Source organism: Microtus ochrogaster, unplaced genomic scaffold, assembly GCF_000317375.1.
Source record: "Microtus ochrogaster isolate Prairie Vole_2 unplaced genomic scaffold, MicOch1.0 UNK113, whole genome shotgun sequence".
In the NCBI taxonomy this organism is placed as follows: Eukaryota; Metazoa; Chordata; class Mammalia; order Rodentia; family Cricetidae; genus Microtus; species Microtus ochrogaster.
This window is the reverse complement of record NW_004949211.1, coordinates 434,819-498,023: the sequence shown is the minus strand read 5'-3', so window position 1 is coordinate 498,023 and position 63,205 is coordinate 434,819. Positions and strand designations below refer to the sequence as shown.

At 47.4% G+C, this 63,205-nt stretch overlaps 2 protein-coding genes across 5 annotated transcripts in view; one reads left to right on the top strand and one right to left on the bottom strand.

Moving 5' to 3' along the window:
- Window positions 1-4,640: 4,640 nt before the first annotated feature.
- On the top strand, window positions 4,641-32,414 carry Edar (ectodysplasin A receptor). Its single transcript, XM_005371550.2, has 11 exons — window positions 4,641-4,691; window positions 5,339-5,461; window positions 6,624-6,805; window positions 13,660-13,745; window positions 23,508-23,594; window positions 24,557-24,682; window positions 24,780-24,854; window positions 25,099-25,171; window positions 27,571-27,730; window positions 29,072-29,132; window positions 32,051-32,414. Exons 1-11 carry the CDS (start codon window positions 4,641-4,643, stop codon window positions 32,371-32,373), a joined length of 1,347 nt encoding a protein of 448 aa, XP_005371607.1. The 3' UTR covers window positions 32,374-32,414.
- Window positions 32,415-51,247: 18,833 nt separating this feature from the next.
- The window catches only part of Ccdc138 (coiled-coil domain containing 138), a 50,951-nt gene continuing 38,993 nt past the window's right edge, over window positions 51,248-63,205 (bottom strand). For 2 of the 4 annotated variants that reach the window (XM_026778217.1, XM_026778218.1), the window contains 3 exons: window positions 56,969-57,145; window positions 53,614-53,752; window positions 51,256-51,931 (listed from right to left, as the gene is read on the bottom strand). In XM_026778217.1, the coding sequence (XP_026634018.1) occupies window positions 51,766-51,931; window positions 53,614-53,752; window positions 56,969-57,145 (482 nt within the window). In that variant the 3' untranslated portion in view covers window positions 51,256-51,765. Of the gene's footprint in view, window positions 51,932-53,613; window positions 53,753-56,968; window positions 57,146-63,205 lie in introns of all 4 variants that reach the window. The other 2 variants (XM_026778216.1, XM_005371549.3) reach the window with 2 other exon arrangements.

Here is a 63,205-nt window from a genome sequence, read left to right as displayed (position 1 = left end):
CCCAGGTGAAGCACACCTGTCAGTGTGTCTGAGGGCATCCCCAGAGAAGTGTTAACTCCAGAAGAGCCATTCTCTGCATGTGAGCAGCATCGCCCCCTAGGCCAGGGGTAGGACAAAAGGGGAGGAAGAAGAAGCCAGCGAGTGCAGGCGCTGCTTCCTGCAGGGCTGCTCCATCCAGCAGGCTCTGCTTCCTGCAGGGCCGCTCCATCCTACAGGCTCTGCTTCCTGCAGGGCTGCTCCATCCAGCAGGCTCTGGTTCCCACAGGGCCGCTCCATCCTGCCATGGCCCCATGCCTGGATGGACTGAACCTCTGAAACCATGAGCTGAAGTAAACTTTTCCTCCTCGGAACCAGTTCTTCACTGTGAAGACAAAGCCGCTGACCCAGAGACCCTTTCCACAAGCTCACTGCAACCCTCTGCCTTCATCGAATTCTCTCAGCTTTCCAGTCAGCGGCTCCTAAGAGACCCCACCCCAGTCCCTCACACTGAGGCTTCCAAAATGCCTCTGCTTGTCCTAGGTTACCCTTCGCAAGCTAACTTTCCCTGCCCCTGCAAGACTTAGGTAGGTCCACCCCGTCTCACTCTCCACAAGAATGGGACATGAGCATCTGAGGACAGGCAGGGCATCGGCTGCTGCGAGCTGAGGATGTGCATTTTCCCAGCTCTGCCCCAAGAGTTCCCTGGTCGGCATCAGGAATGTTACTGAAGGAAGAAACATGTCTTGTGAATCAACAGGGCTTCTCGACTGCAGCCGCATCATGGACCTCTAGTCTCCAAGCTGTAGATGACCTCCTGACCCCTGAAATACTGCCTGGAGGGAAGGAATTGGCCCCATCCTGTATCCCAGAGTATGGTCAAGGTGGAACAGTTCAGAAATATTTTGAAGGATAAAGCAGCAGTCAAGAGACGACTAGTCTCTACTGAGGACTCCAGCTTGACGAACCACACATGTCTCCAGAGCCACCTAAACCTTCTGTCCCCTGCCAAGCACATAGCAGTTTTAAGTACTGCTTGTCAGTGGGATTTAGGCCCTATGGGGAGAGAGTTTCTTGACAGAAGGCCCAACTACTTGTCTGGGCCATGACTTAATTATAAACTTCAATCCTCGGTTCCAGCCATCTACAGTGCGCAGCCATGATGTTCCTAGGTTTAGGCAAATGAGGGGCTTTGTTTAGATTTTCTACCTCCATCTAGAGAGAAGAAGAGGCAGACAGGAGAGTCTTGGAAGGACCATTTGGAATGTCCCAGGTGCATTTGTGCCCAAAAGACCCTCTTTGGCCCAGGGTCTCTAAGGTCACACCATTCAATGGTGGCGATGGAGTGCCAAAGAGAAAGGAGCCACAGGGAGGCCCTGTGCTGAAATTACCAAGTCAGACTGCGGGCCAGGAACAGGGGATTGAGTTCAAGGTCAGGGGTGCCTGATCTCTTCTTCTCCAGCACCCATGGGTTCCTGCACAGGTGCTGTGCAGACCCAGCCTATAGATGCCACAGAGACAATCATGAAATAGGTCCAACTGCTCCAGCCCAGTGCCACAAATAAAGTGTAGGGACTTGAAACAAGGGTTAGTCACATCTCAGGCAGGTTCTTAACCCCGTGGTACTTCCATTTCCTGACCTAGAGCATAAAGATAAGAATTGAGCCCACCTCGAGTAGAGGCGATAAAAAATGAAGTCTGAGGTTTGCCACCCAAGTTCAGGAGCTGGCATTCCCACACTGTCACGTTGTCACTCCAGGTGGAGACTGTAGAGGTGGGAACGGCAGAAAGCAGAGAAGTACAGGGGGTACGAAGGAAGGGGAACAGCTAAGGAGGCGGTGGTAGCCCCTCCTGCCCAAAACTGACAGCAGACATGGCTGGTGTGGTCTGCCCCGGCTCGGGGTCTCTGCTGGATTACGAAAAATGTTCTAGATGCCAGATAACAGGCCAGTGCTGCTGAATTCCAATGGGCTATGTGGACAGCCTGATGAGGACTGGCGATTTATTTACCAGTGGGTGCAGTTTTACAAGACCCTGGTCTGGGTCGTTGATCACGTGACCAGTTATGCAAGTTAAGCATCAGCCTTGGCTTGCAGGTAGATGGGAAGAGATGCTGTTACTATCAGCAACCCAGTTGTGATCCTCCGAGGTTGAAGGCAGCTTTCTTGGCTCCTAGCTCTTGCACCTCTATCAGTGTGAGGAACTGGGGCTCCCCAAAGTGGTGGGAGGTCATAGCTGAGCCCCATTTCCTCTCAGCTGGGCTGACATCCGTCTGTGCTCTTGAGGTTCAGGAGAGCACTGACCACAGGGCCACCCCTTCCCACCCAGACCTTACACCTTCCAGGATAAGTGTGGGCAAAGCACTAAAGATGCGTTTAGCTTTTTGTTTACCTTTGTCTATTTGCTTTCCCTTTGACCCTACTTTTATTGGGCGCATCTTTAATGAGCCTATCCGTAAATGCTCTAGGCTAACACCAAAGTGTGGAGGCCCAGCACTTTCCTGTGTTTCAGGGAAGCTCCCAAGAATCTGCTATAATTAGACATCAATTAAATTAGAAACCATTAATATGCCTCTTGGAAGGCTTCCAGTACCCAGAGCCTCTGGCCCTATCCACGGTCACGATGGAAAGGCATCCCAGCTAAACCCACTGTCCCGAAGCAAGGTCAGAGCTTCGGACCTGAGGCAGGAGTGTGCGTGAGGATGAAGTTCCCTTTCTGGCCTCTGCTGCCTCAAGTTCACCTCACCCATTAGGGCTCGAGCCATCCTCTCAGCCTCTAGGCTGGGTCTCCCTGCCTCCCCTGCTGCCTGCCCCAGCTTGCTTCTTGCCAGAAGGAAAACACCCAACAAGTTCACAATTGAGGGCAACCTGTGCACTTTCATCTTGCCTTACAGGACCAAGGTGCAAAAGAGCCTAGAAGCCCAACCATTTCTGTCAGGCCACCCAGTCCACAGCAGTGATGTGTGAGGGCAAACTTGAGGTACCTGAGCCCATAGACGATCCAGACCCTGTCCCTCAAGACCTTGCCAGTGACCCTGGCCAGGTCTCCTCAGACTATTGCAGAACGCCCATCTTCAGACAGCTCTTGGGAACACACTTCTCCCCGGAGTGAAATAAATAGCCCTGGGGTCTTTTTCTAGTCACGAAGTTCAGAGCAGAGCTAAACCATCCACTCTCATCCTTGGTCCATGGCTGCCTCTACTCTCTTACTTCCCGCCAAACACAGTCTCTGCTGCAAGGCCAGGTGTCACAAAGACCCAACTCTTGTGCATACAGACAGTGTCTCAGCCACAGCCAGCGAGGTCTTCTGTATGAAGTCTTCATCCCTCAACCGTGGGCAGTTAAGCCCTGCGTGGAACTGAAGCACCTATATTCTTGTTCTAGGGCTAGAGGCCAAGCCCAGGAGTTCACACATGCAGGCGTGGGAGGGGGTACTTAACCACGGAGCTACACCCCCGCCTGGAATTCTGTTGTTTATTGTGTTGAATAAGAGTGACATTTCAGAACCCTGCCTAGATCCTATCAGCTCTTCTTAAACAGTGTGGATAGTTCTGCTCCATGAGGAGGCAGGAGATTGGACAGGACTGCTCAGGAAGGAAACAGCTCCTAGCTCATTAGATACGGGCCCTACCTGCCTCTTCTCTGTCTGCTTACACCTTGGGTGTTTCTCTCCTAAATGTGCGCTCTACTTCTAGAACCCAGACTGAGCAGGACCGAAAATATGCTGGGATCAGGGTGTAAATGCTGAACTCCCAAGTGCTCCAGGCCTCCCTGGCCCTGGCCGACTTCTGCCAACCCCCAGCTTATCGCCAGGCCACATTTGCTCAGCCTTCCCTCTAGGGGTTCTCTCTAGGGCATCGTGTGATGCTGCAGAGGGTATGTGAGCTGGCTTCAGGGTCATCAGCCTGAAGCTTAGCCTAGAGTCTGTCTATTCCAGTGGTTCTCAACCTTCCCAGTGTTGCGACCCTTTAATACACTTCCTCATATTGTGGTGGCCCCCAAAATTATTTCGTTGCTATTTCTTTATTTTTTTATATTTATTTATTTAATATGTATACAATATTCTGTCTGTGTGTATGCCTGCAGGCCAGAAGAGGGCACCAGACCTCATTACAGATGGTTTTGAGCCACCATGTGGTTGCTGGGAATTGAACTCAGGACCTTTGGAAGAGCAGGCAATGCTCTTAACCTCTGAGCCATCTCTCCAGCCCCCTTTCGTTGCTATTCCATCACTGTAATTTTGTTATTGCTATGAATCATAATGTAAATAGCTGGTATGTAGGATATCTGATATTCGACCCCCAAAAGGGTCGTGACCCACAGATTGAGAATAGACTATTCTCTCTCTCTCTTTTTTTTTTTTTTTTTTTTTTTTTTTTTTTTTGGTTTTTTGAGACAGGGTTTCTCTGTATAGCTTTGGAGCCTGTCCTGGAACTAGTTCTTGCAGCCCAGTCTGGCCTTGAACTCACAAGATCTGCCTGCCTCTGCCTCCCGAGTGCTGGGATTAAAGGCGTGCACCACCTCTAGACTCTATTCTTTGGGGTGTGCCATTCCCCATGGTGTCTGCTGGAACTCCCTTCATCCGCTGAGATGCAGTGGAGATGAAGGCAGGTGGACCACCTGATGCTGATGCAGTACGTCTTTCAGGTACACTTCCAGGAGATCATGGCCCACATGGGGGACTGCAAGTGGATGTCCTGGCTCCCGGTGCTGGTGGTAAGTTATTCTGAGTGCCTCTCCCACTGCACACTTACCTCAGCCCCTGCAGAGCAAGGGGTATTCCCTCAGGCCAGAACCTTCGCTAGCTGTCCCACCTCAGACTGCCCTGAGCCTCCTGCACCTCGGCTTCAGAGCTCCTCCAGCCTCCTCCCCCCAGCTGTCAGAATGAGGCATGGGGGAATAAGGACGACGGTACCCCTTGTTCTAATTGGACCATTTTCCTGGCACTTGCTTCACTAGACTTGTAGATAGAAATGTCTCTCAGTGCTTAGCAGTGCTTAGTAGTCTATGTGATGGCCCACAGCTAAAAAAAAAAAGATCAGAAAGTTCCTGCCCTCTTGAGTCCTGCCTGGCAGTGGGGATTGAGACACCATGAGACCAAAGGACCAGCCCCTGTAGCACCCAGAGATCTAGACATTCAAGAGAAGGGGTGCCTTCTTCATAACCTTAAGAGAATCCAAGGCTTCTCTTGGATGTGGGAAGAGGATGAATTTGGACAGCAGGATCAGAAGTAAGCTGTTGTGAGGATGGCTGTGGATGGGGGTGGAGACAGGAGTGGCCAATGTCGGGCCCTCTGAGGACTGTCCCTACATAACAACTGCATCTTGAGGAGGTGTGGAGGCCAAACACTTTTTCTGTGGCAGGTGTCCCTGATGTGCTCAGCCAAGGCAGAGGACTCCAGCTGTGGAGAGAATGAATATCACAACCAGACTACCGGGTTGTGTCACCAATGTCCTCCCTGCAGACCGGGAGAGGAGCCCTACATGGTAAGAACCAGTGCGATGAAGGTTTCTCTCCCACCCACCAGTTCCTGAGTAACCACTCAGAGGCTTAATATTAATTATAAACGTTTGGCTGATGGCTCGGGCTTATTCCTAACTAGCTTTTACATCTAAATTAACCCATTTCTAGTCATCTAAGTATTGCCATGTGGCTGTGGCGTGACTGTCTGCTGGCATGTTGTTCCCTGGGCAGCTGGATGGCGTGTCCCAGCTCCGCCCTTCTCCTGTATCTTTGCTTAGATTTCCCACCTGACTGTATCCTGCCTCGTCATAGGCCAAAACAGCTTTATTTATCAACCAATGAGAGCAACACATATTCACAGCGTATAGAAAGGCATCCCACAGCAGACCAGCCTAAGTCCTTGAGCTCTCGGGAGGTAGGGGTGTACTGACAGCACCGTCCTCCTAAACTGTCACTGAGGTCACCAAGAGGTCACCAAGGTACATTCACCAGGGTTGAGTAGTATGAGTTGCAGAGCCCAGTGTACCCTGCAGCATATTTATCAGGAACTCTGAATTTTTTTTTTTTGGTAGGGGCTGGGTTTCAAGACAGGGTTTCTCTGAGTAACAGCCCTAGCTGTCCTGGAACTCACTCTGTAGACCAGATTGGCCCCAAAGTCACAGAGATCCTCCTGCCTCTGCCTTCCAAGTGCTGGGATTAAAGGTGTGCGTCACCACCACCTGGCTCTAAATTCTTAGAAAAAAAGTGTCCTGTCCTGCCCTGTTGGGCTGATCGTCTGAATTGGAAGCAGACCCAAATGCTCTCCGAGAATAGTACATCCATTCTGAGTTCTGGGTTCCCATTCTGTGGTACAGCTAAGCTCGCACGCACTTTGAAACACCAGAGAAACGTCAGGGGCAGCAGCATCTGGGGTTCTTGCAGAGTTCTGAGAAAACTCAGGCTTCCGGGTTTGTCCTACAGTGAAGGACACTCTGGGAAGCCACTGAACCTCTTTAAAGGACCTCATCTGGACACTGTCACTAAGCCATCAGAAGGTGGACAGGAGCAAGCTTAGAGAAAGACCCGAGGAACACAGGACTTTACAATTACTGTAGGATGGGCAGCCAAGGGTGGACACGGCCAGCATGTCACTGGGCCGGCCTCTGCAGCCACTTGTATTCTCATATCCTCTGCGTCCCCGGCCAGTCCTGCGGATACGGCACCAAAGACGATGACTATGGCTGTGTGCCCTGCCCTGCAGAGAAGTTTTCCAAAGGAGGCTACCAGATCTGCCGGCGTCACAAGGACTGTGAGGGCTTCTTCCGGGCCACGGTGCTGACACCGGGGGACATGGAAAACGATGCTGAGTGTGGCCCGTGTCTCCCTGGGTGAGTGTGCTGCTGGGTTGACCTCTGAGGGGGAGGAGCAAGGGCCCTGTGAGCAGAACCCCCCCCCCCGCAGGCGCAATGGGCCTCCCCAAAGTGTCATTCCCAGCCTTCGTCACCTGGGGGTGATAAGTCCTGTCTGCTCACGGACAGGCAGCCTTCAGGTGCTGACTGCCGATGTAAAACAAAGCAGCCAAACACAACGAAGCAGTACATAGGAAGCGTTTCGGACGGGGATAAAATCTAAGCTTCCCAGGAAGGTACTGGTTGTGGCATTCTGGGAAGGCCCCTGATGTCTGCGCTTTCCATACCGTGGTGGTACATAGGTCTTCCCCCTCCAAAAGCCGCGTGAGACTACAGCTGGTCCGACAGACAAAAAGCTAAGAAATCTTTCTGTTTTCCTGATAAAAATGCATGAGCAAATTCTGCCCGGAATCAGAAAATTCCTATCTGGACACCCAATCAAGACTAAGCCACAGCTGTTGCGGCTGCCTCCCCCTAGTGGCCACAAAACATCACATTTTGCAAGACTGCAGAAGGTGGCCACAAAACATCACATTTTGCAAGACTGCAGAAGGAGAGGAAAAACATGGTGGGACAGGTGGGGGAGGGGATGGAAGTGGTGGTGGTGGTGGTGATGGCGATGGGTATGGCTGGAGGAGGTGACAGAGATGGTGGTCGTGACGGTGATGGTGCCGACGGCCATGATGTAGCAGGTCTGCAGTGGGGTGGGGGGAGTCCAGGTAATGCCACAGGTGAGCAGTACCTTATGAGAAGGGGGTACAGAAACGTCAGAAAGACACCTCCAGCATAACCATCAGTGAGCTGTGAATTTGCTCTTCATCACCACACACACAGAGAGAGACAGACAGACAGACAAAGAGTTCAGTTTTATTGTAGAAGCAATTATTTCACAGTTCCCATCCCCAGCTGTCCCTCTGCTGGTGACAGACTCCTACCCCAGTTTCCCAGGGTTCTGTCTTCAGCTTCGGGCCACCTCCCGAGTCACAGACTCAGGTATCCAAATATTTGCTAGGTAATCCAATGCTCCGGTCCCTCACACAAAGTGTGAATCTATGAGACAGTAGAACCTCGTCATGCAACCTTATCCTTCGGCATGCAGAAAGCAGAGGGGTAGAAATGGGGAGGGTGGTGGGCGATTCCCTTTCAAAAGATGAGGGGAAAGTAAATTTTCTACTCGCATAGTTGTTGCGGTTACCGTGTTGTGGAACTTCCTCCAAAAGGAACAGCAGCATTAGAACCAGAATAGCCGTACCCCCACATAACTGTACAGGCACCATTGAGGGGACTGGTTGGTGTCGACCCTGGGTTTGCCCCTGAGTGAGGGAAACTCAGCGAGATCTGATGGTAGACAGAATTAGTTTCTAATAGCTTACACAATTCTTAGAATTTCATTTTGATTGATTCATTTATTAATTGACTTCAGTTTTTTTTTCTTGGTTCAAAAGTGTGGTACACAAACGCAGAGTGTCTGGGGATCCACTGTGTCAGGCACACACATCCCATCCTGCTTCCCTAGGAGGGAAAGGACCTCTGTGCAAACCCTGTCTACAGCCATGTAAAAGCTGCATTACTTATTTCTGCGTTATTTATTTTCCCTGAAAGCAGCAAGCATCTGAAAAGGTCTGGTCCTTTGGTTCCCATGGCCTCAGTGAGGAGCTCATGCCAGATGCAGAGACTCTAGAGGCAGGTAGAGCCAGATAGAGGTGTTCTAGCAACCAGTGCGGAAGACTTGACCCTTCAGCTTGTAACTGACGCTGGTCCCCACTCAGACTGCCAAGTTAGGGAAGGATGCGACAGGACTCAGTGTCAGCAGGATCCTTTTGATAGCAGCAAGAGAGATGGCTGAGCAGTGACGAGCCTGGAACCTAGGGAGCAAGAATACGGAGAGCAGGGGGAACTAGGGCAGAGGCACTGAGGACGGCAAGAGTCTAAGTGCTGCCCAGAAGCTAGATGGAGGCACAGGACGGAACGGACTCATTGGTATCTGCCCTCCTGTGCGGACAGAAGCAGCGTACAGGAGGAAGAGGCATTTGGTGGGGATGGACAGACAGGTGGAGGTCGGATGTGTAGAACGCAGTGCTTCGGGACATCCAGACCAAACTCTCCCCGGCGGGCGGATGGAGAGGTGGAACACTCCAGGGAAGTGCTGAGCATCGCTTGGGCTGTGCATATGGCATCCCCAAGGCAGGCGGCTTCAGAGTGCAGGGAGGATGGGTCCCTGTGAGGTGAAGCTCCCTGACCAGACACCTGGCTCTCAGGTGGCTAGAGGAGAGCCTTGTGACGGTGCCACAATCAATGGTCCATGCAAGCGGTTGCTCCGTCCCATGTGACTGTATGCAGCCAGCATCACTGCCCATTAGAGCCATGAAGAAGAGGCTTTCTAGCTAAAAGAGACAAGCCTGGCAACCGTGCTGTGGCCGCACTGCTCAAAGGCAGATGCCAGCCGGCGCTGGAGATCTGACTTGAGAGCTATGAAGACCATTTGCCTGCTCCCAATATTCACCAGAAAGTATCGAATCTCCGAGGACATTAGATAATAGTTGTGAGCCGCCTCCTCTAGAAGACTTCAGGCAGATGCCCGTTATGTAGACTGGGGCAGGGTTGCATGGGTTCCGGAAGCGTGTTTCGGGCTCTGAAGTCTTGAGTACTTCTCTCTGTGTTCCGTGAAACAGTAACTTTACCTTCACCATTGAGGCTAGAGCACCCGGTAAGTGAGGGAGGGGCCATGTCCACACCATCTCAGTGTGCTGCATATCACTCCATAGATGTGGAGATTGGATCATTAGTTCCCTCTTGGCCTTGCAGTGAGATCTATCTGCCAAGTCAGTCAGTCCTGACCCTGGAGCCACTGAACAGAAAAGCCTCCGCTTTACCCCTAGTCCCCAAGGCTCTCTTACAACTACTTCCCCTTCTCTCTGGATCTCAGGCTCCACAGGGACAGGCCCCACTTCCTGTTGCATGTCCTAAACTTCCAGAACAAAATGAGGCTCTCATACTGTCATAAAGGACTATGGGGCCTTTTGGCAGGCTGGACCGGTTAGCTCCATGAACCCCTGTGGTTGTGAGCCAGGATGTAGATTTACCTGGTGTTTGTCTTTTTAAGGCTGCGGGTTGGCCCTCTCCCCTCCCTGTGGTTTGGCAGGTGCTGGCTGCCACTCTTCGGTTCTGCACACACATGTGGCCCAGACGCTCGCCGAACAATAGCAGCTCATGGGGGCTTTCCTGTTGGGAAAGGTCTGTGTGGGAGACGAGAGGCGGCAAGGACGAGGCAGGAGGGAAGGGGTTAGATTTCATAACCTCCCTCGCTTTGCCATCCCCTGCCCGTGGGTAGCTTCTGCAGCCAGCTCTACACCAACCACCACCTTTCCACAAGAGGCTTGGTGCAGCCCATGGCTGGGCAAGCTGGAGACAGGACTCTGTAGAGCACAGATTGAGCCTCCACCGCAAGCCTCGGTCCCAGGAAAGGGGAACCTGCTGGAGAAGCAATCAGAGGAGGACAGTCTGAATAGCAGACTCTTGCATCCTGGTTTCAACTGAATTTTGCCCCGAGCTAGACAACGTGGGCCAGGAAGAACAGAAGATAGAATAGGGAATATTGATTGAGGTTGTCCTCGGCTGACAAAGGCTCAGCTTAGCATGCTTCTCCATTATGATGTTCCTAGTCATTAAAGAGAAACATCACTTCCATTCGGATTAACTCAGTTAGTGATGAGCACCCCCCCCCCATGTGTCACTGCCTTTCCTTTCCAGAGCGCTGCATGAGACGAGCTTTATTACAAAGTGGGCTTTGTGCTAGATGCTGCAGCCCAGTCATAGGCAAAAAGTGCGTGTACTGAGCACGCTGCGAGCAGCTCCGCCAGCTAGTGTGGGGCTGAGCGTCCTGAAAACATTTTCTATAACAGTTTCTCTCACAATGAGCTTATCAGAACACAACCTCACGGTAACTCTTGAGAGCATTTGTAGAGAAAAATCAAAATATGGATCAAAGAGTAAGTTAAAGGCTTGCATCTTGGCAGAAAGATGTGGTCTTGACAGTAACTGGGCCACACATGCCTGAATGAACACTTTACTCCAGACAGAAGCTGTCAGAGGGCAGAAGAGAGGCTAGCATCCCCTGCTCTTGTTTAGCCATATGCAGAACTACAGGTACAAACTTTGAGGTTAGTTTAGGTTAGTCCTGAAAGAAAAACCTAACATTTAAAAAATGGTCTCTGGGGCTGGAAGGATGGCTTTGTCAGTGCAGGCATGTAGATCTGAATCTAGATCGCCAACATCCACAGAAAAGTCAGAAGCGGCAACATGATCGCAGAGCCAGGAGGGTACCTGGGTCCCAACTAGCCAGTCTGCCTAGTTGGATCAGTGAGCTACAGGCTCAGGGAGAGACCCTATCTTTACCAGTAAGGCAGAGAGCAAAGCAGCTAAGGTACCAGACATTGACCTCTGGTCTCCGTTTGCCCACACGAGGAAGAGTGCTCCACATGCAGACGTGAACATACACACAGGAACACATGCGTAACAAGACACACACTAAATATTCTTACAGCAGTACATGCTAGAACAGGGAGACTTCTTATCCGAAGGCATTTGACACGTGTGTGCCGGGTGGGCCATGCAGCTTCTAAGGAGTTTCCGTCGACCTTGAGCTATGACTCAGCAGTTAGGAGCACTGGCTGTCCTTCCAGAGGAGCTGGATTTGACTCCCAGTATCCATGGCAAACTGTCTACAACTCCAGTTTTGGGGAATCGGACTTCTTCTGACCTCCAGCGACAGCAAGCGTCCACGTGACACACAAACAAAACGTGTAAACCAAAGACTCATACACGTAAGATGAAAACAAACAGTAATTTTTTTTTCTTTTACAGTTTTTCAGGCCTGTCCCTTCATTAAGTTACTTTGTAAGGCTTAGTCAAGCATACAGTCAGGGCCCGGGCAGGAGTGTGGAGCTGGAAACAGGAGCCCCTGGGAGAAACAGAGAGAGAAACTCAGATGGGAGGTGTCAGCCTACAGCAGGAAGTGCCTACCTGCATCCAAAGAAAGGCTACCTCATCACAGATGGGAACCCCAGACAGGCCAGCCAGCAACCCCCTCCCTGCTAAACCCAGGTCTTCAATGCGTAACAGGTCCTAAAGCCCCTGTGATCCCTACCCCTTCTATGTGTGTGACTTTGGAGCCTTACCTGTGATGGAGCCCGACATCCAAACATAACCAGAACAGACAAGTCTGTGGCTCTGCCACTTTAAAAGGGGGATAGGTGACACCCCCAAATACCTTTGGAGCTTTTCTCCAGTTCGGTACTTGGAACTGCAGAGCAGAATATAACGCCACTCGTTACCTCGTCTGGCCACTATTTGTCAACAATTGTCCTCCTTTCGTCCCTGGCAAGAGGTTTACCCTCATTGGCCTCCGGCACCCGGTCTTGGCAGGACAGGAGAAGAAAACGGTGTGGCCTGGGAGCCAGATGTTAGACCGCTGAGAAAACAGAGCTGACCGGAGCACCTTGAGGCCACCTGCCCCTGCGGAGTGATTAATAATCACACTCCACCACTGGTCCCTATGAGGCTCCTTGCTTCACTGACAAAGATGGCTTCTAAGGGGACCAGAGGGCGCTTTGGGGAGCTATTTCCAGAAGGCTTGACAGTTAAACTGTTGTGGCTTCTCCGAAGGGTGTTTTTGAGATTGGTTAATTAATGTTTACAAGATACACAGGGATCTGAAGATAAAAGGCGTTGCGGAAGGGCAAGCAATCACAACCCTGGTGTTACTGCTAATGGTCCAAGCTCAGGTGGGCTGGGGTCCAGAGTCTCCCAGCCCGCCCTCCGGCCCCATCTGCACCACCCACAGTCGTCAGGGGGGGCTAATAAGAAAGAGGTTGGGAAACAGCTGCAGGTGGATCCAGCAGCAGAGAGGGCTTTTCATCTTGGGGTTCTCAGAAAGAGAAGCAATGCAGCCCTCACACAGGCTCCCTTTATTTCATTAGACTCCCCACAGTGTGGTCAACGGCCTCATGATCACCACACAATGTTCATTTATGGTAATGGCTCACACCAAGAAATGAGCCAGAATGTCAAAGAATTCCCCTCCCAGGCCATTCCCCTCCCATACCGCTACTGGGAGGGGATTGGGTACTGCTGAGGGCCGGATCCTTTAAAGGGCGGGGCATAGGTAGTAGCAGGAGCATTGCTTGGGTGAAAAGGGGCTTGAGGTAGCATCACTCTGAGTAAGTCACCTTTTACTCTGAATGCAACCACAAACAAATGCAATAGTTACACAGGTGTCTTTAGCCCTGGCCATTAAGGGTGTCAGGACCTGGTTCCTCTCTGGGTCATCTTCAAGGCCACCAACACTGACCTGTGTGACCCCTCTAGTCGTTTCCTGTCTCTGGCACTGTTGCCCACGCAGGCAGTTGAGGGGTCCCAAGGGCCCCAGAGACAAGCAGGCATTTTGCCAGCAGCCCCATCAGGCTCCGGGTTCTGAGAGGGGAGAGGGACTGGGAGCTCACCAGTGCCCCCAGGTGGTGGAACACAGGTACTGCTGCTGAAAACAAATCACACACACACACACACACACACACCCTTCAAGAAAGGAACAAAGAGAGGAAGCCATGTGAAGTCAGGCCCCAAATCATCCCAGTACTGGAAAAAGACTATTCTACTTCAGGACATGCTAAACATCCCCCCAAGAAACTCAGGGAGGGCTCTTGGCCTCTCAGGCCCTCAGTTCCCACCAAGCTACTTCATACCCGGCTTCAGCCATGGCCTGGTGACATCCAGGTTGTGTCTGTGCGGTTCCTCTCATGCAAACACCTTTACTCTGTCTCATCTTGTCTCCTCAGCTACTACATGCTGGAAAACAGACCGAGGAACATCTACGGTATGGTGTGCTACTCCTGCCTCTTGGCCCCTCCCAACACCAAGGAATGTAAGTGTTTCCCCTTCCATAGAACCACTGTCTCATTGAAATGCATTAGCGATGGTCTCACGATGCCCCAAATGTGTGTGGTTGCATCATAAAATGAAAGAAGTTGATGTTCTTCCCTTTGGAGCGGTCTTACCAAGAGCAAGCCTGGATCAGAATTCTGTTTCTCTCCCTATGTCTTCCATCATCTTCGGTCGGTCTGTTGTGTGAGTTTGAGTCTGTGCCTGCCCAAAGGCCGTCTTGTGAATGTCTGTCCCGTGCCTATGTGCGTGACTGTCTGTGTCCCTAACAAAGGGCTTTGCTCTCTTTTGTATTGAACAGCCCAGAAAAGGAGAAGGAATCCACACGGGGATGGGATGAGGGAAAGGGGACAGAAATCCTTGACAGGGCTTTACAAAGGGTGACGTCACTGACTACCAGTGACCCCGACTGTCCCACATAACACACACTCCTGCAAATGTCACTGCACACAGACTCATCAGCCTATAGCCATGCGGTGGCCAGCATTGATGGTGGATATGTTTTATAAGGTTGTTCTCCATAGCCTACATACACACACACACACACACACACACACACACACACACACATGCACTACTCTTGGGGACGGGGCACGAAAGGATACAAAATTGAAGACTACCGCTGTGCATTGTCTTAGGTTGTAAATGCTGACTACACGGGAAGTCCAAGACATAGTAAGGACATGTCAAGTTGTTCCATTGTTCTCTTTAAAGCAGAAACAGGCCGTGCACACAGTAGGATCACAGTCTTATGTCCTGAGTGACCTCGTGGGATATTATTAACTCTGACTGTCAGGTCCTGCACAAGTTCCTGTCTCTGAGAATGTGAAAAAATAATTCTAACAGTCTGTAATGGTAAAAGTAAAACACTGCAGGTCTCCGAGTGGCGGCAGGCAGTGGGTCTTGAAACTGCAGCGGGCCACGAAGGCAGCCAGTCCCAGGCAGGGAGCCGTGTGGCAGGTGACAGACAGACAGACAGATAGGCATACCATGCAGAGTGAGGTTGGATATTTATTTAGTGGGTGAGGGAAGGGGAGAGGGAATAAGGGAGAAGAGGAGAGAGAGAGAGAGAGAGAACCAGAAATGGGGGAGGAGCCATGGCAGCAGCTACCTCTTTGGGAGAGAGATGGGAAAGAAAAGGACTCATACTGGAAGGCCAGCCTTGGGGGGGGGTTGTCTCTTAAAGGGACAGGACAGACCATTACACAGTCCATCACCACAGGGCCCCATTTGCCTGGCACTGAGGTCCTTTACTACTGGTATAGAATGAAGCCAGGCCCAACACCTAGATAAGATTAGCACAGAAGCAGCTGGACAGAGAGGCAGCTCGGCCAGCAGCAGCATTTGTTTCTCTTGCAGAGGACTGCAGTTCAGTTCCCAGCACCCAGCTCAGGCGCTAACAACCATCCAGCGCAGGGACTAACAACCATCCAGCTCAGGGGCTAACAACCACCCAGCTCAGGGACTAACAGCCACCCAACTCAGGGGCTAACAACCACCCAGCTCAGGGGATCTGGTGGCTTCTCCTGGTCTCTGTGGGTACCTATCACACACACACACACACAAACACACACACAAATTAATAAAAATTAAATTTTTCTTGAAAGACCAATACAACAAAGGTATAAATAGACATTAAGGCCATCATGCTGGTCAGTCAGCAGCTCCTCTAAGGAGTCACTTGGTTGTCCCTTCTGTCATGAAGAGAGAGGCCCCAAGACCTGATCTACTGAGCTAATGTGTGTGACCATTAAAAAAGCTAAAGAGACTGCAGATACAAAGGTATTTGGAAAGAACTGTAAAGTGCTAGACAATTTTAAGCTCTCCTGTATATATAAAATTATACGAGGCCATGGGAAATGTAGAAATATCCGTAAGCGATCAAGAATTGAAATAGCTCCCAAAAATTACAGCTGTCAGCCTCGTGAGATTATCATCCTTCATGGGCTGCTGCTTTCCTAGTCTCTTAAGAATCGCTCTTCCGTTTATGGAGAAGGGTCCTCCCCCGTTTCAGAGCACTGGAATGTATGGTTTCTTGGATTTTTGAGACATGGTCTATTAAATGTTGATATGTTCTGAAGTTGGGGCCCTTAACCTGCACCCGAACATCAACCCAACTAAAAATGTGTTTGAGGACCCCATCATACTGGATGGATGGAGGCTGGATGAAGGAAGGCTGGACAGAGGCTAGCCTCATCTACCCATGCTCCATAGGAAGGGAAGCCGACGCCTGGAACCCTCAGGTCACGATAGTACTTTCCTGGAGAGTGTAATAGGGACTTCCTCCTTAAAAGGTCAGGTGACAGGAACAGAAGAGTGTCACCTCCCTTCTGGTGAGGTCAGGAGAGGAGTGGACTGGGCAGGAGGGTGCCTAGAGGCAGGGATGCTAGCCTTTGGGGGACTCAGAGGGCCAGGCCCTTCTCTGTATTCCAAGTAGTTTAGCAACTGGAATAGATTTGCATGTCTTTAAAACTGAACTTCCTACCTGTCATATGCTAATTCATTTACAAATTGGAGGAGGCCCTGCGGCTCCTGGCTGCCAGCCTGACCTGAGGTGAAGTCAGCTGCCATTGCTAATGTGTCTTCTGTCAGGGCATCTCCATGGATTAAATGCCAGATAACTCTGCGCGGAGGTTCTCAACTAAGTGGGAGAGATCAGGGCCGCACCACCTATGAGAAAAGATTCTTAGTCTGCAGAACCTGGGAGGAAAGCAGCTCCCCTTGGGGGTCTCACACAGATGCATGCCCTTCCCTAATTGCCTCGCCAGCCAGAAGAGCTAACTAACCATGTGCATCCAACCTAGCGGAAAGCAGGCAAAGTCCCTGACTCCTAGGGGTTAAGCAACAAAACACACAGAATTCCCTTCCACCCCTCTAGTCTTTAGTTGTTTAACTGACAGCTAGATCCCAGGAAGGCTTCGTTGTAGGTTTCTATACCCCAGCCTTGCCTCTGGGGCCAGTCCAGCTCCCACTGGAATCCTTTCAAGCCAATCTCCAGGCATTTGTTTCCCAGCCCAGAACTTGTCAATGACAGATGTGGTAGACTGGTAGGATTCTTCCTCAGAACTAGAACAGGCTCCACTCTGCCCTTCTCTATCCTGGCCTCAGTCTGGAGACTGTGTTACCCAGGATGCACTGGGACCGGAAAGACTACCAGTAAAGATGGCCCCCGTAAAATTAGGAGACCCATACACTCGGTATTGTTGTCCACAGCCCTGCCCCAGGAAAGCCAGGGACTTGGCCAAACCTCATCTTTGTTGGGATCTTGACATCCCTGGCTGGTGGCCTAGGCTGCACCCCTTCCTAAAGGGTGGATTTGCTGGGCCTTGCTGAACCAAGTTGTCATTCTTGGTACTCTGAGTCAAGGACCCTGGGGCACCTGGTGATGCAGCTACATGCCCAGGAGAGCGAGAGCTGGCAGATGGCCAGGTGCAGGACAGCCAGCCTAGCTGCATGCCTGAATCAGCATGAGGGTCTCCTCTGTGGGAAGGACGGGGGTCAGGGTGCCCACCGCTCTCCTTACCCCGCATGAATGAGCCTGCTCTGGCCTTCTCAGAGAACTGTCTGCTTCTCTGAGCACTGGGCAGAGGAGTTCGACTCTTAGTGTATGAACTGCTTGAGATAGTAGCTCATGTTTCTGGGTCTGCCTCTGACACAGGGGGTCTGAGTGGTCCCCAACCACATTTTCATTAAGTATGACATTTGGGCATAGGTTAAAGGCTCTGCCTCCAGACCCTTTCTGCCTTTGTTAGAGTATTTATCCAGCCTCATGGAGCTGTCTCTGTCCCTGCCGAGCTGTACTAAGTGGCCGCATCCACCAAACAGACTTTCACAAACCAGGGTGGATTAAGGCTCGCCAAGTGCTCCCATAAGCATGTCATAGAGTGTGTCCATCCAAGGCCCTCGGGAGGAATGAGAAAGTGACACGCATTTACTTATGAAGTAGAATTAAATGTTCCTGTTCCGGATGGCCAAGATGCTGGGTCCCAGGTCGGTCCAGCCTCCAGGCTGACCATCGTCTCCATCAAAGTGTGGAGACCGTGGGATCCTTGGAGTTGCTTTAGTTTCTGCTTTCTCTGCCGTGTAATTGAGACAATAGCCACACACACTGGGGAGACAGAATGTGTGCATTGAATCTGGAAACACAAAACAAGATACAGCTGGCAGCCTTCCCTAAACTGGTACCCAGCAATCTCTTCCCAAGGCCTTGCAGCAAAGCCCCCTGCCCTCCCGCCAGGAACATCCCACTGGGAGAGCTTCAGGCCTTGGCCTCTTTTACCACCTGGTGCCACGGTGCACTGGTAAATCCAAGTTAGACCGAAGGCACACGAAAGCCCTTTGGTTTGTTTTCTCAGTAAACCAAGGAGCAAGATGTACTTGAGCAAGGAGCTCTGACTATAATTTCCTTTCTCCCACGTTGTCCTGAGAATGCAGATATCCCGGACAGCTAAGTTGAGGGGCCTGTGCTGTAAGGACAATTGGTCAGAGTTTGGAGGCAGAATCTCAGGGCTGGAGAAAGGTGTGCATCCCGCTTGACTTCCATGTGAATTCCCACCCCGAAGAAAGTGATCTCATTATCTTTACATCCGTTTCCTCTAAGATCTGTGTCACATGGTCTCTGTGAGGACAGGTGGAACTGTATGGACAGGGTGTGGGGAAATACCCCCCACGGGGCTAGTGAGATGACCCACCCAGCAGAGTGGGCAGCAGGCTCAGCCACACGGCAGTGGCCCTGCACTTCTAACAGCTCGTCTGGGGCAGAGTGGTTAGAAGGACAAGGACATACTGCAATAGAAGCACTGTGTTGTGGCAGGACCAGCCCTATCACCTCTATCTATTCATCTATCGATCGATCGATCAATCTATCATCTCATGTGTGTGTGTGTGTGTGTGTGTGTGTGTGTGTGTGTGTGTGTTTAATCACCTATCAGTGGCTAACTCCCCTGAGTTTAGTCATGAATAGGGTGGTCTCTTACAGGAGGGACAGCCAGGCTGTGGCTTAGAGCACTGTAGTGGATTCTGTTTGGCACACATGACTCCCTCATGTGAGCCTTAGAACATAAACAGGAAACCCTGACCTCTAGGAGCATGGACCCAGTCACTTCTGTAAAGTACTATTCACACCAAAACATGCCACATACCACTATTCACACCAGAACACGCCACACGGTACGGTTCACACCCAAACTGCCTCACGGCACTGTTCACACCCGAACATGCCACACAGCACTGTTCACACAGGAGCATGCCACATAGCACTGTTCACACCAGAACATACATGCCACGTAGCACTGTTCACACCAGAACATGCCACATAGCACTGAGGACCTGGTAAGGGGCAGGGTCTTCGATAGGAGACCTGAGTAGAAGCAAAGATAGTGTTCCCAGCAAAGCAGTCCTCTCCCTTCGAGCAGCTGGTGAGGAACCAATGACCCCACCCATGGCTCAAGGATCCACCGCCAGGGTTGTGGGGCACCTCCTTGACAACCCTAAGAACCAAATCACTCTTTAAAATCCAAACTGTTTACACTCTGTAGAGGATGCCAGGCAGCCTCTAATGCATACTGGCACTTTTATAAATTATGTGGATTAACAACTTCAAAGGCCCGTATATACCATCATCTCTTTGAACAGAGCTACAACCCCACTAAGCCTTGCGCTTCCAGCTCCCTAAGTCCCCGAGGGGAGCAGGGTAGGGTGGGATATTCCTAGCTGCAAAACATTTTGAGAGTACAGAGTCAATCCGCATCAGACCAGAGTACAGCCTGATATGGGAGAATATGCATGCAGGGGACTTGCACCATGGCCATGCCTCCCTGATGGGCAATGCAGATGCTAAGGCATCTTCTAGGCTCCGCCCCCAAGTACCTTGTAAGTGGGGATAGTTTATAGAGCCATGATGATGATGGTATGCCCTGAAGAGCAGCAATAACCCAGGTCTGTGGCTCTCTCTCTTTCTCTCCCTCTCCGTGGGTCTTGCCCAAACATACATCACACACGGTTTATTCAACACGATACAGCGTGTTCCTAATATTAACGCCTATAATTCTGCTATGTGTTTTTCAAGGATTTGGGATGATAGAGAGCGGGTGTTTGTTTCCTCTGGGGATTTTTTCCAACCACTCTAAGAAAGAACAGCATCCCGAAGTGATTGCCAGTGTCCTGTGTTTGCCCCCCAAGGCCTGCAGGTACCCTCCTGACCATTAGCAAGCCACACTACTGCGGCTTCTAGGGGGTCCTTTGGGGCCTGCGCTGCCCCAGCGCTCTCTATGACGGTGCCAAGGGGCTTGAGCAGACCTGTGTGAGTTCGGCCTGGCAGCCTAGGGATGTTCACGACTAGGGTTTGCTCTGCTTTTCTGAGGCCTCCCTCGCCTAGAAGGCAGAAGGCAGTGAATTGAGGGCAAAAGAGACCAAATAAGAGGCAGGTGGTTGTTTTGGGTTTTTTTGTCACTGCTGTGCTCAGAGCAGGTCCTACTGAATCTGATTTCAGCTGTTCTCCACAGAGTACATTTCTTTCGCCTGCCTGAAACAGAGCCGTCACTCAGAACAACCGAACCACGCACCCATGCATTCAGTTGCTCTGGGTCCCTTCGGCTCTCTCTTGCCCTGAGAAGCCTGTCATCAAGCCGTGGGGTGCAGCCCTTCAGGACCTGCACAGCCTGTGGGCCTGGCTGAATCTGTGTAATCCTGCTCCTTCTGTACACATAGGCCCCAGAGTCTGCTGCAGGATCCCAGAGGGAAGTATCTGCCTCCCTGAAGAGTCTGGAAGTTCCCTGAGGTCCATCACATAGGAAGGGTAGGGCGGAGGCCATGAAGACCAAAAGGGTTCACTTGAAGGGTGGCTGCAGGTGTTTGGCTCCAGTCCCCGGCTTAGAGAAGAGGTCTACCTTCCTGCCATACCTCATCCCCACTTCCCCCTTCTCAGATGCACTCAGCACAGCATCCTTTGGCTGGGGAGTTCCTGGCAGCTCCTATAGCCTGTACAATCTGGATGCTCTGCTAACGCCAACTGGAGTTCAGTTTGGGGACTGTCCAGCAAGGCATAGCTAGCCCAAACAGGTAGCATCTGTGGCTCTGGAAGATGTCCGTAACAAGTAGCAGCCTGTACCGATGTTTGGCGATGTCATGGAACCAGCCCTCTCGGGTACAGGGGCATTTCATAAGTCTGTACTAACCACGCTACCTCCATTGTTTCTTTCTAGACCATAGACCTGGGTGTGTTTGCACCCTGTCCCCAGCCCTGTTACTGCCTTGGTCGACAAGTTCTAGCAAGAAGGGAAAGAAGGGACCAAAAAAAAAAAAAAAAAAAAAAAAAAAAAAAAAAAAAAAAAAAAAAAAAAAAAAGACAAAGATTGCTCGCGTCCACAAATACAGCCCGTGACTTTTTTTTCTTCTTCTTCTTCTGCCCATATATCTTAAGCTCACCTGAGCCCCTAACCAAACCATCAGATCAGTTTCTTTTCAATGTTCTATTTGCTTTAGAGAAAGGCAATTAGGTTCTATTCAAAGCTGGGTCAAGACCGTCCTCCTGATGACACGTGATGGCTGTTTCCCAGCAGAGTACAATTGACAAGACCCTGGAGCTTGCCTCTGCTGGCTGGAGCAGCTGCCAGCCTGTAAAAAAAAAAACTTGGTGGGGGTCTGTGAGCAGGAAGGGGTACAGCCTGAATGTCTGTCATCTGATAGGTGAGCAGGTGAAAGTAGCTAGGTAGACAGGACCACCACTGGGGACTCCCTCGCCTAAGAGTTATCCCTAAAGATAAACTTTAATAGTAAAACTTTAAGTTTGGAACCTGAAGGTCACAGAAAGGCTTCCAGTCTTCCTCCAGAAAGTTAAAGAGACATCTCACCCTCCCTGGGCAAGTGACTATCCTCCTGGCCCACACTACAGTTCTATTTCTGTCTAATGCTGAGGGCCAAGCTACCCCTGAATACCTTCTCACCTCTCCAGGGCACAGATCCACCTCCAGCCTGCCCTCGGGCCTGTGAAGCCCTCTGGCACGTCCATACTGTTCGTCTTTCGTCTCTCTATTTGTTGAACTAAGTACAAGGCTCAGGACAGAGGCGCCTGGCCTCTCTCCACAGGGTGTATACTTGGCCTCCGCATTCCATGCTGTGTGACTGTGTTCCCGCTCCTGGGCTGGTACAAGCCAGATGGCAGGAGGCTTCACACACAGCAGGCCTGAGTTTCTCCCTGAACCTCTGTTAGACTGCTGCCCCTGCTTATTCCTTACAGAAGTCCCACAGCACTGTAGGCTGACCCCAGGGCACCCTGCAGGCCAATCTCTCAGCTGGATGGGGTGGGTGGGTGGAAGGACATGACTTCAGGGAGGTTGGTGGCTTTTCAGATTATTTTATGATCCTCTCCAGAACTGAGAAGCAACAAGGACAAAAAAAGACAAGAAAACATAGCTCCCTCCCCCACTCTAGGGCTGAGGGGCAAGGGTCCTGCCTCTAATACTCCTGAGCTATCTATGGTCCAATCCTGATTGTTTTTTATCAATTGAAGAACTCAAGTTTGCCCTAAGGAAAGTTATTTGTCAGAAAAAAAAAAAAAAAAAAAAAAAAAAAACGAAGGACTTGTGGTTTGTCTGGTAGCAAATCAGCTTCCATTTTTCTCCATGCTAAATGGCAGTTTTTCTTTTCTTTGCACATTTCTGCTCTCCCTAAATGAAAACAAAATCAATCAAGCAGTATTCCCTCTAAAATGCTTCCATAGACACGTGCTGTCTTTCACAGCGTGCACGGACTTCCTCTCGGTCACAGGAAAACTGAGTGGGTGGGGCAGAGCTCTCTAGTACTTAGCTCTCAGCAGCCTGCTCCTGGGATGGCACGGCAGCCACTGTTAGAGAAGAAACACCCTGTGTTTCAGTGTTTGTACAATTAAAATTGAACTTCGCGTGTAATGCTGTTCTCCGTGTCCACCTCCCAGTTAGAGAGGCCCAAATGTAAAGAGCTAAAATTGAAACAACCACGGTTTCCCTGAGTCATATGGAAACTTGGCATCTATAAGCCTGGCATTCCTGGTACTATATAATCATTGAGTGTGCCTAAACCGTAGTCATTTAAAATGAGCAAACATGTAAATTCAGATTACAAAACTGTGGAGTCAAAGTGTCCCTAAAGATGCAGATTTTTATTTATTTTCCTTTGGCCTATGATGAATTTATTGATAAATGTAATGGAAAGTTTTTTAGTCTTAATAAAATATCTTCAAGCAATATAATAATAAAAAAAAAAAACAAGAACCCCACTGGATGGAGAGATGGCTCATGGCTAGTCATGGCTAAGAGAGCTTGCTGCTCTTGCAGAGGATTGCACCCACATTGGTTGGATTACAAGCACTAGCTACTCCAGCTCCAGGGGTTCCAGTGCCCTCTTCTGGTCTTCACAGGCACCTGCACACATGTGCTGCACACACAACACACACACATACATGTACACACACATGCATACATACACATACATACTTATACACACAAATATACACATACACACATACACAAGTACACACGTACATATACATACACACACACACACCCCTTTAAAAAGACAGAATTTCTAAGATGTCAGAACACTCTTTGGGAACGTTAAACACGCTAGGAAATAAAATACGTGCTCTCGGCCCCTCCCCTGCAGTACAGCCCAGAAGCCCAAGTTGGTTCACTTCACTGCGGTATCTTATTTTCCAGCCTTTGAACATGGTACTTTGTCAGATCTCTGAGGTTTTGTGTTCTCCTTGCAGGTGTGGGAGCCACCTCTGGGGTTTCTGCTCACTCCTCCAGCACGTCTGGGGGCAGCACCTTGTCCCCCTTCCAGCATGCTCACAAAGGTGAGGAGGGTGCCCAGCTGGGGGTTCTTTGGAACTCAGCTAAGAGGGGGCGAGGAGGGGTGAGGAGGGAGAGGGGATCTGTCAGCAATGAGCATGGAGCGCTCCCCGTCTTGTCGCTTCTCTGATATGATGGAATCGCATGTTCCCGCTCAGGGCCACCTCGCATCTCCCAGCACCCGAGAAAAGCAGGCAACCATGAATAATAGGACACAAGCATCCCCCGTCTCCCACATCTGGCAGTGTGATGGATGTACCCGATGACATCAGGAGGCTGAACACCCTCAATGGGCTCTCAGCTCTGTACCTCCTTCAAACGGTCCAGGGTACCACATGCCTGCCGCTGCCTTTCTGGGTGATAGGTCATTTGGATCCTGCTTCATGGGAACCAGGTGTCCTGTTTGGTTACTTTGGAGAGTTGGAGGAAAGTTTTGGATAGTCCACATACCAAAGCTGCAGTTAGGGAACCAAGCAAACAGCTCCGGGAGTAAGGAGCAGCCAGGCAGAAGTGGAAACAGCAGGAGTTGTCGGGTCAGTTCAGCCCTGGCTTCCCTGGGGCTCTTGCTGGGACTCTGAGGACAAGGTGCCAAGGAAAACCAAGCCAAGAATCCGATCTCTAGCCCGAGGAGTGGCCTTTTGCTTGGGAGCGCCTAAACCTGAACTGTGCAGTCTCCAGACACTCGTTCATGGGCCTCTCATCCCCATTGCTACCTTTCTCTCGGGATCTCAGAGTAGGAAAGCCAAGAGTAAGCATCCCAGGGATGGCTTCTTGATTTGCCTCCTAGTCATGTGAGCCTGCTTGACAATGTGGGAGCAGCCTAGCAGCCAAAGCACACTTTGCAGGCCAGGTCCTTGGGCCAAGTGTGATCCCTGGAAGTGTGATTCCTACGACCAGGTCTTCTGGTGGGTGCTGGGGCATGGGGGAGGGGCCTTCAAAAGCATTTCTCCTCCTCTCCCTGATGCAGAACTCTCGGGCCAGGGACACCTGGCCACCGCCCTGATTATCGCCATGTCTACCATCTTCATCATGGCCGTCGCCATTGTGCTAATCATCATGTTCTACATCATGAAGACGAAGCCTTCAGCTCCAGGTGACACCCTGCGCCCTTCCCCCATCCCAACACCCCTCCGCCTTCCCTGAGAGAACCAGGGGGGCTCATGCCAACTTTCTTCTCTCTCTTCGAGCAGCCTGCTGTAGCAGCCCCCCGGGAAAAAGCCCAGAAGCCCCAGCTAGCACACACGAGGAGAAAAAGGAGGCCCCAGGTTTGTACACACCGCCCATGCTGCCCCATAAACAACATCGAGCATGAAGGCAGAGTATCCCCACCTTTGGCCTCCAGCTTGACAGCTCAGCCTCCCCACCTCTGGGGGGGGGGGTGCCCACTTGTTCTGTGCCCAGGCAGTGAGCCAGTCACCAGGGGTGTCTACTGAAAAGGAAATAAGAGGGGAGATTCCAGTTCCGGGCCACATGCTGACTCTCATTCACCCCCAACTTCCGTTCCTACAGACAGTGTGGTGACCTTCCCTGAGAATGGCGAATTCCAGAAGTTGACGGCTACACCCACCAAGACCCCCAAGAGGTACATAGAACGGGGACTTGCCTACAGTCACTGCTAGATGGAACAGTCCCAGTTTCTAGGACTGAAGTAGCAGCTGGGTCCTTCTAAATCCTGGAGCAGGCAGCCGAGCTCCAGTGAGGGAACAGGGTAGCTGGTGCCTGGCCTGGGAGATGAGCATCCCAACAGAAGGGGGCAATCTAAACAAGCACGTAATTTTTGTTTCTTCACTAACTCCAGCAGCTGGTGTATGCTGGGGGCGGTGTAACACCTGCTCTTCGTTTGCCCACCCTCCCTACCCCCAATCTCCCAGATGCCCTGGGCCCTCCATCTTTCTCCGAGGAAAGGCATGAATCCCAGGATACACACATCCTGGTCAGGTTCTCACAGCTGCCCTCAATGCTTAAAATGCATTAAAGCCAACAGCGCCTGCACCAGGCCCAATACTAGCCTTGCCGCATCCCTAAGACAAACAGGTTGATGTCAGCCCCACTTCCATAACCGTACCAAAATCGCGCACTAGGGATCAAGAAAACCGGAACCAAAGTCCAGGCTGTCAACCATCTATTAAGGTCTGGTGCATACACCCTCTGGGGGAGATATTTGCCTGATGGTATTTTAGCACATTTACCAAACAGTGGGTTATAGAACACCCTCCACCTTAAAATCAACTAAGAGGGAAGTCATTCCCTATTGTCCCCATAGTCATTTGAACTTGGTCCTGCAATTCTTCAGCACTGGCTCCCAGCAAGGCAGCCTGAAAACCCCTTTCTGATGGCCCCTGCTCTGTGGCTTTACAGACAAGTGTGGGAAGGAGCCCATCCACCCAGTGCCAATCTTTGCAGCTAGGGCGCAGAGTTCCTAAGCATTGCCAAGCCAATCGCCCGAAGAGCAGAATGCCGAACCCTCCCTCCTGACCTAAGACAGGATCTTCCATGACACAAGAATTCTTGCTTATCTTTTATACTTGAGAATAAGTACTCCTCAGCCTGGACAAACTTCAGGCACCGAGGAAGCCCAGCCTAGTGCGTTAACCCATTTGGAAAAACTCTAGTGCTCTCAAGGCTCCCAACGCAGCCATCTCTGCACTGTAGATGGAGTTCGCAGGTGTGAAACTACTCAAGGCCCCGGAGAGGGCTTAGTTCCCACGGGGCCTTCATTCTGACTGGTTATTGTTCAGACTCTGGGAAGTTGGAGTTCAGGCCCTGTCCTGTGTGCTATACATGGTGCCAAGGCTGAGACAGGGCTCAGAGTATGGTGTGACCCCATTTGGTCCCAGCTTGTCCCTTCCAGGTCTTTTTGTTCCTAAAAGTAGCACAAAGGGCCTGGTGAACAAGCAAGGATGTGCCCCGTGGCTTGAGTTTCTTCCGAGGGAAATGTTTGCAGGACTATACGTGGGGAAATATATACTCTTTGCATGTATAAATATTAAGGTTTTGCTTTAAAGACAAGGTCATGAGTCTTCTTGTCCCTATGAACAGCTTTTGGGTCTTGGAAGTGGGCCTTGGGAGCTATGCAGTGATCTGTGGAAATGCCATGAGGTAATCCGTGAAGATTCCATCATGCATTCTCATTTGCTTGCCAGAGTTTGTGAAGGGGATGGGCCAGGCACCTCCCTCGTGGGCCCGCAAGCATAATGACAAAGTGACTCTATTAGATGGTTTCATAGCGGCTTGAATTTTTTCTTTTCTTTTCCTTTTTTCCTTTATTCTGACTCCAGGGCTGTGTTTGCATGTGATTTTTACTGCTAGCAGTAACACTCAGATATAATGTGTGGCCAATAGAATCCCTTTTCCTAAAGGTCTTAAGCTAAACCAAGGAAGTAAGCAAACTGCTTTGCAGGAAGAATGCTGTTTTGCTTTTATTTTGAACGGTTTGGGGGCCTAAGCTCCAGCCCACAGGTGCCAGGTCCTGTGTGAGCTGAGCAGTGAGCAGGGTGCAAGCACATGAGGCAGGATACATGCGGTCACCCACCCTGCCCGGCCTCTGGGCCCTCGATAGCTCCCACAAGGCACACGTCTGAGGCCAGGTCACTGGTCAAGAGGGCTTTCGTTGGCATTAAGGTGCACTTAGAACACACTCAGTGAAGCTTCACCAAGCATCCATGGTGTAAGGCAGCGTGGAGAGATGTCGGGGCAGCCCTCGATGGTGTCCGCAGCCTCTCAGACCCCACTGCTTCTTGGGACCCCACGCAAACATCCACAAGGCCACACCGTACCAGAATCGCTTGTCTGTCAGGGAACAGGATGTCCCTTTCTCACCTCGTGCCCCCTTACCTAGAGCTTGGGAGACGCAGGAAATGCTTAAGGAACAAGACATTGTGCAATGCTCTCCATACCTGGAAAACAAGGTCGGTGCAAGGCAGCTCATCTGGGCCTCGGTTTCCCAGACTCCACTAACATGCGTCCCGCTTGTCTCTGCAGTGAGAACGATGCCTCCTCTGAGAATGAACAGTTGCTGAGCCGCAGTGTGGACAGCGATGAGGAGCCTGCCCCGGACAAGCAGGGGTCGCCAGAGCTATGCCTGCTGTCTCTAGTTCACCTGGCCAGGGAGAAGGCTGCAGCCAGTAACAAGTCTGCTGGGGTGAGGCTCTGGCGGCTGCTCCACGGGACACCGGTGCAGTAATTTACAGCCATCAGACAGGACCCCTCATGTTGAATAAGCTTCTTAAGATGCCATTTCTCCCAAAAGTCCCAGCTAGGACAAAGACCAAAGCAACAGATTTTTAAATATTATTTGTATTGCTTATAGACAAAAAAGTTTTTTTTTTAAAATTACTGCAAATGTCAGAAAATAGGAAAAGAAAAACTTTCCAAAAATATTTGGTCCATTTCTAAGTAGTTACACACACACACACACACACACACACACACACACACACACACACAATCTGTGCGTATTTGTGGGTTCTGAATCCATGTGTCAACTAAGTATAGATAAAAAAGAAAACTGTGCCTGTTCTAACCATACACACTTCTTATTGTCATTAATCTCTATACCATACAGTGCAATAACTATTTGCACACTTCATGTGTTAATTATTAGAAATAATTTGAGGATGATTTAAAGTGTATGAGACGATGTGAATAGTATTATGCAAATAGACCTTTTACACAGTAGTCTTGAGAGACCAGATTTTGATATCCTAAAAAGTTTTAAAAACAAGAAATGATGTTTTATATGTAAACACATATGCATGAGCGCGCGCGCGCGCACACACACACACACACACACACACACACACACACAGAGATAGACATACAGACACTGCTCTTATATAGCAATAGACTCACTTGTACAAATTGTCCCGAGGGTTTTATCACTAAAGCAAGCTACTTTGGAATGCCCGTGACACAGGGTGTGCCCTCGGGCCCTGGCATATATTCTTTTTTGTGTCTGTACCTCTGGCAGCCCAGCCAAACCATGTGGCAACATTGTTGGTAGTAGAGAAAGGTCCTGCAGGGATCCTGGATCTGGCTGGCCCTGCAGGCTACTTCACTCTAGGCACAGTAGAGACCATGCTGCCTGCCACAGGCCTGATCTCTTCAACCAGGGCCACCCATTGCCTCTCTTAGCCCTGAGCTCCCTGCCCCGAAGAGAGCATTCCGTAGTTCTGTTAGCCACTGCATGCATGGCTGCCCTGGTGGCCAACTGGGGTCGTCATTGTCAACCTTCTCAACACAATGATGACAGCTCTAACACTGGTGTGCCTTTAAACCCAAGTAGTACCCCTATTGTGCACAGAGGCTTTTTCCATGGAAACCCTAGGGACATTCTTCCTTCTGGTATGTTTGGGCTGCTTCCACCTTGGCACACCAGATATGCCTGTTATCACGGCCAAGCCAGTGCAAAGGGAAGACTTGAGGCTTTGCTACCATCTTTCCCCTTTCTAAAGATGAACATTCTCTCCATTGTTCTTTATAGATTCAAAGCCGAAGGAAGAAGATATTGGATGTATATGCGAACGTGTGTGGTGTTGTTGAAGGTAAGGGCTAGAGGACCATTCTTTAATCCCAGCACTTAAGAGGCAGAGGCAGGCGGATCTCTGAATTTGAGGCCAGCCTGGTCTACAGAGCAGTTCCAGGGCTGCACGGTGAGACTCTATCTTAAACAAGCAAAAGACGAAAAAGCCATTCGGGGTACACTTCCCTGAGATGATAGCCCCCAGTGCCAGGCCCCTGTGTGGACAACTGGGGACAGCCATCCACATCTGATGGAGGTGGTCAAGCCCCCGTCAGAATGGCCAAGTGAACCAACCTGTGATGTGGGGGGGGGAAGGGAGTTTAGTTCCTGGCTTAGGCTAAAGCGCCCCATAATGCTTTCGTCACAGGACAAGAGACTCCCAGCATGCACGCGGGTGCAGCGCCACTTGTGCTTATGTCCACATAGGTATTGTCATCATGGAAGTGACCGATGACACTTAGTAGTCAATGTCAGTGAGGACGCAGTCTAAGAAACTCATGGGCGTGAGATTTGTCCCTGTGCCAATATCAAGTATACCGTCACAAGCTAGAATGGTCGGGGCATCAGAAGCTGTACTATGGAGCCAGTGTTTTCTGTCATTGACAGCAGCATCACCATGCAGGCTGTGGCTGTGCCTAGAAGCTGTTTCACAAGGCACACTGGCCTGGCCTTGGAAGGCTCCTCCCTCCTTCCAGAGCAGCCACGCAAGGTCAAACGGCCTGCAGTGGGCAGGTAAGAAGCAGGAGAGTGAGAACCATAGAGAGTCCAGTCTGTAATCCTCCTAGATGCTACAAAACCTAAGCCCCAAATTAACTTCTCTTCACCCTGAAAATAAACCCCTCACCGCTGATGTCAGGGGACTTTCCTGCCTCCTGCCTTGCTGGCATCCCTCCGCATACCCTGATCTGGTTGAACTGTTTGCCTGGAGAGGGTCCTATCCTGCCTGCCACTCCTGTCCCATGTGGGAGAAGTGCAGGCCCTGAGCTGGGACAGGCTGGTTAAATGTTCTCTTTGGCCAGAAGTAACCACTGAGCAGGAACTCCAGGGCCAAGAATTCTTCTTGGCTGCCTTCAGAAACATGGCAAGGCTCCATAAGTACATGCCTGGTCAGCCTACTTAATCAAGCTTGGCATGGTGGGTGCTGTTGGCTGCCCAGAAGAATATGGTCCGGGAGTTACATTCCAGCACCCCCGAAGCTCTTGTCTGTTCCAAAGAATGTCTTAGTTTTGAAACACCAAACCCATGGGACTGTGGCTTTTGGATTGATTTAGAGCTTCAACCATAAGAAGAGCCCTCCAGTGGGTCCTGTGGGGTGGAATCTTCAAGCCTGTGCCCTCAGGTGCTCCTTGGCAGCCCGGGCACGAGTCCTACTTAATGCCACAGTAATAAGACACAGCCAAGGCTGAGGCCCTCGGGCCAGCATGGCTTGGCTCCCCAGACCATTGAAATCACATTAAGACCTTAATACTCGCTACTTCTGCCTCTCGAGCCACCCTGCCTTCCCCAAGATGCCAATGTGGTTAATATGGGGTGAACCCCAGACACCGAAGTCCTCCAGTTCTTTTAAAGGTTTTCATTGTGGTATTCTTCCTCTCCACCCTCCACTCACCTCCCGCCGAGACAGAGCTTCTCTGTGTAACAGCACTGGCTGTCCTAGAACTCATAGAGATCTACCTGCTTCTGCTTCCTGGATGCTGGGATTAAAGGCATATGCCGCCACATCTGGCTTGTGGTGTTCTTAACATTTTGTGCTAAGAGGTAATAGAGCAAAGCCCGGGTGAGCTTCTCCTAGCTTCTCCTGATGCTGACAGCTCACAGCCCCATAAAAGCCATGATCAACATGTTGATGCTGACCCAGTAGATGGCGACCCCTTCCACCACCACAGGGGCTTCTCCTGCTCCCCAAACCCACACCTGCAGCCCCATCAACCACTATTCTGTTTTCTATTGCTGTAATTTTGTCACTTTAAGACTTTTATAAAAGTCAAATTGGGGCCTGGAGAGATGCTCAGTGGTTAAGAACCCTGGCTGCTCTTCCAGAGAACTGGGATTCAATTCCCAACACCTACATAGCGGCTTACAGCCATCTGTAACTCCATTTCCAGAAGATATGTCGCCCTCTTCTGGCCTCTGTGTGTACTGCATGCATATGGTACACAACTGTACTGGTAGGCAAAACACCCATATATGTAAGGTATACATTTTAAAATACTATTGTAAGTTGAATCATGGAGTACACACTCAGTGATTAGCTGGTCTCTCCATAATTCAGTAGAGAGTCATCCGGGTTGCTGTGTATGTCAGTGTCACGGGAGTTTTTGAGTATCCTTGGAAATTTCTACATAGGCAGTCATATCTGCACACAAGGGGTTTTATTCCTTCCCTTCTAGCTTGTGTGCACTCTTTTCTGTCTTCACTGCTTTGGCATGGTGTCACATTTAAATTTTAACCCTATGAACTGTGTTTACCAAGAAGCATGTGTTAGAACATTCATTTAGTATTTTTTAATTTGCTTGAGTTTTTTAAAATTGCTTTTATTGAGCTATATATTTTTCTCTGCTCTCCTCCCTTCTTCTCCCCTCCCCTCCTACCCTCTCCCATGGTCCCCCATGCTCCCAATTTACTCAGGAGATCTTCCTTTTTTCTACTTCCCATGTAGATTAGATCCAGAAAGTCACGTTCACTTTTAAAAGCTGGAACCAGACTTACACCCCGAGAATAAATGTTACTTTTTATAGTCCATAATGCTTTGTTCTATTGTTGAACTCTGTTAATATTTTGTTAGAAATTTTGGTGTCAGATTGGGAAATAGTTCCTTCTTTTCTATTTTCTGGAAGAGACTACTCAGAGCATACGTTCATTCCTTTCAACACTTGGAAGATGTTTAATGCTGAGCTCTCCTCGGCTGCGGTTTGTGACATGTGCCCATCCCTCTCCTAGGTCTCAGCCCCACAGAGTTGCCGTTTGATTGCCTTGAGAAGACAAGCCGGATGCTCAGCTCCACGTACAACTCTGAGAAAGCGGTGGTGAAAACGTGGCGCCACCTTGCGGAGAGCTTTGGGCTGAAGCGGGACGAGATCGGGGGCATGACTGACGGCATGCAGCTCTTTGACCGCATCAGCACCGCGGGCTACAGCATCCCGGAGCTGCTCACAAAGCTGGTACAGATCGAGCGGCTGGATGCGGTGGAGTCCTTGTGTGCAGACATACTGGAGTGGGCTGGGGTCGTGCCCCCTGCCTCCCCGCCCCCAGCTGCTTCCTGAGGAGTGTGCCTTGAACTGTCCTCCCTGGGACCCGCTGGGGATCTGACGAGGCCACTGCAAGCTGTGAGTGATGCCATCGGACTGCCGAAACTCAAGGCTTTTCCTGGTGGGTCACTGTATTCCTTAGGTGGACCTAAGGAGCCTGCTGATCACTCAGATGGACATGTGGGAATGATGCTGGTGAAGAACCCCGTCCTGTCTGTCAGGGGACGCTTGGTGGGAGACAGAGGGCATGCTACAATCACATCACCAGAACAGCAAACAGGCTAAATGAAGGGATGCTAAGAAAATGTAGCAATAATTCTGAGAATGGTGACAGCGTCTCGTGAAGTTGAGAAATGGGACCATCCTTATGAAGAGAATAGCTTGAAGGTTTTAGTACAGACAAACCTACAAAGTACAGACGTCCCACTTCCTCCATTGCTGCAGATGGAGCAGTCTGTCGGGGTGCTCTATGGCTTCAGGGGTGGCTTGACCTGTGTTTGCAGTCGCCCACAATGATACAAGCCTTGCAGTCACTAGCGGAAGAACTTGGGGGTATGTCACTGCCGCACAAGGCATGTCTGCCCAGTCCAACGGAAGTGTGGGCAGATTTGGCCTCCAGCATCACTCACAGAGAGAGCTGTTACAGTGTGTCAGATTGTTGTCCTTCAAACGGGTGTGTTCTCTCTAGAAAGGGAGATGACGACTTCATAGGAGTTTGTCCATGCCCGATTCTAGACTGCGGGAGTAGCCGGAATTCACGAATGAGGCTTGTGTGAGTCCAGACAGCATCCTGGGCCAGCGAGGGATGGTAGAGCCTGAGGTTGCAGTACAGAGCTAGGCCAGCAGGACTGGAGGTGTCATCCCAGGGGGCTGTCATCTCCTCCCCCAGCCCCAGCTTCTCTTCTGCCAATGTCTGTGGTCAGGAAAGTTAAGGCTCAGGTGAGCAAAAGAAAATGGAGGCAGGACAGGAGAGGCTGAGGGGCCTCTGTCGGGTAGATACAGCGCGGGCAGCCACACAAAGAGAGAAAAGGAGGAACTCCTATCAGGGATTCTCATGTAAGGGCAACTGTAGGACAGAGCATTTACAGCGAGGAAGCTTCTAAAGGGGCATTGTTCTTATTTCACCTGTAACTGCCAAGAAAAGGAATTCAGGGGAGCTTTCCCGCCAGGGGGTTAATGCCCAGCTGAATGCTGGGCTCCCTCCTGAAGCGCTGGCTGCAGTGATAGTTAAGTTGCAATAAAGCCTCTGGTTGAGAAAGCGGTGGGCTTGTTTTGTTTTTTGTTTTTAAATGACAAGACATAGGACTGAACAGAAGCCTTCGGGGTGGGAATCAGTTGTACGTTTGAAACCATTCAGCAATTTCCCGCCACGGAATACAGAACATACTGTGAGAGGACCATAATTAGGTCCTGAATATTTAATATGATATGATCATTTTACTGTGTCCGTTTGCGATTTTTTTAAAAAAGAAGGTATTTGCTGTATCCTGCGAGTTAAATAGTCTGCGTAATTATCCTTTTAATTCCTTTTCGAGATCCTGCCGTGCCCTTTACCCCCGGTTTTCAGTAATGATGTCGAGCTTTCCCTTCATTAGTCTGTAAAGGTCATCTGTGATGAGTGGGCGAGGCTACGACAGCAGGCTCCTCTCCTCCCGACTGTCTTTCTGGTGAGGAATGGGCAGCTGCCGTGGGCAGTGTGGGCTGGCCTCTCAGTTCACCTATTAGATCTCAAGGCTTGAGGGCAGCCAGCATCCGTGTTGTTTCATTGACTCCCAGCTTGCTGATTTAGGGGAGCTCGTCCCTTGTCTTTTACTTTATTTGGCAATAAATCCAGGAAGGGTCTGCTTCAATGAGCTTTGCCTACGCTGTAGAGATCAGAATCGGCAAGACCATCACGTTTCTCACTGACCAAGGCTGGAACTCCATGCTGCCATCTTCGTCTGGAGACTATCATTATTTTTCAACCCTTAAAGGTATTTAGTAAACGCTCAGGCTAGGTCTGAGGCCCTTAGCCCGGTGAAGTCATAATTGTGAATATTTTATGTAATTCTGTTTATATAACTTATTATATTTTTATAAGCCCAATAAACATGTTAATAAAAAGGCGGCTACAGACTGGTACCGTGTGAACTGTTAAAGAGTGACGCTCTGTGAATGAAGAAGGACTGACTGTCGTGGTCACTGTACTGCGTATGATGAGACTGTGGGCTTGTGGCCATCCATAAATAAAGTATATAAAATATATAGCAGGGAGGTGTTCACTAACAGGGACAGGCATATGTGGGGAATATGTAAAACAACACGGGGCACCGTTTTCCATATTTACTTTTAAACAGTGTGTTAGCTGCCATGACCGTGTCACTGTCAAATACAGTGTCTTAGAGCACAGTCATTTCTCGGTCTGGCTTTGGGGTCAGTAAGGACTGGTGGGGTCAACTTGCCTGGGCAGTGGCTGTAGAGCCTGGGGGTCTTGAGCATCGCAGCTGTGCGGACCTGGACCAGGTACCCAGTGCCAGACCTCACTACCCAGCTACCTGCGGGGAAACCTGTTGTGTTCTCAGACGCTCCCCAGTCTACCCGAAGCCTTTGTCCACAGGGCTCCCAGTTCTGACCCTTTGTCAGAGTGCACACCTTAGAGATTGTATGAATCTCCAGCGAGGCAAATTACACTTCAATTCTGCTAGCCCCACCCCCAACCCTGTGAACGCAAGCTCCCAGACTCAGAGACAGTGAACAGATTAGCAGTTTCGCTCCCAACAAGCCCTAGGTGGGATGCCAGCCCCCAGATGACTGCCAGGCTACTAACCGGTGCGCAGTCCCTACGCCTGGCACCTTTTGTGTAAAGGAGCTTGTGGGACCATCTTTTACTCTTTTTGAGGGGTCCACCACCCTGCTCCCAAATAAACCACTCATGCAGTCTTATCCTTTCTTGTATCCACCCAGCCTTAGCTTGGCTTATTTCGTGCCAGCTTCCCTTAAATGATCCCGACTACCTTTTGCCTCTGGGCTTTTTCCTTTTCTTACTTCCATATATATTACCTTCACTCTTACTCCGTGGCTGGCTGGCTGGCTGGGCGACGGGGTGGCTGGCCTCAGAAGCCCTCCTCTCCTCGTTCTCTTGCTCCGCCCTTTCCTCGCTTCTCCTTCTAATTATCCTCTCTGCCTGCCAGCCCCACCTGTCCGTGCTCCTGTCTCGCTACTGGCCGTTCAGCTCTTGATTAGCCAGGCAAAGAATCACAGCTTCACAGAGGTGCACAAATGCGGCATAAACAGGAACAACACATCTTTACATCGTTAAACAAATGCTCCACAGCATAAACTGTAGGGATAAGTCCCGCCCCTTAGGGGGCGTGTTCGCCTCGGGCTAATGTTTGCATATATATTTGGCGAGCGTGCTCCCAGCCGCTGCTTCTGCTTTCCTGGTCTCCGCCGCAGAAACGGTGGTTCTGAAAGTCTATTAAAGCTATATATATATATATATATATATATATATATATATATATATATTACAATCTGTCTGCATTCATTTACGCCGTTACAATAAACAAAAGCAAAACACCTTAAGATAATATTCCCCAATCAGAATATTTTACCGAAAAGTTTCTGCTTAGTCTTTTAAGGAGCTACTGGATTCTAAGGAAGTGTACAACATGGCAGGCTTGCCTAGATTCATTTAACACGGTTTCATTCAGCTGTCTCCATGTAGCCAGACAATTGTCATTTTAGTATGCCAATGTTCACATACTGTGTTAAATGGATTACTAAGCTTCAGATATGTAGCAGGTTCTTGGGAATTTTTATAGCTATAAATTACATTGCTATAAATAATACAGATACATTCAATATGCATTCCTTGTTTGAAATTATCTACTTAGTCTGAGTCATCCAAACCCAGAGAACTAATATATATATAACATTTCTATGGCAAATGTAGCCTATAAGACCTTCTTTTAGGGTAACTAACTAAGAAGTGATCATTAGTGTTGATCACTTCTTGGTAATATGGCAGACTGATATCTGCTTCTGCTGATGGTGATATAAAAGACAGGAGTTAGAATCAAAATAAGCAGTGGATTCTATTCCTATAAACAAAGAGCTAAAGACAAGAGAAATGAACACAGAAGATATTTTCCTCTCCGATGAAGCAAGAAGCTAGGTGTCCAGCTATACCAGCCCCTGCTAGGTTAAGGGCAGCTTATCACCTCGACGGGCAGAGAGATAGGCTGTGCCACAGAGACTCTAGCTAGGGGTGGATACAGGGGTGAGACCGCTGGAACAGAGAAGGATGTGGTGGAGGGCCAGAGCTCGGATTCTCGGTGGAGGCCCTGGAGATGACAGCCATGGCCCAGACAAACTCAGGGATCCTGACACGCGCCATGCCAAATTTGGTTCGGCCTCCTGAAGGCTGACCAGGAAGAGATCTCCCAGAGAGACAGAGGCAAGCCTAAATGGATGGGTCTGGCCCCCTCAGAGACTCAGTCATAGAGAGCTTCAGCTATGAGCCCCAAAATATCAGAGGCGAGTCTATAACTAAGGGTAAGGGACTCGGACTGGGCCATTCTGACAGGAAGCGGACTTAACTGGCTTAGTTTACTGGGACTGGCAGCCATTGGTGCCACCTGGAGATGATAAAAAGAAAACAGGAGGTGGGGGAAATACAGCACCCCAACAAAGAAGCGGTACTGACTGTCAGCAAGCCCTCAATACCGTCTTTCTGCATAATACTTGGAAGTTTTTACACTTTAATTGCTGAGCTGCTGGCTCTGTATCTCTCAGACGTCTGTGACCTGTTCTCTGTGCACCTGCTCTCTACACCATCCCTGCTATCTCCATCCTTCTAACCCTCCTGCTTCTCTTCTCATTTCGCTCCTATTAAATATTGATACCTTTGACTCTAAAGGTACTGTTTGTTGGTTTGTTTATTTTTAAGGCAAAGTCTCACTATGTAGCCATAGCTGGCCTGCAACTCACAATGGGGACCATGTTGGCCTCTAACTCACAGAGATCTGTCTGCCTCTGCCTCCTGAGTATTGGAATTGAAGATGTGTACCAGCACACTAGGCTGACTATACATTTTCTCAACCAGTCGGTAGTACCACCTTGCTGGGGACAGAAATCAAATGCAAAGGCTCCTTCTGGAACCGATGTTAAACTACGGCGTCTGTCAGGCAGCTGTCTGCCCCAGGAAGGAGAGGGACAGGAAGCAAAGAGTGGGGAAAGTATATGTCTGACGGCCAAACAAAGCACAGCAAAGAAACACACAAAAATACAGAGTGTGGAGGGCAGATGGGGACCGCTTCTCAAACATGAAGAGGAAAAAGTCAAAGTGAGCTCAGGGCAACAACGCATCATGATAAATCCTCAGTTGCATCTCATAGCAAAACTGGTGCTTAGGGAGCAAAGGGTTCCAGCTAGCTGTGCATGGTGCAGAAGGGGCCTCCGCCCTGCGGTCACTGGAACAGGAGGAGGTTGCTAGAGCAGAGGGAAGTTATACTAAATCGATCACAGTCCCACAGAGCATAAGCAGCACAGCCAGACAGGGCCAGGCTAGGTCCTCAGGTGTGGCTGGAGTTCACAGGCGGCTGCAGGAGATGCTAGATCCCGGACTGAGAGTAGAGTGGAGGTCCCTGGAGAGGCTGCTGCCCTCTGAGGACTGTCTGTCACTTTTATCATTGCTAAAGTATCCGATATAAATGACTTAAGAGGAAGAATTTATTTTGGCTCAGGGTTTCAAATGATCCAGTGCATAGCTGTGTATGCGAGAGCAGAGCATCGTGGAGTCAGGAATGGACGGCAGAGGCTGCTCTCCTTACGATAGACTGGAAAGGATGCAAGACAGGGACAGAGGCCAGGTACAACTTTAAGGACAGCCCATCTCCCTCCGTGACCTACTTCCCCTAGGTATATCCCAGCTTCTAAAGCTCTGTTACCTCCCAAAACTGCACAACCAGCTGAGAACTGAGCATCGGGACAATTCCTATTCCAACCATAGCAGGGGTGCAGCTGACAGGATTCTGCTACAGATCCAGGTCCATTTAGCCTGGTCCATTGTACGCCAAACACTAAAACCAGTTTTGCAAAAGTGGAACAACCAAGTCTCCACTCTGAATCTGTCAGGTGTTTTTAGGCTGAGGCATGGTTTCCTTGCCTTTCCCGGGATTGCGGGTTAAGTAGGCAGTGGGGGCAGGGACAGGCTTCCACAGCTTTGTCACATTATCTCTCCACTTATTCCAAGCCCACAGCAGGAAGCAGGGATTTCAGAAACCCGCTGCATCATTTCTTCCTCCAGTCTTGGCTAGGGCTCTCACTGAAAGAACCCAGGGGTCAAGGTGGACATGGTGGCGCATGCCTTTAATCCCAGCACTCTGAAGGCAGAAGCAGGCATATCTCAGAGTTCAAAAGCCAGCCTGGTTTACACAGTGAGTTCCAGGACAGCCAAGACTGCATAGTGCTATAGAGATTTGAATTGGTGTGGCTCTTGAGCTGTTGATACAAATTGTACAGTTCATTTGAAAATATAATGTATAATTAAGAAATATAGGTTAAGATAACCATCAAATGTGTAGTCGTATTACTTAGGCTTTCTAAATATATAGAGATATATTTCAGTTAGATAGGTATTCTTCAAATCTTTCAAATATGTATTCAAATACAGAATATGACATTTAAAATGTTTTAAGAACTTAGGACTTTTTATGACAATCATGATACACATTTGCTCCTGGCAGCACCAATTACTTCAAGAGGATGATGGGCATTGAAGATGCTCCTTATGGAGTTTGCTAGCCATTTGGGCAAGAAACTTCTCTTGCCTGGATTGCTTGATGTTATGCTGTATGAACTAGACATGCAGGACCCATAGAAAAATGACTGCTGAACTTGCCTAAAGGTGAGACAGTCCTTCAGGGTTCCTGCTTCATGAAAGAGTCTGCCAGATATTCTGCAGGACACAGAAAAAAAGTGACTGACAAACTGCAGAACTGTCTTTGAAATTTCTTGCTTTATGGAAAAGTCTGCCAGATACTATGGGCATGTAGGCTGAACATGGATGCCCCAATAATACAGAAGAACTTTGGGTGACTGTTCAGGCAGTGAGATATCTCTGTCAATTCTAGAGTTTTGGAAGTTGCTTACAATACACTTCCTCTTTACTTAGGTAATATTATATCCTCCTGGAGTCTTTGATGGAGTTGAAGAATATATAATTACAGTTTTCCTTAGTTATGATAAAAGATAAAGTAGATATAAATAGTGCAACTGTAATTCTTGCTTGATACCTGTTTTGTTATATGCAGTTTTACTTGTTAAAGTTAAAACCTTCCTTTTTATTTAAACAGAAAAGGGGAGGTGATGTGGGATTCCCCTCTGTGATTACTTTGAGCTTATGGCAGGACAGAACAGAACTAGGCAGGGAAAGCTAGGCTGTATGCTGGAAGAAAAAGGGCAGAGTAGAAAGAAACCATGTAGCCCTGCTGGAGACAGACACCAGAACTTTACCTGGTAAGCCACAGCCAGATTAATGGAAATGGGTTAGTTTAAGATATGAGTTAGCCAGAAATACACTTAAGTTATTCGCCAAACAGTATTCCAAATAATATGGTTTTTGTGTGATTATTTCAGGGCTGAGCAGCCAGGAACAAACAAGCGGCTCTCGTATAACATAGAAACTCTTGTCTTGGAAAAAAATTGAACCCTGTAGCATGAATAATAAAAACCCAGAGACAGATATTGGGGTTCAACCTGAAGATCAGAAAAACAAAGCAGCCAGCCACTGGTTCTTAACCTCGACTTCCAACTGAAATGGCGATCTGGGCTCCAGGAATCTCAGAATGAGACTGTGTGAGAGCTGTGTCCTACCATTTTATATTCCTCTCTAGGGCTGGGATTAAAGGCGTGCACCACTGCCGCCTGGCTTCTATGGCTAGCTAGTGTGGCTACTGGGATTAAAGGTGTGTGCCACCGCTGCCTGGTCTGTAAGGCTGACCACTGTCGCTGTTTTGCTCTCTGATCTTCAGGCAAGCTTTATTTATTAAAACACAAATGAAATATCACTACAGATCCCAGGAGTCTCAGGCCACGTGAGGCAGGTATAAAGGTGAGCCAGTAGGGCTGGACTGAGAGAGAGGTAGACCAGTACTCCACAGGGAGTAGCTTGCCCTGGGGAAAGTGACCAGTGGAGCTTTGGGTTGCTTTTTACCTGGTTATAGCCTGATGCCACTGTACTCCTGAGCTATCTCTTTGGATCCAGGTCATTTGATCTTGAGTTTGTTCCAGTATTCAGGCTGGAAGGTATGGACTTTGGGGAATGTTCCTCCACTCTTAGAATGGTCCTTCACAGCAAGTCCAGCTCACTGGCAGAACACAAGAGCTTATTTCCCTGTATCAGAAGACACAGGGCCATGACTAGAAGGGACCAGACCCCACCCGCATCTTTACACACTGCCCCCTTCAATATACAACTTGCCCTGACGGGCTGTGAATGGCTAATCACCGCAGCTGCAATCCAAGGAATCTCCTGGAGTTGTTGGGACCATTTGGAGTCCTGGCCTCCAGCTGCTCTTCCCTGCTAGTGATCTTTTCTTTCCTTCTGATTTGAGTTACTGAAAGCTGTGTCAAAGTTGTTTACCAGCTCTGCTTCACGAGCACGTGTTGCCTTGGCCTTGAGGATCAGAGGATAAGGTTTTCACCTGTTGGCCCACCTGACTGATGGGTATATAAGCCTCCATGGTGCTATTGAATAAAGTTCTTCTTACCAGTGACTAGAGGTCTGTGTTTATGTCTCTCTGTCTGTGTGTCTTTGTGTGTTTCAACCTCCAGCCCCTTGCCTGAAGCTCAGGAACTGTATGGTAGTGCATAGAGCGCAGACAGGTGCTGTGTGCTGCATGGAGTCTCGTGTGTGCTTTAGTACTAGAGTGTATTCTGTTGCTGCCCACTGGGCACAAGTAAAGAGTTTCCTGAATGACCTCAGGACTCTGCTGGGTGCAGGGTGAGCATGTGCAGATAGCAGTGCGGGCTGTGTTCCCACAGGAAAGCAAGATAGCTGTATATACAAATGCCCTGGACAGTTATTTGGACTTCCTGGAGGCAGAAGTTGGCTTTTAATTATTAAATTGGTAGACAGAACAGATCCAAATAGAGAAAAGTGTTTGATGCATTTCAGAGTGCTTGATCTTTTCATATGTAGTGCTTATGTGAGAGTCGAAGTCTGTTTGTTTAAACCAGATGGAATACTTTCTGGAGTGACTTTTAAATGATAATCTGTATTTGTTGGCTTGACTCCCAAACAATAAGCTGGCCCTTAGTGTGTCCTTTGTTCCTGCACAAGTGCATCCTTGTGGCCAAATTGAAAGAAAGAGGCTCCCTTCCACTTTCCCTGGGAGGGAAACACTCATCAGTAAACTCCATGAGCAGTGTGGTCCCTTAGCATCTCCCAGCCTCTGTCCCCTATGAAAGACTATACTAACAACACCAGGATCTCAGAAGGGAGCATGTGTTCTTCTGACGGATGGGAGAGCGCCAACAGCAATGGGACAAAGTAGGAGGCGGCTGGATGCCAGGTGGGAGCAACTGCTACTCCCGGGGTGGCATGTACAGACCCACAGCTGCCTGGTCTTGGCTTAGAGATGTCAGTGGCGGCCACCAGGGAGTTCTATCTGACAGGACACATACTTGCTGAAAAGGGTCCTGCCCTGGTAGCCCTACTATGTTTCTTTGACTAACTTCCGCTCAGACCTTCACCTACCATGGGTCTGGCCTTGACCCCCTCAGGTTTCTTAGGTGGGGTTTCCTCGCTAGGTCCTCCAGACAACCTGCCATGGCTAGTCCTAGGAAACAACGTGAAAGCAAAGATCTTGTGGCTTATTCTTTGTGGTGATGTTCTACTCCAGTGGTTCTCAATTCTTCCTAATGTTGCGACCCTTTAATAATACAGTTCCTCATCTTGTGGCGCCCCCCACCTACAAAGGGTCACAACCTGCAGGCCGAGAACCGTTGCTCTAGTCTCTGTTTTGCCTCCACTTGTGTTCCTCATCAGAGAGGGCATCATGGCAACACTTTACCTCATGGAATTGCATTGCTAACTTCTATCACAATGGCCATCTATGCATTCAGAAGTGCCTTCTGTCCCTTGTTCTCAACATTGACAATCAGGGTTCCCTGGCTTCTGCTTAACAAGCAAGACAAGTTGGGTCCAAACACTAGGGAGAGTTGGTTTCTGTTGTTTGATTTTTGGTTTTTGTTTGTTATTTGTTCTTTTTTGTTTTTGTTTTTGAGACAGAGTTTCTTTGTGTAGCCCTGACTGTCCCAGAACTCGCTCTCTAGATCAGGCTGGCCTCAAACTCAGAGAGATCCACCTGCCTCTGCCTACCGACTGCTGGGATTAAAGGCAATCGCCAACAGGACCTGGTTTAAGGAGAGTTTTGAGTTCACACTGTTTATAGTGAAGCTGACTGCTCAAGGTGGACGTTTGGTTACTTTTTGTTGCTGTGATACAATAGGGAACTTGTAGAAGGAAGAGTTTATTTGGTCTACAGTTACAGAGGAAGTCACAGGGATGGAGATGTACAAGGCTTGGCAACAGGGGCAGGAAGTCGAGAGATCACATTGCTATCCACATACAGGAAGCAGAAAGAGAGCAGGAAGTGGGGCAAAGATGTAAACCTTCAAAGCCTCCCCCTGTGACATGCATCCTCTAGCAAGGCCACACCTCTTAAAGGTTCCATAGTATTCCTAAAGGGTGCTAACAACTGGGGACCATGAACCTGTGAGGGATATTTCTCACGCAAACCACCTCTGTCTGGCTTGCTGATTCCTTCAAGCCTCCGCCCCTCCCAGGCAGCTAACCAGGCATTTCCCAAACCTCTTCCCACTTGACTTACTTCACCTCTGGGTTTTCATTTCACTTGTACTGACATCTGTGAATTTGAATATATACTTATCAGGCCCAAAGGGTACCCACCCCAACACCTCCCCCACAAAAAGGGCAGGCCCACTGACTTGGTCCAAAGTTGAGTCTAGGACCAACTCAAACTAGGCAATAGAGGGATTTCTGGCAGTTAGGAAAAAAGCCAGCATTCCCCAGGAACTTATGAAATGGTTTTCTTCTGCCAAAAGGAGTCATTTCCCCTGTCTCTGGCAGAAGGGACTAATGTATCTCCATTGACATATACCTGTGGTTGCAGACAAGCCCATGCTGGCCTCCAGGCTCTTAAACAGTCCCTGTTCACAAGTACTCACTATACATTCCCAAGCCCCACGCCAGTCTCCTGGCCCTTCTCCCTTGCCATCCCACCTGCACTATGCTACCCCAAGGCTGCTCTGGATCCTCACTCTCTCTACCAGCAAGGTCCCCTCCCCCGGCTCCCCCCCACTATCCTCATGTTCTCCCATCTCTTGCAGACAGCCCTGATAATGTCCAGCCTTCTTTCTCTCTCTGCTCTGGACTCTTCTAGATGGCTCTGGGTGTTCTCTCTCTCTTTTCTACCCCCATCCCCACCCCTGAGCAACCATGGACTGGCCCTTTCTGTGGTTTTCTTCACTGTGCCCCTCACATACAATACTAAGCAACCTAAAGGGTGTCCTGTGGATTGGTTCTGAATTCAGAAAGACACAGGGAGATTTCTGGACTAGTTTAGAGGACTCAAGAAAAGGAATTATGATCAATCAACTTTCTCCAGCATAAAAAAAATCCTCCTCCTCCCACAGTACCTGCTTTAAGGCCCTTTCTAAGTCCAGGAACCCTAGCTTATCAGGCCCCCCTATGTGTCCAGAGGCCTCGCTTCCCGTCATCCCTTGCTGCTGGTGACCTACCACCATGCCAAGGCAACCTCACCTTCACCAGATTTCCCAGAAAAGGAGCATGTAAGACTCCCCTATAGCACGAGGCTCTTCAGAACGCCTGTCTTACTTGGTCTTTAACCTTCAATCTGCTTGCATCTCCCAAAGGTTCCTGCTATCGCTGAAGGCAAAAGAAGAGACTTAATTTCCCAGGGCTAGTTAAGTCTTTTCCAAAAAACCCCAACCCTCCCCATTCATATCTGATTCCACTACCAGTCGCTGGTTTCTAAATACCCCCACACCTTACCGGTTTCTCCTCGACACCAGTCCCTCCACCTAATTCTGGAAAGCCCCGCAATTAACCAATCTCACCTGGTCAGGTTACAACCTGGCACCGCCTTATCCCCAGGGCACTCATTTTCCTTCTGGCACAACTGAAAAGGTTAAACTACACCCAGTGGCCTACAGCATGGGGCTGTCCTAGATGCTGCTCAAACATCTCCATCTGCCTACCTAGGAACTGGACAGGGACCATTTCTCTCATCCCTCCAGACACCCCACTCCCCACACTGGCCTCCATTCCAATAAAAGCAAAAAATGGCCATGGGGTCACCCCTTTCTAACAACTCTGGGCATCCTCTTCAGGAACTGGGGAGCAGGCCTAGGTACCTTTACATCACTTAACCTCCGTCTCTCCCCATCTGAGGAAGCCTTAAGGAGATTTCTAATCGGCTTGATACCTTCCAGGCTCTACCTGATTCTTTGGCCACCCAGGGGCTCTAAAACTCCAGAGGGCGAGGCCCCTGCCTGCAGCCCACAGAGGAATATCTTCTATAGGAACTTGGCTGCTTCTGCACCAACAAATCAAAACTAGCTCAGGACCAGGCCCAAAGACTTAGAAGCCAGGCACAAAAATCTCAGCACAAGTGTTCCCTCCCACCCTTGCCCCTCCCCCTACTCATGCCCTTCCTACATTTTTACCTTGTCATTTAAACCTTGTGGAGGGATTCCTCCTGGACTGCTTACTGTTATCACCACACTAGGCAAGAGAAAGTCAAAAGAGAGTCACTCCAGACCCAAGAACCCCAAAATGACAATTCTCCCTGTCAGCAGGAAGTACTTACCTCCAAAGAAATGGTTCCCCTATGCCATGTGTGTGTGCACACACACATATACATACATACACAAAAATACACACACACACATACACACACACACACACACACACACACACACACGAATGATATGGAAAAAGGGAAATTCCCAGCTCTTCTTAAAACCAAGGCTCTATACTGGCTCAAAGTTCCAGGAAGCTGACTATTTGTACAATTCCCAGGGGTTGCCAAAGAAAAGCAGCTGACCCCAACCCCTAATGCTGAAACAGACAGCAGGACCTATAGTTTCAAATTTTAAAGAAAGCTTATCTAGAAAAATACCCAGCTTATTTCCCTCGCTCTGTCCCTTGTCCATCCCTAACTTACCTTTAGCTATAAAAACCCCACTCACACCGTGTGCCCTGTGCTCTCCTACATTCTAGTCCCTGTGCCGCTGGGTCTTGTGATGTCCCTCACGGTCTAAGTAAGGTCTGCTCTTGCTGGGTGAGGTAAGGTCAGCGTGAATTTTCATTCTATTTCCTTCTTCAAACTCAGTTCTTACAGAGATAACCCGGTGGGAAAGTTAAAGGTCTAAATATCCTTCGAGGTTTGCCAAGTCCAGTAGGGAAGCTCAGGTCAGCCTCCCACCAGAGAAGGGGGCAAAGTGGCTCCGTAGAGGCTTTGCAGATGCAGGGAGGGAGACTGACCGGTTTACAGCACCTCAGTCGGCTGTCCCAGCTCCCTAACTCCAAGGTCCGTACTGGCTCAGTCTCCTGCCCCCAGATGCTTATATACTTATGTCTGGAAAGGTCCAAGGATGTAGCTCTGGTGCTGTGCTGATGTCTGAAAGAGATGAGAAGTCAGACGCCAGACAACGCTCAAAACACAATAGGCCATCTTACATGTGATCCTATATTTATCTCATAAAATGAACAGTAACAGACACAGACATTTTTCTGGTTTGACCGCATCTCAGCCAGTTACTATGGATTTATCGAGAAGTGCTTTTAGACTTTTGTGTAAACAATTGTAGACCTTAAGACATAAAGTATCGCTTTTTAAGTCTTAAATGAGTCAATTCCTTTGATGTTTACATTTCTACTGGAACTGACCAGATTGACTAGAATTACATAAGAAAAACAAATCTCTAAAGCGGCTTTGGATTCAGTAACAGCAGGTTTCTGTTAATGTTTCAATTTTCAAGACAGAAAAAGTAGCAGCCACAGGCTTCAACTTATTTGGAAATTATTCTGATTTTTCTGTGTATGAATGCTTTGCCTGCATGGATGTCTGTGTGCTGCATGGATGCCTGGTGTCCACAGAGGGCAAAGAGGGCAGCAGGTGCCCTGGAACTGAAGTTACAGACATGTGGGTGCTGGGAATTAGATCCTGGTCCTCTGGAAGAACAGCCAGTGCTCTTAACTAGAGCCATCTTTCCAGTCGCATGGATTAAGATATGATTATAAATAGCCATTACTTCATTTTATGGTTTCAAGTTATCAAAATGATTTTTTGAAACTGGTTTTTAAAGAGATATAGTTTATAAAACATTGAAATTTTGAAATTTATGTCCTGGTAAGCAGGCATGGGCAGCCCGTGTGTGGCAGTTCTGTTGAACTCGTCCATATTGGGTTTCATGGTTTAAGTTGATGAAGATGACTGACCAGGTCTCTTCAACATAATTATTCTTAATTCTCGGTCTGTCATTGAAAACTAATGCTACAGTCAGCCTTTGTCGGAGAGAGAGAGAGAGATAATTCAGAAACACACAACTGGCCAAAATGTCAAGCATAGGTGATGGAGTGCCCCACCCTACAGGGACATCTCCATCCCCAGGGACCAGCACAGGAGGGTGAGACAAGGCGCTAAGAGCCAGAGGATGAGGGGGGGCGATGTACAGCACAAAGATGTCCTCTGGGTAGGACACAGCTGCTGCACTTGTGAACACACTGCCACTGTGGTTATCTGCATGACACCTCTCTGACTCAACCTATCGTCATGGGTAGCAGAGGAACCCACGAAGCCCCAGCGCTCCCTGGGCTGACACTGGCAGTTAATGGTTGCTGGAGGTAGGGGATGTCATTTTCTTCACAAGGGTAGCCACAGATACATTGCCTATGGTCCTGAATAACCTCCTACACACACGCATACAAGAAATTCCAATTAAGCTAAATGGAACACGCAGAAAGGAGACATGAAAGTGGGAGAGGGGCTTGCTGGGAAGAAGGGTTTTAACAGGAAGAAGCAGAAGGGTCTTGGGGGACAAAAAATTATATACTATCAAGCTTCAAATCTGAGGTGCCTACTTAAAATATCAATGCAGACCTAGTTGCCAGGTTCTCCAGCATCCCTCAACGCCTACCTGCTACAAAATATGGATGGCAGCATACCCCGACTACCCTGGACTCTCCAGGCCAAGGGCTGGGCTGCCCTTCCCCCAGAGACTTTCCTATATAATCCAGACATTTGGGTCACCTGGTTACTGCACCTGGTTCCTCTCTCCCTTCTTCCTTGCCCTTCCCCACTCCCCACACGGCCCAGCTCAGCCCCGTCATGTCCACTCTGAACTCTCCCAGATGTCCCTGCCTGCCTATGCTCTCCCACATGTCTATGATAAAAATTTCTCCTCCACCATCCCTAGGAGCAGTCATGTCCTTTCCTTTCCTTTCTTTTTTCATTCATATACATGAAAGAAACTACCAAGAAATTAAAATGCATAATTGTTGTCAACAGGGTAAGTAATACGTGTAAGCCATTCACAGTCATCAGCTTTACTTAAAAAAAAATTAAGTTTGACAATAGCTAGGTCACAGTCATATGGTTATTCTAAAGATATATATTGGCCATTTGCACTTCTTCTGAGAACGTTCTACTCAATTCTTTGACCCTTTTAGTTTTTACTTTTTTGAATTCTCTGTATATTCTTGATATTCTCTGTCATATATATTCTGTAAGCTTGTTCATTCATTTTTTTTTCTTTTTAATCTCATGATGTTCCATTTGTTGACTGTCGACCTTATTTTCTGAGCATGAGAGTCTTTGTCAAAAGTCCTTGGTTATATCTTTATCTTCAAAAGATTTTCCTGCCTCTTTGTCTAGCAATTTCACAGCAACAGGTGTTACATTATCAACTTCAAAACACTGGGAGTTAATTTTTGTGCAGTGTGAGAGATTGGGATCTAGTTTCAGTCTTGTGCATGTAGATACCCACTTTTCCCACCATCCTTTGCCAAAGAGGCAGTCTTTTCTCCAACAACTATGTTTGGTATCACAGTAAAAGGAACCAGACAGCTGGAATTGGATGGGTTTGTGACTACACTATTGATCTACATGTCTGTTTTTGTGCCAGAACCATACTGTACTTGTATTTATGGTTCTGTAAGACAACTTGAAGTTACATTGTATATGGTGATTCTTCCAGTCTTTGCTGACTGTCCCTTTGCCCCAGGCTGATTTGTCTATCTGAAGATTTTTAGTTTGCAAATGAATTTTAAGATTTTTTTTTTAAATGATGAATGGCAGTGGAATTTTGATGAGGATTATATTGTATCTGTAGATTGGCTTCTGGTAAAATAACTATGTAATCATTTTCACAGTAGTGAATCCTCTAATCCATGAGAGAAGTCTTTCCATCTTCCAGTGACTTTCTCAATTTCTTTCTCCATTGTAGAGGTCTTTCGTTTTCTTGGTTAGAAGGTGTGGTAGCTTGGTTGTAATGGCCCCCATAAGCTTATAGGGAGTGGCGGTATTAGGTTTTGTTGGAGTAGGTGTGGCCTTGGAGGAGGAAGTGTGCCACTGTGAGGGTGGGCTTTGAGGTTTCCTATGCTCAAGCTATGCCCAATGACATAGACTACTTCCTGACCTGCAGGTCAAATTGTAGGATGTTCAGCTTCCTTTCCAGTCCCATGTCTGCCTTCCTGCCATCATGTTGCACCGTGAGGATAATGAACTAAACCTCTGAAAATGTAAGACACCCCAATGAAGTGTTTTTCTTTGTAAGAGTTGCAGTGGTCACGGTGTCTCTTCACAGCAATAGAAACCCTAACTAAGACAGAAGGTATGTTTTTAATGGCAATTATGAGATTTTTATTCCTGATTTCTTGCTTGGCATGTTTGTTATTGGTATACAGTGCAGCCCCTGTTTTTGTATGCTGCTTTTGCATCCTGCCACTTTGCTGAAAGTATTTAATCAGCCTAATATTTTTCTGGTGGAGTCTTTAGGGTCTCTTTTGTATAAAATCATAACCTATAAATAAAGATAGTTTAGTGTTTTTCTTGTTTGTATTTGTTTTATTTCCTTACTTTGTCTTACTGATGTGGTTAAGACTTCTAATAGGATATTGAACATGAATGGAGAAATATGACAGTCATATCTTGTTCTTAGTGTGACTGGAAATATTTGATTTTTCAACTCATTCAGTATAATGTTAGCTATAAGTTTGCCACATATAATCTTTATTATGTTGAGGTATGTTCCTTCTATTCCCACTTTCTTCGGGTGTTGGTCTATTGGATTTTGTCAAAAACTCTTTTTGCACCTACTGAGATGATCTTCTGGTTTTTGTTCTTTAGTCCATTTATGTGACATTTTACATTTATTGCATGTTTATTTATGTATGTTGAACCATTCCTGTATCTTTGGAACGGAGCCAGCCTGATCATAGTGAACCATCTTTCTGATGAATTCTTGAATTTGGGTTGCAAGTTAGTGGTTTGTTGTGGGATATTTTGATTGTACTCTGACACTCTCAAGACTGCCAATAAAGTTTACCTTGAAACAGAGGGTGGAGTTAGCTACTAGCTGATCAGAATTAGCCACAGAGTTCTTGTTGGACCCAGGACATATAGACAGATACACAGGGATTAGTAGGGAGAGGCCTAGAAAGATTCACAGCACTTTTTGATTAAGGAGGTCGAGAGAGAGGAGGTCACGGTTGCTTCTCTGATCAACCAGGTTTTTATCCTGATATCTGACTCCCAAGTTTTATTTAATAATAGAACATTATGGGTAATTGCTTCAGTGATGATGTTGAGAAAATAATCTCCTGATTGAGACAATAACAAACAGCTTAATGAAATAAGGAAGCTGATGCAAGACAAGAAAAAGGAATTTAAAAAAGATACAGAGATACTGAAGAAAAAGTAAGTGACAAGTTGAAAGTAAAAAATATAATAATTCACATAAAGAGCTCTGTGGAAAATCTCAACAACAGAATGGACCAAGCAGAAGATCAAGATCAAGATCTGAGCTTGAAGATAAAGTCCAGAAACTGGAATAATCAAACAACAACAAAGACAAAATTAGGAGACGACAACGGTGAGAACTCTAAGACTCATGGGACACTCGTGAAAAGACCAAACCTGTGTATAATAAGCACAAAAGAGGAATCTAGTTCTAAAGGCATAGAGAACATTAAAGAAAAAAATAATTTTCTAAAGCTTATACAGATTGCACCAGTTGGTGGGACGTCTTGATTAATGAATGGTGTTGGAGGGCCCAGCCCACTATGAGTGGGGCAACTCCTGGACAAAGAATCCTTGAATAAAATGCAAGAAGAAGGAGCCAGTAAGCAGCATCCCTCCAATGGTCTCTGCCTCACCTCCTGCCTCTAGGATCCTGCTTCAGTCCCAGCCCTGACTGTCCTCGGGTTGTGACATGTGAGGGAAAGTAAGCCCTTTCCTCCCAAGTTGCTTTTGGTCAGAGTTTTATCACAGTAACAGAAAGCAATGTATGACAGACACCAAAAGCTGTTCTAAATAAAGGTACCGGAGACACAGGCAAGTGCCAGTGTTCTAATATCCAAGAAAACCGGCTTCAAACCCAAACTAGTGATGAAAGGCAAAGACGGTCACTTTGTGCTGTTCAAGAGGACAACATCAAGAGAACACTATGATCCTTAACACACGGGTGGCCGATTTCATAAAACACACACACACACCATCTACACTCTAGCTGGACTGTACAGCACCTGCCTAACAACCATAAACATGAGTTGGTAAAATAAAAACAGAACAAACAAATGAAAGATCATCAAAGGATAAGCATTTGGCTGCATGCGGTGGTGCGTGGCTTTAATTTCAGCACTTGGAAGGCAGAGGCAGGAGGCTACTACCTATGAGTCTGAGGTCAGCTCGATCAAAAAATAGAAGTACTTTGCTTCCAAAACAAGTGATTCTACTATATTAGGAGGGGATGATAACATAGTTTATTTCCACATAAGAACACAAAGAATATTCCAAATAATCACATAATTTCAAGAAAGATTTTTGCAAAAATATTTTTGTAAAAAGTCACCTCAATGCCTTAAATTCTGGAAACGTTACCTTGTACATTAATATTACCTTAAACTGAAAAATTCTAAAATATCCATACCTTCTATTTCTCATTTACATAGCTGAAAAATCTTTCTCAATATCCTTCATGATAAGCGCTGCTATTGATAACTTTACTCTGTAGAATCTCACTTTGGTGATTTTTACACTTTTACCGACAAGACACATACATATACACACACAGACCACACACACACTCTCTTTTCTAATGGCTTGTACTGGACACCAAGGAGTTACATTTGGTCAGACCCAGATTGAACAGAGTGGAGTTTAGGTTAATACAGAGAAAGGCGTGCTCGGGATGTGTCGTCCTTTGGATTTCCTGAAGCATCAGGTGGATGGTAAAAACTTCAAAGAGTTTCTTATTACTCCTGAAAAAGAGAAGTTTTATTACTTAGTTATTTATAAACTTGAGAGAACTTATGCAATGGAGACAATGGCTGATTACTGGACTTGGATGATAAGAAAAGCAGCCCCAAGTAGAAAAACATTACAGGCCAGGAGAAAATAGTTTATATCCTGAAACTGAACCTACTCACTAATAGAGAGTAACTACTAAGAACAAGGAACCTCCCCTCCCCATAGCTAGACAGAACCGGTTTTCCTAAGGAGCTAAAGTGGCAATATACCACTTTCCAACCCCTCTCTCTAATTGACAGTCAAGCTCAGTGTGGTGGCGCACACCTTTAATCCCTGTACTCTGAGGCAGAGGCAGGCAGATCTATCCAGGATAGCCAGGGCTACATAAAGAGAGCCTATCTCACAAAATAAGAGGAAGATGAGAAGCATTCAGTAATCTCATGTCAATCATAATCCTATCTTCAATGTAAGATAGGCGTCCACCTATTTTATTTTCTCATCTGGGTATATTTGCCTCAAGAGAAATGATCAGATAGTCCAGCCTGGAAGACAAGGGGTTTTCCTGGAGCTCCCTGACCAATCGGCGAGCTCCAGGTTTAGTGAGAGACCCTGTCTCAAAAAAAACAAAACCAGAAGAGGAAAATCCCTAACACCAACCTTGAGCTTGCACATGTGTGCACACACACGTTCTTTTGATTGTTTTGCCAAAATGCATACTTCAGTGTGTTAATAATACAAAATGTACTTTTATTATCACTTTGGTTTTTTTCACCTGTCATATATAAAATACCAGTGTGCAGTGATTTGTTCTGATACTATCACTTGATTTATAAACTTGTTCTTAGTGGAAGAACCTGCCACGCAGTTACACCTGGGTTCAGAGCCATAAAAACCAAAATCGACCCCCAATATACAAATAACCCCCCTCCTGACAGCTCAAATAATACCTCATTCTTGGATACGCATGCTATCCCTGGAATTTAAAGTTTTCTTAGATGAACGAAAACAATTGAAAAACAACTATATTTTCAAAGATTATATTAAATCTGTGTGTGTTTGTGTGTTTGTGTGTGTGTGTGTGTGTGTGTTCGTGCATGCGTGTGTGTGCGTGTGTTGTATGGTACGGGCATGTGTGAGTGGGTCTGGAGGATGTCCGTCATCCTATCTATTATTCTCTGATTTATTTATGTTAAACAAGGTCACATACTGAACCTGGAGTCTTGCTGGTGGCCACCAAGTCCTACGGGCATGTGTGAGTGGGTCTGGAGGATGTCCGTCATCCTATTATTCTCTGATTTATTTACATTAAACAAGGTCACATACTGAACCTGGAGTCTTGCTGGTGGCCACCAAGTCCCAGTGATCCTCCTGCCTCCATCCCCCACAGTACCAGGCTCACAGGTGCATGCAGTCACAGTAGCTTTTTATGTGAGTACTGGGGATTTGAACTCAGGTCCTCATGCTTATGCAGTAACTACTCTTACCTGGTTAGCACTGGCCCAGCCCCAGTATTTTGTCACTGATAAACATTTATACTACGGTTCTTAAATCTCTACCTCTGTAGACTAGAAATAATAAATTAAAACAAAGCAATAATCAAGTTGAACTTATTTTAGATCAAGATTGAAAAAGCAGCCCTAATAGTGATCGCAATATGATTATCAATTAAAAACATTACAAAAGATATTCTTACTTGATTTTTGAAAGCTTCTGTAGGATAATACTGAGCTTTTCCAGGATGTGAAGATCAAGCTTCGGGGTTCGGAGCAGCACAGAACAAGTACGAAAAAATAAAGAGTTGCTACAGGCTTCCAGGAAAGGCTGCAAGGACTCTGTAAAACAAGTCACCAGCTGTACTATTAGGAAGCAGAAAGGAAGATCTTACATAGCACAACCGGAACTCTGTGAGAAGTGCACCAATACCAGAACTCTGTGAGAAGGGCACCAATACCAGAACTCTGTGAGAAGGGCATCGATACCAGAACTCTGTGAGAAGGGCACCGATACCAGAACTCTGTGAGAAGGGCATTGATACCAGAACTCTGTGAGAAGGGCGTCGATACCAGAACTCTGTGAGAAGGGCACCAATACCACTTGGACTCACTCTTTTATCCTTAAACTTTAGGGCAGATCATCTTTGGAAGGTGAAAGCATGCAGGGCTCTCGGTGTCATGCGGAGCGGGTTATTATCTAACACAAAGCATGACTGAAAGAAGAGCGGACAGCGCTCCTTCAATAAGCTTCTGACCGGAAGCACAGTCTGGATGACTGCAAGTAAGAAGTTCCACTGAAGCAGTCAATTATTTTCTTTAAAACCCCCAATAACAATTCTGAGTATTAGACAGGAAAGAACCCTTTGAGCATAAAGGCTAAAGAGAGACAGGTTCATGACGGGTTGAAAACCTACGGATAAAAACGTTAAGGGATCATCGTGGAAAAGCAGGCAGAAAGGCTGTAAGGACCAGAGCACCAGGAGTTGGCTGTGAGACCGTGGTTCCTGGGCTGTCAGCAGCTGAGGTCTCAGCGACATGACTGCCTCAGCATGGGCTGAACGCGGACAACAACAGACATACTAATGCGGAAGGGGGAGAGGCCATGAGGCTTCCGCCGTGCACAGGAACTTCCGGCAGCTAAGAGTGCAGAGAGTGGGGGAAACAGCCTTCTCCAGGGAAGAGCACAGCAACCAGCTCGTTACCAAATGGTCAGCCCTGAGGACATATGCATACATGTAACATTATACAGACTGAGCAGGTTGTATTCGTGCATTTAGGTGTATGTGTGTGTTTATTTACATACATATGTATATAACAACAATTAATGAAAAACTGGCACTGGATTTGAAAGGGAACAAGGAAGGGAACATAGGAGGGTTTGGAAGGAGAAAAGAGATGGGGGCACAATGTAATTAGAATCTCAAAAAGTAAAGTAATTTTTTTTTAAATTTAAGTGTTCACATAAAATGATTTTATTTGAAAACAAAGTTGAAAAACTAAAAATTGAAGTTGAAAAAATTAAAATACTCAAAAACCTGTGCCTCTAAGAACTATCCAAAGGTAAGAAGCTGTATTTCACTTGCTATGTTTATTACAGGATAATATATGAAGATACTGTTAGCGCAACAGTAACTGATACTGGCTAGTTAAGGAAGGTTGGGAGAAAATGAAACAAAAAAAAAAAAATCACACAAGTCAAATTGTGGCCTTGAAAACAATTCACTCTTCAGGGAAAAGCCTCTGCAAATGGCTTTTTTTCTAAATGCAAGTAAAGTTATTTCCCATAAAAGATATAAAACTATGATAGCCTTGCATTCATCTTGGTTTTTAAATCCACAAACACAACTTGAAAGGCTTATGTGTTACTATCTTGAGACTGTACTGAGTTTTAAATTGTGCTTTTATTGTTTGAATTCCTGTAGGATGCAGTTCTTCGTAAATACTACTCAACTTAGTGTATATTATTCTTTAAATATGAATTTTAGCTGTTCAATCAACAGAATAAAGTAGGAGGGGTAAAGTCATCATAATTATAAAATTTCTGAGAATTCCTGAGATATTGACTTATTGTCCCTGAGTCTCAGAGAGCAACATGCCAGGAATTTGAACACCCTGAGAAACTTGAGCAGCGACTGTGGAAATCAGTGGAAATCCCCCCAAGACTGAAAACAGAACCACCCTGTCATCTGTCTACAGGACCAGGCCAGCACACCACAGAGCTATCTGTGCATCCATGCCTAGAGCTATCCTATGACAGCAGCCAGGAAACAGAAGCAGCCCTGATGTCCATCGATAAATGAATTAATAAAGAAAATGCAATAAACAGTCTAGATGACCCAGAGACCTAGGATTGAACTAAACATGACTGGAGGGGTAAAAATATCAATGTAATGATGTCTAACAATATTCTGCTACACACACAAATTGGTGCCTAGCCCAAATGTCATCAGAGAGGCTTCATCCAGCAACTGATAGAAACAGGTGAAGACCCACAGCCAAACATTAGGTAGAACTCAGGAAATTCTGCAGAAGAGGGAGATAAAGGATTATAGGAGCCAGAGGGGTCAAGGACAACACAAGAAAACTCACAGAATCAACTAATCTGGGCTCATAGGGGCTCACAGAGACTGAACCAACAATGCATGGGACCGACTTAGGCCCTCTGCATAGATGTGACAGTTGTGTAGCTTGGTCTCCTGTGGGACTCCTGACAGTGGGAACAGGGGCTGTGGCCAACTCTTTGACTTTTGGGACTCATCTCCTCACATTGGGCTGCCTTGCTCAGCCTTAATACATGAGGAGGTGCACAGTCTGTCTGCAACTTGATATGCTATGTCTTGTTGGTACTTACAGGAGAACTAACTTTTTCTAAACGGAAACAGAGGAAGAGTGGACTAGGGGTGGGGGCAGAGGGGAGTTGGGGGTGAGACTGGGAGGAGAAGAGGGGGAGAAACTGTAATCAGGATGTAAAATAAATAAATCTTTAAAAAAAAAGAAAAAATACTAGCCTAAGCCATTTGGCTGTTTTTTAAAAAAGAAAATGTGGTACGTAGATATAGACAAGGAAATTTTACATAAAGAAAAATAAAATCATGACATTCTCAGAATACATGCAAATGGAATTATGTTATGTGAAATAAGCCAGACTCAGAGACAAATATCACACTGTTTCTCATACAAGGAACTCAAAGTTTAGATTATACACATATGCACAGCTGTATCTTTACGTCTGTATTTGCAGGACATGACTGGAGAAGGAACCATAAGATGGGAAGAGGAGACCGCCATAAGGGGTGGCGGACATCGGAAGACATGTGGTAAGAGGGTACTAACGGGAGGAAGGGCAGAGAGGAGGGCAACGGGGAGGAGCACACAGCAGAGTACCACACACACATTTCAAGAGGCCACAACGGAACCTCTTGTTTTATGTGCCGTCCTAAATAATAACTTCTGACAACAGCCGCCATTTAAAAGCTGGTGTGTGGAGTTAGCGTGTTGCGATTAGGAGGGAATGAAAACATCATTTCTTTACATGCATAAAACATAAACACTCACTTGATTCTACTGTCATCTGAAGCAGACTATCGATGACATTGGACAAGAGCCCTTTACTGGATATCCTCAAGTGTCTTAGTATCACCGGAACAGCTTGGTACTCCAAAAATAAGGTCTTTCCTTCATCTGTCTTCAAGTCCAAACAGAGGGAGTCAAATGCTTGAGCTAGGTAGTCAGCTAAAAATAACACAAACAATGGCCTATGTATCAGTTATTAAATCAGAAACACAAGGTTAAACAAAAAGAACCACTGCTTTAATAAAATAAAAATGTAAAAAAATTTAAATGACAAGAAATCACAACTAAATTTAGATTCAGCCCCTCACTTGTTTGATAGAACTCAGTGGGGAAGGAGAGAGAAAAGGCAGTCCAATTACGATGGGGTAAATTCATTTAGGGTTCACATATTACTAATAAAATAATCAGTCCCATTTTCTCTTTTATACTAAGAAAAAATTGGTGATTAATATTAAATAGCACAGTAGCATATATTTCCATATTTGGTTGTAATTACTACATTTTCCCACAAGCTTAAACAGAACCATATTTGTATCTTTAAAGAAGCTTCTAAGATCATATGTCTTATTGCTGACTTCCAAATGCTTCCCTATTTGTAATTGTAACTATATACAAATTTGCTCAGTGAGTTTTAAGCAAGGATTTCTGTCTCCTACTAAAGAGCAAATATATCATTCAAAGCCTGGGCTAAGCTCCAGTCCACGACATGACCCTCCCCCCCATTATTAAGAACGACAGCAAGATTTTACCAAGACCAGCACTAGAATAGCACTTTGAGATCAGAGTCCTTAACCCTTTAAATGCTCCACATGTGACCGGAGAGCCACTAAATCGAGAAAAACACTAATCAGAATCAATGCATGTAAAATATCAGAGATTTCTATTATTGTGTTTGGGTCATTACATTGACTCAGCAGATGTCCCCATTATGACGTTTACAATAGTTTTACACTGCTTTTAAATATGTAAAGTTTATTTTCTAAAATGTTCCTTCAGTAGATGATTCCAAGAAATTTAAAAAAACATCCTGCTTGCATAACACTGAGTTACCTTTAAAAAAAAAATACTTCTATTTAAAGAAGGCTTAACAGAGTGTCTTGGACCTATGGTGGGATCAGTCTTTCATAAAGCACACAGAGGTAAGTAGATCACTGTGAGTTCCAAGCCAGGTGGGGCAGGTGGGGCTACATAGCCAGACCCTGTCTTGGCCCCAAATGGAATGTGGTGCCAGGTATGAGATAGCTCCCTGAGTTGTTGGTTGCGGGTGGAAGGGGCTGGAGATCACTGGTCCAGGCTACTGTTATTGCTCTTAGCTGCCCCCCTCAGAACTAGAAGATAAGACAGACCCTAAGGCTGAAGACATTACACTTCCGCAGCAGAAAGTGGAGAACGCAAGCTGGCCCCAAGGCTTCCTTGCTGGCTTTCTCAGGACTGGAAAGTGCCACTCGGGCTGCTGGAGGAGAATTATCAATCTTAAGCGCTGTGAGACTTACGCGCTACAGTACCAACCTGCCAGGCAGGCTGTGCCCACTGGAGCAACAATGGCAGGACTGTCATGCTCTCGGGAAGTCCAGTTCCCAGCTCCCATGTGGGGTGGCTCACGACCACCTGCAACTCCAGTTTCATGGGATCCGACACCTCTGGCTCTTACATGCACACACTCTCACACAGACACATACATAAAATTAAAAATAATAAAAGTAGCTGAGAAGTGGTGGCGCACGCCTTTAATCCCAGCACTCAGGAGGCAGAGGCAGGTGGCTCTCTGAGTTCAAGACCAGCCTGGTCTACAGAGTGAGTTTCAAGACAGGAGAGCCGGGACTATACAGAGAAACCCTGTCTCAAAAACCAAATAATAATAATAAAACTTTAAAATATGTAAGGAAGAATTTTGAGAAATTCTAATCTGTATCCATTTATAGTACTTTATTTTTATTTCTTAAAGAGTTTAGTTCAAAGAACACTAATACCACTTTACTTACTTTTTTTAACTTTAAGTAAAAACAACAACAACAACAAAACCCTCTGCAAACAAACGCATATTAAGCAAAGTTGCAAGTGCTGTTTGTGTGTGCCCGAGTCTCAACTGCATGTGTGCATGTGTTGGCCTGCTGAGGACACTGGTGTTAGTAGGTGTCTTTCCTTATTTTTGAAATTAAAATATAATTACATCATTTTCCCTTTCTCATTCCTTCCTCCACCCCTGCCTATGTACAACCTTGCTCTCAAATTCATGGCCTCGGGCCTCTTTTTCTTAAATTGTTTTGAGCCAGGGTCTCTCACTGGACTTGAATCTCGACATGCTGGCCAGAGGGGCAGTGAGTCCAGGCGCTGCACGTGTCTCAGTGCTGGGGTTAGAGATGGGCACTGCTAAGCCTGGCTTCCACACTGATGTAAGAGACCTACTCTAGGGTCCTTTTGCCTACCCAGCAGACACGTTAGCCACCAAATCACCTCCCTGGCCAAAACTTTTTTAAAAAGCAACGATACAGCTAGAATAGACAAATCCTGACCTCTTCACAGGAACAGGTTTTACAACAGTGCCCCCTACTGTATTTGAAATTACTTGCAACAGCTCACATGGTTAAGTGGATTGACTGTTGCAGGGTTGCTGAGAAAGGGTATAAGCTCTGCCTGGTGTGGAACATCATGTGTACATCAAGCTAGCTTAAGTTTGCCCTAGTTCTCTTCCCTTGGCTTCCCTAGTGATAATTACACGTGCTCCTTCCTGCATCCTGCTTCATGTACTTTGTTTTTTTAATTTTTAATTTACAAGCTTAAAAGGTTATCCTCTATCCCTCTCCCCCAGTCTTCTCTCTCTCTCTAATCTTACTGATCTTTTTGCTTATAGATTATGGTTTCCTATTTTGTATTTTTATAGGTTTTGTATGTGTGTGTGTGTATTTGTGTTTCTTACGTTTTTTTTTCTTTTTTCTTTCTTTTTTAAAATTCTGGTTAGTTTTGTCTGTTTGTTTTCTATAAATAAATAAATAAAGCTTTAAAAAAAACCCATTTAAACAAAGGGCCCTATGAATAAATGAAATTGGTAATTAGTTACAAAAACAAACCCATGGCCGGGCGATGGTGGCGCATACCTTTAATCCCAGCACTCGGGAGGCAGAGACAGGCGGATCTCTGTGAGTTCGAGACCAGCCTGGTCTACAAGAGCTAGTTCCAGGACAGGCTCCAAAGCCACAGAAAAACCCTGTCTTGAAAAACCAAAAAAAAAAAAAAATTAATTAATTAATTAATTAATTAATTAAAAAAAAAACAAGCCATGGAGTGGGATGAGTGGGGAGGATCTTAGAGGAGGTAAGAAAGGAGAGGTCACGATCAGAATATAGTATATGAAAAAATGTTTTCAATATTTAAAAATGCAGGAGTTGTTCCTTAACAGTCACAGTAGAAAAATAGCATTTGATTATTTTTTCTAAAGTGGCTTTACCTTGTTAATATGTGGGGAGCTGAGGGATTATGTGTGAGTGTGGGTGCCTGCAGAGGCCAGAAAGTGTGCGATCCTCTGGAACTGGAGTCACAGGGCTGTGAGCTACTCAACAAGGCTGCTGGGAGTCAAGCTGGTCCTCTGGTAGAGCAGCAAGTGCTCTTAACCACTGAGTACCCATAGAGCGGCCTTAGCCTTACAGAGATAAATCAAAGGCTTTCAAACATCTCAGTTAGCTACCGCATCAAAACTAGCAAGAGCTAGAGTTAGCTCACTGGTTAATAGCAGAATCTGTGTTACACGGAGCGTGGGAGGCAGGCTGGCATAAGATGCCTCTATGGGGGGCTGGCAGTCAGCCCTAGAATCAGTCACCACCAAAAGACGAGGCTCCCTAAAGGCTGCTTGGATCAGGCCAGTGAAAGTCCCAGGAGGAAGGCCACCAGCAACTGGAGTGGCTCCCGTGGCGGAGCACACATCCGCATGTCTTGCTGGCCAGGGCTCCTGAGAGGATGACGAAAGCATCCACAGGCAAAGACAGCTCAAGGCGCAACAAACTTCTCCCAGGGCCTCTTCAGATTTGTGCTGCAGAGACCATCACTTCCCTTTGGATGCCCCATCAGGAGATCAAGGTTGGTCCCATCTAAACTGGGTTCCTGTGGCAGGAATCAGGGCATCCACTTCCTTCATCTGCAGAACATCATGGACTCTGGACATGGTGTGCATGTCCCTTTGTTTACAATTGGAAGTCAAAAACAACACTGTATGGACCTGCCCTTGGCAGCATGATAGGCAATTCTAACTATTTTACAAAGAGAGCGTGAAGCTGAAAAGGAGGGAGGGGTTTAGAAGAGGTGAGGATGGGGTGATGGAGAAAGGGGGTGAGCGGAGCATATGATCAAGGTACGTTTTATACATGTATGAAAGTTTTAAGGAATTTTATAAATTCAAGAAAAGGATAAACATACGGATGTGTTTAAAAACAGAGGAAGCTGTAAAAGCCATGAACTAGGCAGTTAACTACACGCCTCCTGGAGCAGCACACGCCTCTTATTCATGACTACTAGCATCACCATCAATAGGTGACCCAAATATACGCCCATGGGGCTACAACTCCAATGTTGGCAAAGATGCCGACATACATACTAAAGACAGCTTCTTCAACCAATGTGCCCCAAAACTGGCCCATTTCTTCCATATCCGTATACAGAAGAATGAAATTCCATCTTTTTCTCTCATCCTGTAACAAAAATCAACTCCAAATGAAAGACCTTAATGCAAACGCCAAAACTCAAACTGTGAGAGAAGAAGGTAGATCAAACACTTCAAGATGTAGGCATGGGCAACAACATTTGGAAAAGGATGCCAACTGCTCAGGAAATAACGCAATTTCACTACTTCAAAGGTGTCTGCATAGTAAACCCGCAAAGATTCCTATTGAATGGGAAGAGCCTTCAACAGCACACCTCACAGAGGAAATCTACAAAGAACTCGACACCTCAAAAATGAAGCTACAAGGAATCAAAAAATCCAGTCGATAAATGGGCTAAAGAAAAGAACAGTCAGTTCTCAAAAAAGATGAAACCTAAGTGACCAAAAACATGAAAAAAATATTCAATTTTACTAGCAGTCAGAGAAATGCAAATTAGAACTACAAGGAGATTCCCTCCTACCCTAACCAGAATGGCAGTCCTTGAGAAAACAACCGTAGTACTTGGCAGTGGTGGTGCACACCTTTAACCCCAGCACTCAGGAGGCAGAGGCAGGTGGCTCTCTGAGTTCAGGGCCTGGCCTACAAAGTGTGTTCCAGGCCAGCCAGGGATACATGGAGAAAATCTGTCCCAAAGAGCCAGAGAGAGAGAGAGAGAGAGAGAGAGAGAGAGAGAGAGAACCCCTATGTACACTGCTTGTGGAAATGTAAACCAGGCTAGCCCCTGTGGAAATTAGTTTGGAGGTGTCTCAAAAATTGAAAGTAGATCTACTCTGTGGCCCAGCTACCCCCTCCTGTGAACTTGCCCAGAGGATCCAAGTGAACACATCACAGAGACACTTGCAACAGCAAGGGTTCACTATAACACTGTTCGCAAAAGCTAAGTTATGGAGCCAACCTGGGAGTGTCCAGGAGTGGACAGAGAACGGGTGGTGGATGATGTGGGGGTGTCATATATCAATCTGTTGATTTCATTGGTTAAGCAATAAACTGCTTGGCCCTGATAGGTAAAAAATTAGGTAGGCGGAGTAAACAGAACAGAATGCTGGGAGGAAGAGGAAGTGAGCTCAGAGACGCCATGCCCCGCTCGCCCGGCCAGACGCACGCGATGAAGCTCCAACCCAGGATGGATGTAGGCTAGAATCTCCCTGGTAAGCCACCTCATGGGCTACACAGATTATAAGAAATGGGCTAGTCCAGGTGCGAAAGTTAGCCAAGAAGAGGCTAGATAGAAATGGGCCAAGCAGTGTTTAAATGAATACAGTTTGTGTGTTGTTATTTCGGGCACAAGCTAGCAGGTGGCCGGGGTGCTGGGGACGCAGCCCCTCCGCTCTTATTACTACAGGTGGATATGCATAATGGAATTTTATTCGGTCATAAAAAAAAGAACAAAATTGTCATTTGTAGGAAGATGTATGCAACTGGAAATTACGAAATTAAGTCAGTCAGGTCTCAGAAAGACAAAAGCAGCATGTTTTCTCTTCTTTGTGGGTTTGAGATTGATGTGTACATGAAGCATGGCAGTAAAGCAGGACTGTCTGACACGCTCAAAGGATGTTACATATTGGCT

Bases quoted from the DNA above. Each gene is read 5' to 3' on its own strand.
- Edar (XM_005371550.2), top strand. From the start codon at position 4,641: ATGGCCCACATGGGGGACTGCAAGTGGATGTCCTGGCTCCCGGTGCTG. The intron at 6,806-13,659 runs GTGAGTGTGCTG...TTGTCTCCTCAG, and splicing joins TGTGGCCCGTGTCTCCCTGG to CTACTACATGCTGGAAAACA. The intron at 25,172-27,570 runs GTACATAGAACG...TTGTCTCTGCAG, and splicing joins CCCACCAAGACCCCCAAGAG to TGAGAACGATGCCTCCTCTG.